The sequence below is a fragment of the Pholis gunnellus genome, assembly GCF_910591455.1.
Source record: "Pholis gunnellus genome assembly, chromosome: 2".
NCBI lineage: Eukaryota > Metazoa > Chordata > Actinopteri > Perciformes > Pholidae > Pholis > Pholis gunnellus.
In genome coordinates this window covers 24,318,287-24,390,375 of record NC_136536.1, presented here as the reverse complement: position 1 = coordinate 24,390,375, position 72,089 = coordinate 24,318,287, and the positions used below count along the sequence as shown (strand labels likewise).

General features: G+C 41.7%; 4 protein-coding genes across 4 annotated transcripts; 2 read left to right on the top strand and 2 right to left on the bottom strand.

The window, feature by feature from the left end:
• Window positions 1-4,244: 4,244 nt before the first annotated feature.
• On the bottom strand, window positions 4,245-5,429 carry gpr173 (G protein-coupled receptor 173; the record flags this gene model as incomplete). The annotated part of the gene is made up of 1 exon (XM_079168761.1): window positions 4,245-5,429. The coding sequence occupies one exon, from the start codon at window positions 5,427-5,429 to the stop codon at window positions 4,245-4,247; it is 1,185 nt and encodes a 394-aa protein (XP_079024887.1).
• Window positions 5,430-30,083: 24,654 nt separating this feature from the next.
• On the top strand, window positions 30,084-43,736 carry foxp3b (forkhead box P3b; the record flags this gene model as incomplete). Its single annotated transcript, XM_079177035.1, has 11 exons — window positions 30,084-30,221; window positions 33,867-33,954; window positions 34,114-34,288; window positions 38,039-38,131; window positions 38,978-39,065; window positions 40,239-40,313; window positions 40,489-40,642; window positions 41,002-41,078; window positions 41,965-42,066; window positions 42,978-43,099; window positions 43,495-43,736. The coding sequence occupies 11 exons, from the start codon at window positions 30,084-30,086 to the stop codon at window positions 43,550-43,552; spliced, it is 1,170 nt and encodes a 389-aa protein (XP_079033161.1). The 3' UTR covers window positions 43,553-43,736.
• A 1,101-nt stretch (window positions 43,737-44,837) lies between these two features.
• Window positions 44,838-51,496, top strand: trappc6b (trafficking protein particle complex subunit 6B). The gene is made up of 6 exons (XM_079172256.1): window positions 44,838-45,063; window positions 45,150-45,217; window positions 46,634-46,751; window positions 46,913-46,996; window positions 48,948-49,041; window positions 49,394-51,496. The coding sequence occupies exons 1-6, from the start codon at window positions 44,983-44,985 to the stop codon at window positions 49,423-49,425; spliced, it is 477 nt and encodes a 158-aa protein (XP_079028382.1). The 5' UTR covers window positions 44,838-44,982; the 3' UTR covers window positions 49,426-51,496.
• A 5,593-nt stretch (window positions 51,497-57,089) lies between these two features.
• LOC306704071 (putative beta-lactamase-like 1) lies at window positions 57,090-65,239 on the bottom strand (the record flags this gene model as incomplete). Its single annotated transcript, XM_079170282.1, has 6 exons — window positions 65,131-65,239; window positions 63,472-63,575; window positions 63,207-63,364; window positions 62,575-62,795; window positions 58,256-58,361; window positions 57,090-58,068 (listed from the first exon to the last, which is right to left on the bottom strand). Exons 1-6 carry the CDS (start codon window positions 65,234-65,236, stop codon window positions 57,090-57,092), a joined length of 1,674 nt encoding a protein of 557 aa, XP_079026408.1. The 5' UTR covers window positions 65,237-65,239.
• Between the last annotated feature and the right edge of the window lie 6,850 nt (window positions 65,240-72,089).

Here is a 72,089-nt window from a genome sequence, read left to right as displayed (position 1 = left end):
TGTACAATTCTTGGTTATTTATCATCATGAAAATTAAGTTTGAAAGGCTTTTTTATGTATCAACTCTTCAATGAAACATTCAGAAAGAGACAATGTATGCGATCACATTTGGCCTGACTTTATCTCAAGCTCTTTTTCCTTCATTATCCCTAAATATGTACAAAAAATCCAGTCCAATTAATAATAATCTATTACATGTTTTACAAAAGGGACCTTGAGTAAACTTCATTGGTTTGAAAACACAATCGGATCCTTGTGTCACCATGAGCAATACTGAGGAAGCATTTGCAGGAATGATATCTTCATAATGCATGTATCTGGTCAGTATTTTCCTTCTCATGTTCCTGGTTCATCCATGTAACCATCATCTTACTCATACACACAGTCATACCTGCCAATAGAAACACACACACACACACACACAGTAAAAATATGATGATCAGGAACTCTTCGGTTGCATTTCAAAGTTGGTTTGCTGTCAATATAATACACACTAAATAGTACAGAGGTCACAGTACATTTACAAAAGATAATCTGCCTGAGGCAACTAAAAAAGCACTGTCAGGCCTCTCCAGCATCATCCACACGTTTCTCTGGCTTAGTCTCAGAAATGAAATGAAAGACCAGTCGTTTTCCCTTCTTCTCTCAGGTTGATGTCTGAGAGGAAAACAACTGTGAAAACGCCTTCATCCCGTTTCACATAATCTGTCCATGACTCCAGTTCCTCCAGGTTTGGATGGGAAGAGCAACAAGTCTTCCAAATGTCACTAGTGTACACAGTGTTCTGTTTCCTCCTCGAATGACTTCAGTGCATACAGAAGAGACACGTGTCTACTCTTTGTTGCATTGGTTGGATGTTTTTATGGAGTAAGGCCATAATTCTGAAAATAAAAACAAAATTAGCGGTTCTGTGTGGCATGCTGTTGTCGGGTGTGTCAGAGACAAAGGAGCACCTCAAACCCTTAAACACCATGTTCTATCAAGCTTAAGGACTGTGTCATGTTTTCACACATTCACTGACAAACTACAATCTCTGTGCCCTGTTCCTTTCTTCCACCTGAACTCCACTTCAAGCTAAGGTTCTTTTTTTAAGAGAGATACAAGAAAGAAGCAGTTAATCAATTTGAAGGTTTGTGCAAAAATAGAGCAGTAGATGTCCTCGTATCTTCAGAGCTGTGTGTGTGGTAACGATGAGTTCGTTTCTACTGTACGATCAAACGCAACAAGATAGTGACTCCAGATTTATCTTGTAATCTAAGATTTCATGCCAACCATCTTGGCTCCATTTTGAACAGCTTAGTTGTACTGTGACGTCATGATAGGGACAGCTGTGCTAAGAAATTGTATTGACTATCAGTTTTTAACACTTTTGATGGAGCAAGTGAAAATTTGAAAATTTGGACTTTGGACCAAAAAAATAAAATAAATTCAGAATTTGGATTTATTACCTCTCATATTGATTTGCATCATCAAATATCAATGCTATGAATGGGTAAAGCCGATTTTCCAGCAGTATGTGATCCCTGATGGCTGACAGAAGATGGATGTGAATACGTTCTTGTTTGGGGGAGACAGTCTCTGTGTACTGGTTGTATATTTGAACAGATCTCTTGATATCTAATGTTGAAAGAAACCGTCCCTCAACCAGTGATTCAGTGATTGGAGAGCTAGCTGCACTTCTCATTGCCCCCTTACATCGTCCATAGCAGTTCTCTGTAAAAGTTGTGTTACAGATGTTACTTAAGATGTTTGCCCTCAGGGAACATTCTAAGGAAATAAAGTTTTGTATCGAGGTGTATTCCAAGCCTGAAGTCCTCATAGTATGTTTTCTGTTGCACGAGTGAGCAACGACAACAAAGCGCTTTAGGCTGCCATCACTGGCACAGATGGAAGTTTAGTGTTTTACACTGACAAACGGAATGAAAATATGCCAAGAGGAAAATCCTGTCAGTTAAGTCACATTCTTTACTCAGATACCTACATTTACTTTGCAGTCTCATTTTACTTATTAATCTATCCATCCATTGCCTCTTCTCCTTCTCGTGCAATAATATATATATATATATATATATATATATATATATATATATATATAACAGTTGGGATTTCAATCAAGATCTGATTCCTGCTGGGCTGTTAGAGATCACTCAGGCGAGGAGGTAACTTGAGATTTCATACAGGAATCCTCGTCACGTAGCTGAGATTAACAGGAATGGTAAAGACTAAAGGTCCAGTAACACCAGCATTTGATATGGCTGTATTTCAGAGTGAAATCGGTTGCTTTCAATGGATTTAATGTAGTCAAGAGATCAACACATGGAGGCAGAATAAATCCACACACGTCTTTTGTGAACTTGACACACTAATGTGATCGGCTGATAGGTAGAAAACTGTCTAGACATCACAGCTGTGTCTCCTTCCAGCTTCATACAACCCTCCTCTGCTAAAGTACTAACTAATACACTGAGAATTACAAGCATACGGAAAACATGTTTCAGGTCACATGATCAATGTGGTAACACATACATTGCAGCTCTACTTTACTGGTTTAAATGGACGGAGCTCTGTCATCAGACATTTGTACTGAACAGTGAAGGAAAGCTGTCGTTTTCTTTCATAGACTTCAGAGGAGAAGTGACAGAAACAAACAGGAAAAGCTAACTTTTCTGTTTGTACATGACGACAAAGACAAATAAAATGTATTCAATACTGATTCCAATCCAATTGTCAACAATTACAGCATGTACATACATTCATAAGTGAATTCTCTGCTGCAGAAACACAAGCTGCTCTGATAGAAACAGAACGGGCACATAACAGTGGATCGTCTGTGGCAGCTATGACGGAGACACTGAAGGTGTTGTGTTCCGCTTTGGACAGGTTCCTTTTTTGTTCCATTGTGGGAATTTTTGAGGGCGTTACAATTTAAACTTCACAACATTCAGATGCTTAACATAGTGTAAAGTCAATTAAGTGCACTAGGTAGCCACTGGGACGCTATTGCAGCATAGCTATTGGAGATCTGTCAGGTAAAGAAAATCTGAGCTTCTAAGAGAAGCATTTTAAGCAAATGGGCACTTTGTTCAGACTCACACCTCTGCTTTTTATCGCTTCTTCTCTTTTATCTTCAAGTGACGCACAGAATTAAAATAACACGTGTATCAGTAGTTTCTGCAGTTTGAGAAATAATATATAACATGAGACCGCAGAAGATTCATCATCATGACCATAAAAGCCGGTGCCTATTACTTGTTGGTGTTTCTGTCACTGATGCGTTTGCTTCAGACACAATAACATTATGTTCCTCATTCAGGGAATTCACATCATTACCAACTTAAGATCAGTTTCAACCAATCACACCATCTTCTGAGTCAATGATATTCATGAACTCTTTGAGGTTGCCTTTCTTTCCTCTACTAAGTTCAAGAATCCAGTGTCCACAGAACCCCCCCCCCCATGTACTAAAACTTAACAGAATTGATTTTAAAATAATTTTCAGGCCAGAATGTGACATAAGTTTACATGGGTAAACAGCTGAACAAGAGGGTGTCTTTGGATAGAGTGAAAGAAAACCAAAACCTCACGGACCCCTGGAATTATTTTTCTTCCAACAATGTTGTCAAGTACCAAAAATTGAAGACTTATAAAACAGGTGCAGTCAGGGGTCATCCCTGTGGCTTAGGGGTTAAGACGCTGAACAGCAACATCCTCTGTTCAAATCAGTCCAGGGACCTTTGTTGCATCTCTCTCTCTGTCTCCCTCCAGTCCTCTCGTCTCTAACATTATCTGCCTTTGCTAACTAATCCAGCATGTTAGGGAAATTTAGACTAGAAAACTTGCTGCTTTGTCCTTAGGAATCTTTTTGTCACCAAACCAACTCAAATATCCTTTGTGTCAATCCGAGACTTTTCTATTTGGCCATTTTGGCATTCTTTATGAAGCATCTCATGTAATTTGTTGTTTGTCTGGCTTGGTTTCCACGATGACTGCATTATTACTTGCATGTGTTGCAATTTAAGTATTTTTCTCTTGCTATCGTGTATGCTTTTTGAGAGAAAAGAGGTTGGTAGATGGAAATACATGCTTACCATTCCAGTGTTTTAACCATTACACTCACTAGTTTGCACCCACTGCTTAAAAGTAGCTTGCATCGAATCAAATGTCACATTAGCTCAGGCAAACACTCCCCCAACGTCAGTCGGCTGCCCCTTGGTTTTTCTCCATGTCTCGCTCATCATCTCTGCTTACATGACACAATAAGGCTCTCGTGGCAGATGAGGTTTAGTCCTGCAGCAGGCTGGTAGGTGGGAAAGGAGCCCTTTCTTCAAGTCTTTGTTAAGGAAGAAACAGACAATAGGGTTGACCCCGGCTTGAGTGAAACTCATCCACACGGTGGTGGAGAGGTATCGGTGTGGTATTGTGCAAGCCTTGACAAACACCCTCCAATAGCAAGCTACTATGTAGGGAGACCAGAGCACCAGGAACAGCAGGGTGATCACGTAGAACATCCTGCCAAGCTGCTTCTCCGCTTTGAACTCCACCATGCCCAACAGGCGCCGGTTCTGGTTGTGCAAGTTCTGCCGGATTCCCAGCAGAGTCGGCGGCATCGGGCCCCTGCCAAAGCCCGCAATCCAGTTGGCTGCCGCTTGGCCAGTGGCCCCCGGCCCGTGGAAGGTCCAGTTCTGACTGATGGCCGGCACCATCTGGACCGGCTTCATCTTACGGTGCTTGTACTCAAAGAGGAGTAACTTCATGTAGACAACATGTGTGGCTAGAATGAGCACAGCCAGCATTAGCATGAAGCCCAGCGTATCATTAGCCTTGAAGTAGCGATGCTCAAAGATGCACTGGTCCTCCTCGCGAATGAATTTGTAGGTGCCCACGTCAAAAACTGGCGGGAAAGCCATTGCCACCGACAGTGTCCACACCATGCACACCACTGCCACACATGTCCAGAACGTCATGCGTTTCGAGTAAAAACGGTGGTGTGCAATGGCCATGTAGCGTGTTACGCTGATACAGAACAACATGAAGGCGGCATGGAAGCAGAAGAGCACTGCCATGAAGGCCACCACCTTGCAGCTCAGCACGCTGTAGGTCCAGGCTGAGCCGTTCTTTATAGACACCAGCACGAAGGGGAAGCAGATGGCTGAGCGAATGGTGTCGGCCAGGCACAGGTCCAGCAGGAAGTAGTAAGGTGCCTTGTGCAGGGCTCGGTCCCGCAGTACGAGCAGAGACACCACCAAGTTGCCCACCAGGCTGATGCAGATGATTATCCCCAGCAGCACCAGTTTGATATAGGTAGAGACAGCCGAGGACGGGCTCTCTGCTACCATACCTCCTGCCGTAGCCACCACTGCTGCTATGGGCCCAGCCGGCCCTTCGCTACTCTCGTTTCTATTCGCCATCCCGAATGCCCCCCCACCCATACCAACTTTTCTTCAAACACCAAAGCCACCACTCCTTCGCCGCCTCCTCCTCCGTCTGCTGGTCGTTCCTCCGTCCTCGTGGTTGCTTCCTTTCCGTAGTTCACGAGGAACAGGAACACCTCAATCCACATCGCCCCATTTCGAGAAGGGTCCCTTCGTTGGTGTATTATGTCGTCACCTCCTGATCCGCTCCAGAAGCCTGAAAACAATTGGAGAAGACAAATAATTAGGAGTTTGGATAGATTTCTGTTACGTGTGTGTGGAGAGTCATTTCAGCCATTCAGGTAGTACCACACCAACATTCTGAGAACACTGCTAACTCAACCTAAACATTTCTAGCAAGGAGTCCTAGCCTAGGAGGGATTTAGGAAACATCTCAGAGCAACTCTGAGCAAGGGATCTCAGTGAGGAGGTGAGGGTGACCATGTTGCTAGGTATGAAACATTGTTTAAAAGGTGTGAGGGATTGATGCAATCTTAGTGATAATGGGCATAGAATGGACAGTGAAATCAAAAGGCTTAGTCATATAATTTAGTCTCTACTAAGACACGGTGTAATTATCAATACTATTTTATGTAATGAACATCTCTTGAATAAATTGAGAGCCATACTTTAAAAGAAGAATACAGAATGTTAGAAAACACAGGCCTACTTACACAGTAACGCACATGCTGATAGTTGTTATATTCATTCGTTTATGGTTATTCATCATGCTGGTGATTTTAGTATGTAATCTATTTCATGACGTCATTCAGCGAGAATATTTCTCCTACTTCTTAGTCTTTCCATTGTTTTCTCAGAGGAGTCAGTCATTTCATAGGACGGTAAATTTCTGTTTATATTTTTTACCAATTGTTAAAATATGCTTCTAGCTTGAATAAACTCCAATCGTTCAATTACATATTTAAAGTGCTTTGATCTGTGAACAGTCATCATTGAGGTGTTACATCACATTGCACCCTCACCTCTTTTTAAAACTGCACATATCTGTTTTTTGCCCACTTGTGCCCAGCACTCCACAAAACACAGAACATCTTGCATCCAATTGACATATAATGGCCTGATGAAGTTGAAATGGCAAACAATCATTAGGAATGTCCACCTGATGAATGTAGGTCCAATATTTACTCTCACTTGTTTTTTTGGTCTCCATCAACTCCTGAGGAAACATCTGTCTGCTTAGCTGCTAAATGCTCCGCTGTGTTCACCAGCTAGAGTCTCACTGAGTCGCTCTGCTGTTCCATGCTGGGCTGGTAGAGTACAGTGACTTTATCACAATCCAAATATTGAAACCCCGGCATGGCTATAAATTAATGTGGAAATCATTTTACAATATGCTCAGTGGCAGCCTGTAAAAGGAGGTTTTAATGTGATGCACATAAAATATTAAAAGTAGAAAATAAGAAATACCTAATGCGGTCTAACTGACCAACATTTCTGTAATATATTGTGAGATGATATTTTTTATAATGAAAGATAACTGAGTATACTACACTATAAAGTTGCCTCATGTTACTCAGATCTACATCAGTGATATCTCTAAGCTTTAGTAAGCAAACTACTTTTTAGGAGCACTTTGATGATCCACAAGCACTTTGTTTAAGAAGGCTGACCCCTGAAACCTTAGCCTCAGTTATAGGACTGTTAATTGATAGGGATGGAAAAGCTGAACGATGAAAAGCTTAGGAAGCAGAGCTTCTACAGTGCTGCACTGTAACAGAGGTTAGTAAGTAAACCCTACCTACATTTGTCAAACCAACCACTAAAGGATTTATAGTTGTGCAGTAAGGAGTTACATTGGCGCTTTGGAGCCTACACATGGAGCCGCAGTAAGAACTGTGATTGGTCAGCACAGCTGTCGCAAGGAGTGTACAACTCCAACATCCATTAAAAGCTACACGATTATTCTTTCCTGGGTTAAGATCTCATGTGCCAGGTCAGTGTGCTCCGGATTTAGAGCAATCCTATACAGTGGACTGTTTAATGTAGACAAATGTGACAGTTTGACAACATGTTCTGATTCCTCCTTAAACCGACTAAATTGTGAAATGGAAGAAATTGGTCTACAAAGGCACTGCTTCACATTGAGTGATGCGCTGAGCACGTCTGAACTCATGACATAAACATACAAGACCCGTTCCCAAAGTGGAGGATACTCAGACATAGAACTCCAAAGGAAACAACTACAGCACTTCAAACCCTCACAGGTTCTGTGAGACTGTGCCATAAGGGAAGAGCAGCTATTCAGTGAAACAAATCAAGAACAATTTGTGTACATCAGTGGCTCAGGACAGACAACCAAAGTTATAGTTAAGGGTGCATAATATGAGATTAAGAGCCTTATATTGCGTCTCAACAGCTTTCAACATGGCCACGTCTGAGCCAGTGTCTCATAGGTAATGGTGCTAACAGCGCTAACAGTATAAGCTTTGTGCTGACAGAGCTAACAGGGTTGACTTGAAGAGGAACAGAAGGGTGGGTGCTACGCTATCAACTGTTGTATGTGTACAGATTGTAAAGCCCTCTAAAAGAAATTGGTGATTTGTGATTTTGGGCTATACAAAATAAGTTGAATTGTATCGTATCGTGACACATCTATCGTGATACGTATCGTATCGTGAGGTGCTTGCCGATACACAGCCCTATTTTTCACACATGCCAAAGAAGTCTTTAGTGCTCAGAAAAAGGGAAAGTTTGAACAGTTCAAAGACAACTGAACAACTGATCAGTTGATGAAGACTCTGTAATATGGTCAAAAGCTCCAAAGCTGAGGAGGTGGACCTTGAGTGGAGATGTTTTGTCAAATGCCATGTGTTTGGAGGATACTGCTGGGCGTTTTCTCATTTCCAGCTAGAGGTATGTTACCCTCAGATAGTACTATTACTACCTTCACCCAAGTACTGAAGTGAATTCAACTTAATGTGTTCTGCTGCCATCATTGAAAAATGAATAAAGTGAACAGAAATGTGTCTTTCATAAACCAGCGTCCTCTGCCACTGTGTAGAACACAGTTTGTCCTTACAGCTAATTAGCAATTGTTAGCATTGTTAATAAGTAATTGTTAGCATGCTCAACACTAAACTGAAAAGATGGTGAAAATGGTAGCCTAGAAGTTTTACCTGTAAAAAGTGGTAGCATGTTGATGTTAGCGTTTAGCTCAAAGAACGACTGTGGCTAACTATAGCTACTAGCTACAGACCGACCCTTTAACACAAGAGGAGAGGCTGCAACGCTTCTGCCTACAAATAAAGAGATGAAAGATAAATAAAACCTCTGACAATGTCTCAATGAAATACTTAATTAACCTCTAGGTTGGTATGTCGAAGAGTAGTTTCATATCAGCTCTTCTTGAGGATGAGCGGAACCTTTGAGGAAAATGTATTTGAAAAAAGCCAACTTGAAGACATCACTTGGCGCTCCATTAAAGGACAAGCTGAATATGAACAGAAAACACAGCATGATGAACGACAGAGATGTTTATCAAGTCCACATCAAATTGATGGATGAATAAATTACACTTTCATCAACTGTTTGAATCAGGTTGCAGTCCTCATAGCTCCACAGGCTGGGAGCAGAGAGACTGTGAGAGGGGCTGTGTGTCTTGAAGGAGGGGCTATGCGAAGCTGGAAGTTGGTTGGAGGCGGAGGGCAGAGTCACTGTCAGGAACTGGGTAGCAACAGCAGCCCAATACCTCTGGCTTGATGTCGGTGGGAGGAGGCGACAAAGCTCACTGGATGAGATGTAGACAGAGTTGTTCTCTGACAGCGGGGCCCAGCATCAGGCCTTCACACACAGAGCCTACAGGTCTGATGAGGACTGGAGAGCCAGCAGCTGCTGCAGTCCTGCATTAAGGAGTCCGGGTGGCTTAAAACCACACACACACACACACACACACACACACACCTACACACACACACACACACACACACACACACACACACACACACACACACCCCGTATTCCTTCAGGAGGTGGCGCTGTATTCTCTAGGGGCTACTACATCACACCAAATCCTATTAAATCACTTGGTTGTCCCAGTGCTGAGCGAGGCCCTACAGCTGGGGGAATCCTGTATCATTTCTCATGTGCCACACTGACCACTGCATGCTGCTGTATGCATCAGACACTAGGATTGGCTCTGCATAATGCCAGATGATCACCCTGTAGAGGCAGACAAAAGGCAGCAGTCCTAGTGAGCTGTGGTGGTCTGGGCCTACAGGAGGCTGCAAACCAGGACTCAGCAAGCGCTCATTCCACCCAAACTAATGGCATGCAGGAATGCAGAGGCAGGCAGCATGACATTTTGCAGACCAGGGACCTGGAGGCGATACAAAATGGTAGTCATGTTGTGCTGCTTACCTGCTGTGGGCTGCTTGTCCTCCACACTATGGCAGGCAGGCCGTCTGTTGCAGTCCTCATGTAATGTGGGCTCCAGCGATCCACCTGGCTGTTCCCACAGAGGAATGAATAGCTGGGAACAATCAGTAAATCAGAAAGGCAGCAGCACCTCACGGTGTGTTGGCAATAGTGTCAACGCTCCAAATCTTTGTAAAAGGTGTTTTGAGAAGCCTGTTGCGGACTCCCTTTAAAAAACAAAGCTTTTAAAGAACCTGAAATTCCCTTTCCTCTTTTTTCTTGTGCATGTCTCCGCTTTCCCCCCAGAAGCTCGTGCCGGTCGCCAATAAATCCCCAATCCTTGTGGCAGCACAGACTGTGGGTTCATCACCATCAGACGTGGTTCACTGCTGATCTTCTAAGCATCCTATAGTAGCATCAGTAAACTCCTCTTTTCTCGGAGCTGACAGACATCAGCAGACGCCCTGTGGAGCATCTCCTGCTCGTAGTTTTCGGAAACCCTGTCGATCAGCCGCCGCACTTCCTTTCGCATTGTTCCAGTCGAGCCGAGAGAAAGCTCACGTTTGTTGTTCATGAAATCCTTTAGCATGCCCAAAACAATCCAACGGCTCCTGGGCGGAGAGGACTCTAGTTAGCTAGCTAACGTACTGAGGCCAGAAAGCCCCGAGCGGGCAGGGCTGCGGGATGACACCGAGGCCAATCCTCATTGTGTCCCGCAGCCCGTCAGCGGCCGGGCATGTCGCAAACAGGCGGATATACGTGGAAGAACGCGGAGGGAAATGCCCGATGTGAGACGCCGGATCCGTCGGTGTCGCTGGCAGGTGGACGCGCGGCTTTATTCGGTGCTGGGCAGGTTTGGGGAATAAGCGCAACATCCGATCGTCAGAACGGTCAACTGCTGCTGGTGTCGGCAGTGATTTTAATCCTGTCTGATGGTCCCTGGTCAGGGGCGGCCCGAAGCTTTTGGGGGGATGTGGGCAGACCCTCCCCACCAGAGAGCCCCACTGCATTCTGACAGTTGTTTAAACATGTTCATGAAAATAATCCAGTTTGACTTGATATACATGTATGCATGTATGTATTTCAAATAATACAAATACCAAAAAAAAAAAATGGATTAGGCAAAGATCCAGGTAAAAATCAGGTTTCACCAAATTCCTTATTCCACATAGTAAACCAAGAAATGCATTACTCACAGTCATACCAGCCTGAGAATGACAAGTATGCCGGTAAACCGGTAGGAACAATGAGGCCTTTGAATTATTATTATTGTTCAGGTGTACCTGCTTTACATCAACATGTTAGCATTGTCATTGTGAAAGTTTATTAGCATGCTAAACTTATTTAGTACAACCTCTCAGAGCCTCTAGCACGACTGAAGATACTCACTTTTGTTTTGAAATTTCTGGAACAATGGCAGCAAAATATACTGACATGTAAGTTGTTAAGATGTCTGCAATGTAACATTCACACATTCAATGAGTCAACGTGGTTCTTGGAATTCCTGACCAGCACAAAGGTGTGGCTGCCAGATGGAAGCACTGATTGCCAACCACATCCTCCAGCTCAGTACACAGACTTCTATCGCACACATGCTGAACTATTCTTTTAAACTCATGTTTATATGTCTCCTTTTATAATGTCTTGTGTGTTTTTAATGTGTTGTCTTAATACCGTTTCTGTCTTATGTTAAACATCTGTAATTACCCTGATGTTGAAAGGTGCAATACAAAAAAGTCTTAATTTCAAACCATGAAGACAAAATAAATGAAGTCAAGGATCCAATCGGTTTTGAGTTGCAAAAGTTTTCAGTGACCGCTTTAAGGATAAAAACAAAAAGAATAGTCAACCAGCAATACCCACACAGTCCTGACGATGATGATAATGAATGTTGTGCTGTCTCAGGCAGCTGCAGTGGTGCTGCATGTATTCTAATGGTCATCACGCAGGGTACTCAGATCAGTGTCTGCAGCACACTGGGCTGGAGCTAACAGAGGTCACGGGAACATATGGCAGTAGTGATGACATGGAAAACCCTCACAGTATGGCCTGGATCACTGCCCTCCTCACGGCCAGTCAGTTGTGTTTTTAACAGCCGTCCGCTCTGCTGGAAGCTGGACACTGCAAAACACCACAACTACTCCTCTCCTGGAATGAGCTAACGTGTCCTGCAGTCTTTGCTCACATTATTTCGATCAAAGGTTTGTAGGAGAGAAGGCTGTTGTGAAGAATAAACAACGTTGTACCTTTTGGATGAACTAAGATGAGGAACATTTATTGATTTATATGGTTTCAGTGAAACTGGAAAAGGACAACTTCAGCTGTCTGTGAACACCAGACCAACTGGAAGAGATAAGATAAGATAATCCTTTATTAGTCCCGCAGCGGGGACATTTACAAGATTACAGCAGCAAAGTGGACAGTGCACACAAGATACACAGCAAAAAAACAATGTATCAAAAGAAGTATTATAAATAAGTAAATAAGTAGTAAACAGTAAAGAATATTAACTGAGTAAAAAAGTTTAAAAAAAATCCACAATAACTAAATATAACTAAATAACTAAAACTATTATATATACAGACAGAATAATGTTTTATTGCACAGTGTATTTATATTGCACACATGTTTAGTGTTGGGTGGTCTACTATAGCTCAGCCATCATCCTCCTGTCTCCCACCACCTCCACCGTATCCAGCGGGCATCCCAGCACACTGCTGCCTTCTGCATGAGTTTGTTGAGTCTGTTCCTGTTGGCTGGCGAGATGCTGCCGCCCCAGCAGACCACTCCATAAAAGGTGTACGCGTCGTCTCTCACCTCCAGTCGCTGATACGAGACTAGATTATGAGACTTTAAACAATGAGCAGTGCACAAAAAGGAAGTCTTGGCCTGGGTATTTGCTGGCTACACCGCAACCCCAGAAGTATAGCCCCTCGGCCGCAGAGGCTTATCGGTCGTCAATCCGATAGCTGAGGGGTTCTGAGATCGGTGGACAGCTGGAGAAACCCAACAGCAGGTAACCAGTGTGTCGGCATGACATCATATGATAAATGATATGATAAATTCATCTGTTTTTGCAGAAAACACACACACATATTTTTTACCTTTTGCATTTGCAGGTTCATTTTTAAGCTGTTCAATATGCTGCTAGCTAATTAGCTATCAGCACTTTTTTCCTGGTTAATGGCTGTTTGCACACACACACATGTGCACGCACATATACTAACTGCAAACACACACATTACTTGTATATTGTAGATATTGAACTACTGCTTTCATTCACTCATGTATTGTAAGCTGCCTTCAAGGGGAAACTAAACATCATGGGATGTATTTAAAAAATGAGCGATAGTCTCGATGCCCGAGTATATAAACAAATAATGCTAAAATGTTACAGTTTGAATCTTCTCTGTAACCAAACTGCAGGAAGTGCTGCAATGTAAAAAGGAGAAAGTGGAAAGAAGCCGATACTTCAACAAACAAAAAGAAAGTAAAGTAACATTTGACCTTAATGTCTTTTAATGTCTATTTGTCTTTGTCAAACATAGAATTTTCACATCTGCTATTTTGCTTCGAAAGTACTCTAATCTGTACATTTCTCTGTCTAGTCTAGTCTACACAAGTAGTGTCATTTCTGATCCCTCATGATGCATGAACTACATCATCTAGTTGTTACATATTTTCCTGTGTTGCTAATGAATGACACTGGATTTTAATGAGTAAAAGAGAGCAGGAGTGGTTGACATGGTTACCTATCTATACCCATCATGGTTTGCTCTGCTTTCATTTTGATCAGCGAGAAGACTACATGACTCATGTGAGACGCATACACACACATAACAGCTTTTGTTATGTAACTCTTTCCTGGAAAACTAAGGTGATCTGGAGAATTTTAAACTACAATGCTGATAATGATGCCTCAGTATGTCTCAGTGAGGAAGGGGCGAATCCTCCTGATGTTGTACAGCAGGAATCTACAGGAGCGTGTAACCGATGAGATGTTTGCTGAGAACGACAGTTGGTCGTCCAGGGTCACACCCAGGTTCCTCGCAGTCCGAGTTGGCGTCACCACGGTATCGTCAATGGTGATGGACAGGTCTCGGTCCGGGCAACCCTTTCCAGTACCCTGAACAGTAGCTCGGTTTTGTCCAGGTTGAGCTTGAGGTGGTGTATCGTCATCCACTTTGAGATGTCAGCCAAGCACGCAGCTATGCTTACCTCCACTTGAGTGTCACCGGGGGAAATGACAAGACCAGCTGGGTGTCATCGGCATAACAGAACTGTTGTATGGTATTGGGTGGAATGTAAATGTGTGTAAAAACTAACTAAATATTAGAAGCTGCACAAAGACAATATTGTTACTGGGCTGCTGTACTGAAGTGCACTTGACTGTAACAAGGTTTCTATTTTTCAGCTCACAGAATGTATATCCCAAACAAACGGTTCTTCCAAAAGATTATTTAAAAAAAATGATTCATTTGAATACACACATTGTACAGATACCAAACATGTAAATGATTTTAAAAAGAAACCCGAATCAACAATACGCTTATGACCAAGTTTCAATGACGAAATTATGAAATGTTGAAAAGGTGAAATATAAAAATGCAGATGAACAGATTAGATCTTATCTTTTTGTCTTTCCATGATTCATTCATTCAAATGAGACACTTTGAAAAGCACCTTGTCTGAGCGCTTACCATGCTGTTCATATATCAGCATGTCAAACTATCATTACGGACACAGAGCTACACTTTCCAAATACATAAAGACAGGGCTGTGTGTCACTAGAGACACTGTTGTTGATGAATACATTTGTATGTACCCCATTACAAAGTATAAATGCTGTACACACACACACACACACCCAGCAGCATCCTGCTGACGTTTAGTTGATCATTGTCATATCGACACCTGCCTCATGTTCTCTATTGTCCTGACATATTCTAGTGGTAACGACCCACTTTTGTTGCTTAGTTTTTTCTTAAATGATCAATCTTTCATTCAAATGGAAACCAAATGTGTTGGTGACACCACAATGTAATACAAACAGAAAATAAAGCCACAACATGTTCAGTGCTTAGACATTGTACGAGCTGTAATCACAACACTAATGTACTACAATGTGTTATAGTTGCCTCGGCTCAATTTCAAGTTTTAAATTGACCAAGAAAAAAAAATCGAAACACAATATAATACAAATGAAGTAAACACATCACGGAGTAAGTTAATCAGAGCATCACAGCATTGTTTATGGTCATCACTGAATTTGAACCATTAGCAAATGCTATCTAATGCTGTCAAATATGAACTCTTTCCTCAAAGATTATACAAATAGCAATGAGAGAAATCTTGTCAGGAGGAACCAGAGATAGTGAAAATGAAAAAGTGGAGGCAGTGCAGGGCTCCTGGTGGACGTTGTGTCACTAAATATGCACCTTTCATTGTCTGTTTGCCAAGATTTGGGCCGTGTTCTCTGTTGTTTCACAGTTTTGCGCTTTTGCTAAAACACAATTTCTAAAACGAGGACGCTTGTTATCAAAACTCTACACACACACACACACACACACACACACACACACACCTACACACACACACACACACACACACACACACACACACACACACACACACACACACACACACACACACACACACACACACACGCACACACAAAAACATATACACAAAATACTAGATACCTTTTATCTCTTACAAAAGCAAACTTGATCAACTCTTCTAAAAAGTGTATTTTTGCTTGACACACTGACATGAGAAGCATAAAACACTATTATGTAGAGTCTTTGGTATTTCAATTTGTAGCATGCTGTAAATATACTATGAACACAAATGCAATGTGTTTATTCTCAATATTCATGTCCTCATGACACGATGAGACACAGTTACTGAGGCAGGACACTCCGGGTAAAAGCATTGTTTCTTTCATGCAGCGGTCACAGAAAAGGTGTCGTACAAAAGCATTGATCTCACAGTAATGTAAGTATCAATTTCACTTTTGCATATTGAAACTTTGCTGTGAAAACTGAGTCAAAGCAATCGGAAAATGCTGCGTGAGGAAATAATAGATGTTCCATCTACATTTGTTACTTTTGTTCGTGCAGTTTTAACCTGCATCTTCGGTGGATGAGCTTTTATTTCATTTAATCCGTAGCCGTTGGAACATTTGCGAAACATCTCGCACACAGAAAAAAATATTTGCAAAAAAAAAGAAGAGCGACCACCTGAGAAATTCCTCTATGAGGTTGAGGAATGGAGAGGGAATGGACAGCAGTCCTATTGGACAATAGGAGGTTCCACCAGACTACAGGGTCTCAGGAGACACTCCATTCCATCCAACAACTTCAAGCCATCTCTCGTGTTCAGTGGGCTGTTGGAAAATGCACCACAATCATCTCATGTCCAGCTCACACTCTGGACCTTGCCTGTGATGACATCACTGCAGTCACGCTGAGGTGGAACACATGCTATTGTTTTAATAAGAGAAGGGAGAGTGTTACAGTCATGTGGAGGACAATGACAATGGCAAGATGAGTCCGTAATATGAGTTCATTTTATTTTGAGTGTTGTTATCACCACTAACGGACGACATGTGTGAACTTCTGACTTGCACTTTGTTAAATAATTAAAGCATTAGAAGAAATAGGGACCTAAGTAGCAAGTTTGACATCCTGCTCTGCAAGGCGCTGTCAGACAGACATGATGCAATACTTCAGTGATATGTACGCTGGGTAATAAGCCCTGAACTTGTGCTAATGTGAGCTGTGTGTATTCTGAGGACTAAGCATGTGATTCATTTTGTGTTCAAAGGCAAGAATTTGGTTCAATCAGAAGTTTTGCATATTGAAACTTTGCTGTGAAAAGTCAAAGCAATCGGAAAATGCTGCGTGAGGAAATAATGGAACGAGAGAGTGCTGCGAGGGCTCATACCTCCACATTCTCTCTCTAACCGGGATTTGATTTGATTTCATTCGTAGTCGTTGAAATATTTGCAAAACGTCTCACATACATACAAAAAGTGGTGCAAAAAAAAAAGCACAGCGACCATCTGAGAATGTCCCATAAAAACAGGTTACCCGATAACGGCAGAACCTTCTACAGAAATCGAGATTTGAAAGGACTTCCGCTGTGCCTCTGTGGCATTCTGCTGAGATGACCTTTGACAACACAAAAAATAACCTCAGAACAAGTTGTTTACACCTGTTAGAATGTCATACAGCTTCTTACTGGGCTTCCCCCCCGTACTGCTCTTAATGCTTCCTCTTACCATTTGAGGATGTTGATACTGAAAATGACTGAGGTGATGAGTTTACACAGAGCAATCATTCTGACACCAGGAAATCATATTTCTGAGGTGTTTCAAACAAAAATGAGGCATTCATTATTGAATAACATCTCGTTTAAAACAAATATTTTATAAACTGGTACTGAAGCGCCAGAAGTGGTGCTTACAAGTCACAACGGCAGACACAGCATCTTTAGATTTTTGAGTGAATTTCCAAACTTCAATGTAAAGGTAGTCTTCTTACTAGTTCATCACGACTGCTGAAAGTAAATTCTGTGGCCGATATTATTCTAAAAATGCAGAGCACACAGACTGTCATACATTTAGAACATGGAAGACCAGGTGCTAAATAACTCGGCTCAGTTGCCTAAGTAGTTACTAAACTATACTTACAGGATAATCGTGTCATCTCAAATGAGTTGCTGAGATCTGTGAACATGAAGAACAACAGCAGTCAGACGATCAGCAGGTTTTAAAGAAAACTACTGTTTTCTTTAACTTGGACTGAAAAAAGTTATCCTTTAGTGATGCGTCACTTGATTAGTTCTGCTTTGCAGAATGTAAGAGCAACATTCTGAGGGAAAACTTTTTGGGGAAATGCTGTTGAGAATTTCCTCAATTTTTGAAAACGGCGACAAATATGGATTGAAACAGGAAACTTTCTTAGATAAAAACGTGTTTGATGCTCTAAATGTTTGTTGTGAACCAGCCTATGAAGTCACATCTTCTGAATAATGCGCCCTTTAAACCAGCAGGAAAATACTGTGTCATTGACTGTAGACCAGGTTTCTGTTGGTCAATGGTGGAATCACTTCCAATCGCTTCGCTCAAAGTCAGATTCTCTACATGGTTTTCCGAGATGCACACCAACAGGCCCTGCACGCCTCCTGTATGTGCAAAAAGAAAATGCAATTTCACTGGAATAGTCCCATTACTAACTGCTCAACATGCACATGCACATAACTTTACAGTTCCTTGTGAAAAATAAGATAACATGCTTATTCATTTATTGGTCAATAAGATCATTTTGGGGTTAACCAAAGCCAAAGTGTTCTTCATGATTTTGGTCATTCATATCTGGATAACTATATCACATATATCACAAAATAGCATGTTTTCTGGTGCTTTAATAGTCTATATGAAATAACCACATGGTTTTATATACTCTTGTATAAATTAAATACATGATAAATGAAAAGTGCATCGTATTTTTTCATTTACTAAGACCTTTAGGGCAAAATAATCAGATTTTCAGAGAAATCTGAGTTTGTCTGTGCTTCTTATGACTTAATTGTGTATCATGATATCTTAATATGTGATTTAATTACACTATGATTCCATTGAAAGATGATTATATTACTGAATAATCGCCCATCCATAGTTGTGAAGCAGCATAACATCAAAGTCTACTACACTGATATTAATAGGCAGGACAACATGATAGAAACACGGGTATAACTCAATATAGTGCAACAGCAGCACAAACTACAGCCTCCAAAGACATCATGAAGGTGAATCAACAACACCTCTCTGAAACAGTATGAACACAAACTGAACATTAGAACCTTCATGAAGGGAAGATGGATTGCTGCTGTATTAGACTGCATTAGCTCGGCAGACCTGATAAACATGAATATAAAGTGGTCCAATGATGTCGTATGTCTGCCAACCTACGATCTGACATGTTGAGATTCTGCCTTTGGAAAAGAAGAGAGAAGAACAGTTCTGTGATGAGTCGAGACTTTTTATATTCACACACTTTGGCCAAGTTCTGAGTAAATCGTTTTACCATATCTAAACCACAGATGGAATAAATATAGAGAAAGCTGACAATACTCTGAATTCAACAGTTTCACAACAGTAAGTCGTCGGCACTGCTAGATGAAACAAACACTCACCTCTGAATCCGCTGACTCAGCCCTCACCTCGAACTCCGTCGTCAGGGAACGACTGAATCATTGCATATCGAACAAATATGATTTTCACTCTGAATCACCAGCACTGAGAGGGTTATCGTTCACAGTATACATGCAACATCATTTTCACCTCATCATCATGTGCTCAGGTACAAGTAGTCATCAAAGCTTTTCCCACACTGTTAACACAATTCACACAGCGAGATGCAGTATTGGCCGTACATGATGCACTGTTTCCAGCGCACAAACGCATCACTCATGTGTGACAGTTGATCAGAACCAAATGATCAAAGGAAGCACCTCAATAGCTCAAATGAATTGATGAGCCCTTATATTGCTGCCATCTGTCTACTTGAAAACATTCTACAGCAGCCTCACAGGTAGAAAAAGCCCATCAAGACACGCACCAACACAGGAAAATACTGCTTTACTTTACTTTGCCACAGGTTAGGGTTAGATCAAACAAATGATGGCTGAGTTCCATTCAGCTGCTTCAGTTTCGGGGTCCGGGTATTCTTCATGCTGCTCGCGGTCACACTGTCATGGCTTAGCTACTGGGACACTTGAATAAAACACAGCCATCGTCGATGTTATTAGTGACACCTGTGACACCTGCTATGACAATTCAGAACGTGTGCTGAGAGGAAGGGCCTGGGCTCTCCGGTCGCTGTACATACTTCTGTGTGTACTGGAAGCACTTCACTGATCTCACATTAAAAGGTAGACCAACTCGTTAAACTAAGAATCACTAGGGCTCAGCAAACAGCTGAACACACTCGCATTAATGCAAACATGAGAGAACATAAAGAGGCAGCAAGGACAGTGTTCCCATGTTGCACACATATTTACACTAGCAACCTACCATTACAGGAGAGCAAGTACATCTCCTAACACACCTTTCATCCCAATTAGTTTCTAGTAAAACATTAGTAATGTAATGTGGAGGTTATTTAAATGTATGGAGCTCTACAGTGATTGTTTCATCTGGATTTGAAAATGTTCAACGGAAATCTAAAAGTTTTCTTTTTCATTTTAAACCTCTTTTTGTTTTAATTTGAGCTCTAATGTGAGCATGTTATGCATTACAATTAAAGCTCAGTATGTATTCTTCTTATTAGCAACAGAATTGCAGTTGGATTACATGCAACAGCAAAATAGACACGTTTCATGTTCTATGTTCGGTGTTATGTGGTTAGGGTTCAGGAAAGATGGTTAAATATCATGAAGGTCTTTGACACAGAGGACAGGTTGCCAGACTTAGAACATGTGTCGGGTTAGAGAGTGTTCAGTGAGAGCGTACCTCGTATACTGAGTGGTCTGTGTGCAGTTGTAATAGTCCAAATATTTCAGAGCACAAATTCATGAACAACACGTACAAAAGTAACGTCACGCACAAAAGCCTTCAGGGAAAACACAACAGGCCTCATTTGTTTTCTGCTGATATTTAAGTGAAACCACGATGTTGAGCTTTATCAAACCGAGACAGAGGAATAGTTTCACGCACATCTGTTGTTCTTTTTAAATACACTAAGAATTATAAAGTTGATCTACATGTTCAGTACAGTGAAATTAAAGTATTTCATCATAGAAACATCAGAAACATTGTGTGTTATGGTCACATTCCACTGCAGCTCTTCAGCTGTGCGTCACATTGTAGTGAATGCAGGAAACAGTCAAATGTGAAACGTGAACATGTATCATGTGAGAACACTCAAATACCCAGAGCTCATTTAAATGTATTATCTAAAGATATGTCAATACAAAAAAAAGTGTTTGTATTTAACATATTGCAATAGATACAAAATGTATTGTTTCCCTCAACAACATCACATCTGACTGTTGGCAAGCAGCATCCAGCATCCCAGCATCATCAGGGTCTTCTAAATATCATGAAAGTCATGGACGTAGAGGACAGGTTGACTTTCTCATCTTTCTTTGACTCTTAATCCTTAATAAGTGTTTAAGTATATCTAATGACACATGGGGGACAAGAGACAAACCCCAGAGTCAGAGTCAGAGTCCAGCTCTGTGTGCGTCCACGTCTTTATGAGTTGTGTGTTCCTGGACTGGAAACATGTTGCCCGTGAACATAAATCAGGCCACAATTACGTTTTACCTAAATGTATTGGGTGCAACCTTTTAATAAACACAAAAGCCTAAATTATCTTCAATGACACAGAACCAAAGAACAGGTAGTTCAGTCCTATTCTGCAAAAAGCTATTTCCATTCACCTCCACTGTCTGTGGGCAGTGAGGGCCGTCCCAGTACTAACTCCAGCTCTCTACATCAACTCCAGTCGTTCCTGCTAAACGTATGTTCAGATCTAATCAGTGATTTTAGTGACCCAACACCTCTAAGGACCAGAGCAGTAACACACAGAGAGTCAACTTGACCTTTTTGATTTTGAATATTTGTTTGCAAAGTTCCCGGCTGGTTTAATTAAACTCTGTGCAGGTGGATGAATACAGATGTGAATGTTACTTAGTGGATCCTTGAAGACGGAAAAAAACAAACATGAGACTTGAATAAATTAGTTGATCAACTTTAGAGAAATCCATCTTTGTTATTTGAAAACATTTTCTTCATTTACTTATAATGCATATTTTCTTTCATTCATGCTTAAAAGAAGAGCCGTTTGATCAGAAAGAGCAGCAACTACAGTTACATCATCATTTAATGTCACTTTTAGAAACGGTGTCTTAACACTTCTAGTAGATGTGGAATGTGCGAATAGACAGAAAGATGTGTTAGGATTTATGTATTCCTGATGGAGGTACACTGAAATAATACAAAGAATCCACCCGTTCACTGAAAGCTCGGCACATTTGGACTGAAGGACGATAAACGTGCAGAAATAGACGTTATTTAACTGGCGCTATAAGAAGCATAAAGTCGGCTTGTTTGTTCTTTTTGCTCAAGAACAAAACAGCGTACTTTCCAACAAACACATTTTTTCAGGTTGTCAGAGCGGCGGTGGGAAAGTGTAATAGTTTGCGTTGCAGTTTCTTATTGTGTTGTGATTTGCTGGCTTTAACTGTCCTCCTGCTGTGGGTATATATACTGAGTGGATGTGTCGCCGCTTCATGTGCCTCTTCCTCTGAGACGTCGCCAGGTGAGTGAATACCTTTATTCTAGTGTCAGTACTAACATCAAGTACCAGAAACATTCTTTTTGAAGATAGTAAGATGATGCAGAAGTTCTTCTTTCAAACAGCTGAACTGAAACTTAAAAATTGAATTGCAAACTTTTCAAAAATGCACAAATGATGTGGTTTGGATTTTATTGTAAAGTACACTTCCTCTTTTTTATTGTTTCTTTTGTTTCTTTCTTTTAATAATTACAACCTAAATCACACAACCAATGCAGTCCTCTTCAGAACGAGGTCTGTTAGACTTTTGCTTAAAGTTTGAGTTGCCGAAAACCATATTTCCTGTGGAATAACTCCCCCTCTGAATCATTTCTAAGTATCTCAGAGGCAAAGAGGAGGTTCGGCACAGAGGTGATACGGTAAGCACACATCTTACTGTTTTATTCCAAAACTTCAAATCATCTGACTGGGATCATGCCAGACTTAGAACATGTGTCGGGTTAGAGAGTGTTCAGTGAGAGCGTACCTCGTATACTGAGTGGTCTGTGTGCAGTTGTAATAGTCCAAATATTTCAGAGCACAAATTCATGAACAACACGTACAAAAGTAACGTCACGCACAAAAGCCTTCAGGGAAAACACAACAGGCCTCATTTGTTTTCTGCTGATATTTAAGTGAAACCACGATGTTGAGCTTTATCAAACCGAGACAGAGGAATAGTTTCACGCACATCTGTTGTTCTTTTTAAATACACTAAGAATTATAAAGTTGATCTACATGTTCAGTACAGTGAAATTAAAGTATTTCATCATAGAAACATCAGAAACATTGTGTGTTATGGTCACATTCCACTGCAGCTCTTCAGCTGTGCGTCACATTGTAGTGAATGCAGGAAACAGTCAAATGTGAAACGTGAACATGTATCATGTGAGAACACTCAAATACCCAGAGCTCATTTAAATGTATTATCTAAAGATATGTCAATACAAAAAAAAGTGTTTGTATTTAACATATTGCAATAGATACAAAATGTATTGTTTCCCTCAACAACATCACATCTGACTGTTGGCAAGCAGCATCCAGCATCCCAGCATCATCAGGGTCTTCTAATATTAAGTCCAGGTCGTCTTTGAAAGACATAATGATACTGAATAATAATGAGAAAAATAAATGTATCCAGAATGTTTTTTCTCTACTGGTTTTACTAACTATGGAGCTTCAGGCCTCTGAGAAGTATTCACATGAAACAAGGTCTCTTGCTCTCTTTGTCTTGAGAAATATTGGGAAGCACTGAAATGTACCTGTATATATGACAGTAGATGGACTTTGTAATGATTATTGTTTTGTCTTAACCTTTATGTTAAAATAAAACTAAATCCTCAGTATTATTTCCATTATAGTCTCTGTACATTTATAAACTAAAGGCTCCTTACCGGCCCAGGGGGCTTGTCTTGCTTGTGATAAGTGAAATACAAACATATTTAAACTCTTCAAAAGCCCGTATTTTAATATAACCAAAGTGTGAGTTTGAGGAGCATGCTCTAACAGAGACGGGTGAACGGACGTTTAACATATTCATGGTGTTGTGCTCGATTGTACATGTGACAATTAGAGCTTGAGAGAGAAGTTCAAACCCCCGTACTTTCAGACCATCTTTAGGCCCACACCAAAGACCACGAATGGAAAATGGTGGATTTCATGTCTCACTTGTACCTGAAGCTACGCGCCCCACCAAGGAGCCCTTTGAATGAACACAGGACTGTCTCAGTCTGGGGAGCGCTGGGTTTCAAATACTTTATGAAAATCCTACAAGCACCTCTTTGAAAGCATACTGACGCCTTAGATGTTCACCAAAAAGCTTCATTTTCACTGGGGTTGTTAAATGTCATGTAGATTACATGTAGCAGGAAATGTACACACACACACACACACACACACACACACACACACACACACACACACACACACACACACACACACACACACACACACAGACAGACACACACACACACACACACACACACACACACACACACACACACAGACACAGACACACACACACACACACACACACACACACACACACACACACACACACACACACACACACACACACACACACACACCGCAAAAATGGAAACTAAATTACTTCTCCACAAAAAAGAAATGTAGGCATGAACGTTCATTCTCAACCTTGTAAACATAAATGTACCCATGTACTCCATCTATAATCCACATTCACCGTCTGCTGGGGAAGGCCGAAAGATGTAGTTGAAAGCTCAGGAAAAAGCCAGAGGACCTTGAGTGATGTTTTCTTTTGTCAAACTTTGAAGTGCTCTGAACGTAACAGAGAGATTTGATTTCAAATGGTACACCAGAGCTGTCATGACGATAACAATCTGTGCAGGCCTACGTCTTTTTCCTCTTCCTCCTCTTCCTCCTCTTCCTCCTCTTCCTCCTCTCATTTCAAATCATTGTATCTGTGCTGGTACCTCTTGTTCTGGGGCTGTGGGGAACCCTAGAACCCACTCTGACAGACATGACGTATAGAAACCTGCTCACCCAAAACCAGGAGCTCGTCATATTGTGGTCCTGAGATTGTGAGCGTAGTACTGCAGAGAGCATGAGATCCTCTTTTAAACATTGGATTTAAGTATTCCTGAAATACTACAGTACATAGTGTATCAGGCTTTGTCAGGAAACAGCAAGAACCTTCTGGATTTATTCCTCCATCCATCGAGATGGAGACGAGTGTGTTTCAAAAAGATTCATCATCAATTTTGAAAAACTGAAATTTGCCGTTTTAATATATTAACTGAACTGAATTCAAACACATTTTGCTAATTCACTGTAATGTACTGCATTGCACATTATTATACATATTCATTTTGATCAAGTTCACTTTTAAATCTCCATTGCACTTTTGTGTACATTCAGAACGCATAGTTAAAATAATAAAGCACAAATTCAGATTAGCCAAATTCAACTTTGGGACTTGGCCTCCAGATCTAGTACAGACCTGTTCCACAGCCTCCAGGACTCTGATGAATCAGGTCTCCAAGCTCCATCCTCTCAAACACACTGAAACTAATATTCAAGATTTCATTCTTTATTGCCAGTTAAATGCTAATCATTTAGGACAGATAAATAAATGTAGGTTATTTATGTATGGTATGAAGATTGGAGCGTTAAAGTCGAGTCAAACTAAACTGTAAAACTGTTACTTTGATCTGACTCAAGAAGAATCAGACAGAAGACATCTCCTCCTCACAGGGTCCTAACAACAAGCTGCTAGCACAATGCGAGCTCAGGTCCAACTTAAAGCACTGCAAAAGAGTACTTACATGTCTTTTCCCAGAAACAATCTTGATACCTTTCAATAAGTTGTATAAACAGATAACTCATTAATTTTTAAATGTAGCCAGTATGAACTGCATTATTGAAGTCAAATGTGATGTGTATATGTGAGGAACACTTGATCAGGTTATTCAGATCTAAGACCTGAGAACAAGAGTCTCTTACACATTCACTTTCAGAGTATAAATGTGATTGGGATGTGTGATTTGAAATATGGGAGCATGTGAGTAATAAACCCACACATCATAGTAGCAGTATGAGGCATCTGCAGCTTTCCACGCTCTAATGTGGCTGATTTCAATATCCAAACGAGAACTTATTTGAACACATTTGCGGCCGGCAGAAGTTGACTCACAGATATACCGACCAAATATCAGTCATCAGATCAAGTCACTTTGTGTAGTGTTGTGTCTAAAGCTATGCTACCTTTGACAAAATAGACGCAAAGACTTTCACGGGCTTCTACTCGGGGAGATACACTCGAGAAGGAAAGCCAGAATGAGAGATGACAGTGAGAAGCCACAAACTGAGTGCTCTCACTTTCTACTGAATTTTTCTTTCTGTGGGGGTGCATGTGCACATATGGTGTTGGCTGTTTGCTTTATAGATGCACACTTCCCTAAAGCCTTAAAGACATCTCTGATGTAACAGTCAGATGAAAGAAAGAACCCTGCTCTAACACTTTACATGATCTGTAATGTACACAATGGCATTAAGCATTGCATGCTTCAGAGAGATTTGTCATGTCATATGAGCTTCAGAGGGCTTACTTCCCTTCATGACCAAACAAGATGAACCATCATGGCTGCATGCTTTTAGAATATGGCAGATGAAGCCTGGTAGAATAGGACTGTCACACTAGAAAGTAAAGAACGGCCGTGAAAAGTTACCCAACTTGTCAACGGACAGAAAATGTGAACGGAAGGTTCTCTGCAGTAGCCCCTTTGAAACAGAATGGACACATTTCTTGAATTGCTACACTCATTGCTTATTTTCCCAGAGAGAGGTCCATGTAGCTGTGATGTTAAGTACAGAGCAAAGTCAGGACGTGGTTAGACTAGCTTAGCATAAATAATTGAAACAGGGATCTTTCCAGAGTTAAAAAATGTGCCAAGCTCAGCGATCTGTCTGTTTAGACTGTACACAAACAGAGATGTAAAAAAAAGTGATTGTGGTTTTAGTGGGACTGTAGCAAAGTACTACTTCAGGAAAGATACCATCTGACTTGGAAATAGCATCCAGGCATCTTTGACAAACACAAGTCCCAGTGGTTGCAGATGACACATCACTGTGCTGCACAGAAGTGGAGCAGCGCTGTCTCCCACTCATTCTATAGACTGCTGTGGTGATGCTATCAGTGTGTGTGTGTGTGTGTGTGTGTGTGTGTCTGTGCACCTGTGAACAACCACAGCCTTTCTATCAGAAGGCCTGGTACAGGAAATGTTTTGAACCACTGACTTTAATCTGTTCATGTTCTGGATGCTGATTGGCTGGAGGGTGTGCGTTATTGTCAGATAACCACACAGCTCTGATATTGCATTCTGACTTATTCCTCATGTTTTCTTTCATAATTTAACCGTATCCATTATTTTTCTAGGATAGTCCCATTGAGATGTAAAATCTCTCTTTTGAGGGGGAACATTTTCATAAAAACAAATCAGCAAAAGGTTAAAAGTAACAAAACAATGTCACATAAAAGAAAACAGTAAAACAAAGACAGCACATTGCATCAATCAATGAATTAGCAGTGTTCCGTTACAGGACCAATACATTCAAGATAATATTCAAAAGACACAACACAATATGGATCATTTACAAAAAAACAAGATCAAAGCAATAGTGCTAAGTGCAGACGCCAAAAAGGCATTTGACATGTATAAGCCCTTTAAAGAAACACGTACCAATGATCTATTCTACGTGAAGATGAACTTAAAATATCACCATAACCAACTGCTGATAAAAGCGTCGCTTGAACTCATTTTCTTTTTAGGAGGAACTTCACCCTGAGGTTTTTGTACGACACTAAAAGACTAAAAGTTCATATCCAAGGAGAACAGGTATTCATGCTGAGACTCATTCAATCATCTGATTTCTGACAGTAACAATCTGATTCACATCATCAGCTGTCTGCTTTGATCTTGAAAAAGACATAATTTTGCTTTTGTTAACATTTAGTAATTCTCAATTCACAGAGATTCCTGTGAACAACTTTAAGAACAGATTGCAGTTGAATTAATAATGACACTTGCTTAAGATGAGGCAGAACCATGCATTCTGGTGTCGTTGACATAACAATGAAATATTGTATTATTAACACTGCAACACAGTATATTAATATAAGAATAAAAATAAAATAGGACCCAGTATGGACCCTTGTGGACATTCTGTGTTCTATCGCTAAAACAGTTTTCAAACCATTGAACGGTTTTAGAAAAACAGCCTTTGTAACAAAACAGAGTGGTCAACGGTGTCAAAGCCTCATGAAGGGTCGAGGAATAACGCAGCACAATATGCATTAAGTCAATTGCATTCATGATGTTTCAGGATGTTTGTTTTTCCATAAACCAGACTGTAAGTCAGTGAGAATGTAATTTCTTCATTCGTTAAGCTGAAACTGAAAGTTCAGATTTTGACCTATAGTTCTGTGACTTTTAGGTTTAGCAATATTTTCAGCAGCAATTTGTACAAAATATAAATCTTAAGCATCGGGGCCGGCTGATTTATTCTGTTTATATTAATAATTGCAAAAGTTGTAAAGTTCAGATCAAAAGGCAACTTTCATTGCGAGTCAGAGGAGTGTTGAGACATCTCTCTTTATGTTGCCCTTTCAAACAACTGGCCTGCAGATATTAAATGTCCATTTAGGATGCATACTTATTTTGTCTGTAATGATTTCATTATCAAGCTTAAATGACTATTGTATCACACTGTTACCGGTGCCTTAAGTCATTTCTTTAACATAAAAGTCTGATTTAGCTTCCTGTATCAGCTTCTCGGGTATCTAACATGTTTCCACTCCGGGTGACCTTTGGATTTTTCTTGCAGTTGCCCAAGCAAGATTTGACTCATGAATTATATGTTATTATAACATCTAAAAATAATAATTTAATATAATACCTCAGGTTTAGAAATCACACACTTTTGCCAAGTCACATGAATAATCATGTGTGTAGAAATGCTTTGAAAAGGCTTAAAATGTCCTCGTCGTCTAATATGTGCTTGTTGCTTTGGGAGATTATGTCTCACTGCAGCAATTTGGTGGTGATCACTGACGTCTGTTGCAAATACAGCGGAGGCTTTATATTTGTGTGGGGTGTGAGTTAAAAATGTGTCAATCCTTACAAACCATTCTGTGTTTGTGGCTGGATTTGGCTGCACAGTGTGTGTGTGTAAGCAGGTTATGTTTGAGGTTAGAGATCAACTCGTATAAAAGCTCCGCCTACTGACCAATCGCAGCTCGGTATCTGGATTCTTAGATAATATTACAGAAGTACGAAGACGTTTAAGTCCTAATTCAGACTCACAGCAACACAGTTTGAACAGACAAATGCAGAAAGGACAGCTGGCAACAAATCACTGACTGTGTGAATGTGTAAATGAACAGATTTATAATATCAATGCTTCATCTAGAGCACGACAGATCTGACTATAAGTTCATGTGTGTATTATATTAAGTTCATGTGTTGCAGATGTATTCTGATGGCGTGTGACAATATTCAAGCCGTATTCTTTCATCTGTAACCCCGGCGGTGTGAAACAGACAAATCAGTCTATATTCTCTCATCATATATTCATTATGTGTGAGCCGTGTGCTGCAGTGTGACGTGTTGGAGTCTTGTCTTACAGTCACAGAATGGATGCAGCGTTACTCTGCTGCGGCTTATTATAAGTTATGGAAGGAAACCTTCTTACCATGAATTCTGTTTTTATATTTATTTGAATTGTTACCAAGTCTGTTTCACACCAGCGGCCTAACAGCTGAAAGAATAAGAATACATCCAAGCAACACATTAACTTAGAGAACAGACACATGTAATCCTAGTCAGATCTATGGTGTTCTCTATGAAGCAATGATTTATGAATCTATTGATTTAAACACATTCACAGTCAGTGATTTCTCCAGCTGTCCTTCCTGAATGATGTGTTTATCTTTGACGTATTCCTCTGATATCATAGTTTTCTCTTTATTTGTAAAATGTGCCGCTCTGCTGACAGCAGACTTGTCCAAGGTTGTGATTGGTCAGATGCTGCAAACAGGCGCTCGCAACCAGTTAGAGAGAAGCTGGTGGATTCACTGAGTTGATAGGTTAGTTAAACCAGAAAACCAAAAGATACCCTGGTATGTTGAACGCGCTTCGTACTACAGGCCTCTGGTTAAAAGTCCTTTGTTTGTTTGACCCATCAACCTCCCTTCTCCTTTATTTGGGAAGGTGGCCCTCGAAGTCTTTTACTAATCAGTAACAAAAGGCTGAAAACCTCTGGTTCAAACTATGGGGAGCAGCGAGAGGCACTCTTCTGTTAAAAATAGATAAAATAACTTGATTAGCCAGCAGCCCCCATATATAACAAGTATGTATAAATGTTTTACAAGTTGCCACATTGAAGCATTTATGTCACTTCTGTCACTGCAGAGATGCCGGAGACTTCCTGTGAGAGCGGTGGCCAAGCTCAACCACAACATGACGAGATCAAACAGCTGAAGGAGCCCCGCCCTGCTGCACCTCCTCCTCCTCAGCCTCCTCGTCAGACCAGGGACCCCTCAGGAAGTCAGGTATGCAACAATTGACATCATGCAACACACTTCCCAGATCATTTGTCTCTATCATGAAAGACAGATTAAGGAAGCACTGGAATAAAGACACCTTCTAGAAACATCTTGAAACAGTGATTGTTGTATTGGGAGCTGAACAATAATTGACAGACTTTTGCATTTGCAGACTTGTGACTTGCAAAACAACGACCTCGTCTCAGCTTTGGAAGAATGCATTAAATATGTCTAGTTCATAGTTTTTACTTTGTAAGGCTCTCCACAACCACAACTCCTTTCTTTTAGGTATAAACACTATTGGTTTAGACTTGTTGCTCAAGTCAAGCACAGATGGTCTGCCTAATTCTCTCCACATTCATTTGATTTGAAATCATAATGCCTTAATCTGAATTAATATGTTTCAAATACTTAAATGAACTACATCAAAATCAAAACCAAGACAAACTTGATGCAAAACTAATATTCTGTTCACCATGTTATCATCATCATAGCTGCCACATTTCATCATTCTTATTGGCATATTGTGGCTCAAGTCTCCTTGTTCAATATGTTAGGATAAAGCTCTAAAGTATAAAATCCCCTACCGTCTGACAACCCGGTGACTGTCACATGGCCGCATCTCTTGCTTTAGAGAAACGTTATTTCGCATCTAAAGTCATGTGAAACCGTTCCCTCTTTATTTCAGTACGGAGCTGCTCTGGTGACACATCGTTGGCAGCTGTACTATGGTTGATAACTTTGGTTTGGGTTCCATTAATACCACTTTACTGACACTGTTAAATCATATAGTTCTCTTCTGATTTCCAGCATCAGGACTTCTTTGCATTCTTTAGTAACATTTTGTTACATTGTGAATTGAAATGGTCCACAAATGGAGCGTAACAGGCACACTTTAACCTTTAACCTCCTTTAACCTCCTGAAATGGAGCGCCCCTGCTCCCGGGAGAAACCCACGATGTAGTTAAGAAATATTGCTATTTCATAATCGTCTATCTACAGAACATCTTCATGTTATACTGTTTTCAAAATGTGAGTTCCTCAGCTTCCAGACTCTGTAAACCAATTGCATGTTGTCCAAACTATGTGTTATTAGAAAGTATTTTAACAATAAAGTTGTACAGAAACTTCATAAACATAAGAACAAGTTGTGATCAAAAGATACAGGATAACTTTCTAGTCACTCTACAATAGCATGATTGGTATCGCTGGAAACTAGGAATTCTGAGCTTTCTAATGCACCTGAGCTCACTTCACATCGGAAGACACAGTGGCCACAGTTGACGGGGTAACATCACACTTTTACAACTTTCACCAAGGATTTTTCACCCAAAACGCCCCAAAGGCAGATTTAGTCTTACATATCTGCTCAATTATTGTCGACAGGAATGCTACACTTGTGTATTGTGGCTGAAACTATACGTTTACTTAAGCCAACCTTTGGGTCTTAGTACTTCATTACAGCCACCAAACAGCAACAAACTCTACATCATTGTTTTGTGGATACCTCAGAGCCCTGTGGGCCATTGCATTCCTCAATGTATCTGCCTCTATAGCATGGAGCTCTTCAGTCATATATGCAATATTTATTGTGTTTATTACTATTTCAATATTTTGGGGAGATTTATGCTATTTGTAACATGGCTATATGGAAATTAATACAATTTTGATTAAAACTCCCAGTAAACAGTAAACATGGGCATAACAATGCGACCACCTCAGTATATCATTTTAAATTGTATCATAAATGTTGTAATTTAGTGTATTTTCATCACATTTATAGTTACACTTGAAGTCAAAGATTAGGAGCAGATATTCAGTGTTGTTCATTGTCTACGGGTTCTTGATTTTAATGATATATTGGCTCTGAAATTTACAATTTATACGAAGCTTTTTTCTTGCACCTCCATTTCCTCTGGAATTGTAATAGAATATGTTTATTTAAATTGGATTAATATTCCTTAGTGTCTCACCTTTCAACGGAGAGCAGAAATATGCATACAAGCCACATGGTTTAGGAGCTATACCTCATTTATTTTGGGCATATTAACATTAGACTTTTTTTTTTAAATAAGGCTAAAACTGCCAGAGTTCAGGTTCAAGGGGTGTGGATCATGCAGTGGCGGGCCGTGCATTCTATACCTGGGCCTTCACTGCTGTCCTGCAGCTGAAACACAGCTACGGTTATTATTTGTTTCGTGTCAAAATATAGCCAAGACCTGTAGATAGAGTGCGTCTCCTCTCTGCTCTGACTGCAGCGCGAGACTCCTGTGAGTGCTTTGGGGCGGAGGAGGGGCTCACGGCAGCACCCGCTGCTCGTTCACAACAGTGCAGAACGTACGAGCTTTAACGTCAGAGTCACCAGAAAAGTCTCCAACAACACCAGAACAAGTCGCTAGATTTGTCGCTAGTGGCTTTTGACAAAAAAAGTCGCCAAGAGGGTTTGGAAAGTCACCAGATTTAGCGAGAGAGTCGCCAAGTTGGCAACACTGGCACCGACTAAATGTGTCCCCAGAGCAACATTGGACGTAACAATGGTTCCTATCACATATAAAACCAAATAAAAATCCATCTTCATAAAAAAAGTTGTACAAATAATAATATATAAACAAGCATCTTAAAGCTACTGCAGATGTAAAAACAAAAGCAGTTAACTTACCAAAGCTGCTGTTCACTATTTAAAGACAAAGTCCATCCTCCTTTCTTTGTTAATAAAGAGTTTAATCTCACGGTTGTTCAGTACATCCGTGTGTTTTAGTTCCAGTAAGAAGTCCTTCTGGATTCATGGATGCCAGTGAAGACAGTCGAGCCTCCCCAGTTGTATTTCTTGAATAGGTTTTAATGCGTTTGAGGCTGAAAATGTCCGCTCGACAGAGGCAGCAGATATTGGGATTGTCACCGCCCAACATGTCACGCTAGCCCACTGACCAATCACGTACATGTAGGCCAGCTAGCAGCTCTGACACGTCAAAGAATACGCCCAATATGTCAAACTAAAGATCTGATTGGTTGAAGACTATGACAATCAACAATATCGTCCCTATTCACTTAAACTGCACATGGAGGCACTGGTGAGTCTGCAGGCCTGGGGCCTCTCTTCTTACCTAGAGACACAGAGGTGAAATAGACAGGAGCAGGAAAAAGACAGGAGCTATTTTAACTTCTTTTTCTTTTTTAAAAGCCTCCTGTGGACAGGTGTTGTAAATTAGCATTTGGCTACAAACACTTAACACAGTGCATCTGGGCTTTGTGCATAAATGTATGTTACAATTCTAATGCTACTGTGATGTCCATAAAATAAACATAAACATAAACATAATGAGAAAATAAGATAATGGGGAAAATGTTTTTATAAATTATGATACATGTAGTGTATTTAAGAAAAATGATTAAATTATAAAATAGCTATAACTTTGTGATTCTGACGGCCCACCACTGGGATTATGCTAATAATGAAATCTCACAAACACGCTCCTCCTCATGATCATCAGTGATATTTAGCAGGCTGAAATGAGCCACCTATGACAAGTTTGTCAAGTTAAGAGAGCTTGTAAAGGACAAATGATATCATGTTCTTGTACGAGGCCCAATTAACTATTTTAAAATGTTCACATCATCCACATGTTGACATTGGTGTTTTTGTCCTTCCAGAGTTCCAGTATGGAAGGCATAAAGCAGAAGCAGCAGAGACCATCAGTGCTGCGTCAGCTTACCCAAACAGCTTCCAGACGACAACACGGTACGCAGACACTTCAGTATCCTGAGTTCCACACACGCAAAATCATTTTTCATCAGTTTTCTTATCTGAATAAGTCAACTGAATACAGATTTTAGGACCATTTTCAGCATCGACAGTGGCAGTATTGCTGTTATATACCTCAATGCTTTCTTACCCTAGTGCATCCAGAAAATAGTGCAGCCATCTCCATTTGCAAGGAAGAGGTAGATGCTGTCCGTCTACCCCAATTTTCTTCACCACACATGGGCTCCTCTTCCAAGCAAAGTCATCTTTACCTCCCCTTGAGCAGAGATGACCCAAAGCAGAGCTCCGTCCAGGCCAGGCTTCATGATGGGTGACTTCCTCACATTTACACTGACTGACAAACAATGCAAATGACTCAATGCATCATAAGATAGCAAGATCAGTTGCCATCTAATTAATGGGTTGACTAAGAAGATGGTATGATACAAAATTGAAATATATCTTTATCATATATAATTCAAGTTTCCTTATGTGGTGAGATTAATGAATACAGATTCAGTTGTGATGGTGGAACAGTTGACCAGCTGAAGGAGTCATGGGAGTTTACTCATCCATCTTACGTGTGTGTTGTGGACTTAGAAAAAGCTTATGATCCTGTCTGTAAGGGGAAGAGGTCAAACACTATCTCAGTGGGGATTGGGCCACATCAAGGTTCAGCCTTTTCATTGATTCTGTTTGGACAGAATCTCAATGTGCAGACGAGACGTGAAAGTGTCCACTTCCGTGACCTCAGGATTGAGATGGTTCTGTGGCACTAGGGTTGCAGAGATGAGTGCCAGCAACTGAACTTTGCTGCAATATGATTCTTTGTCACTGCCCCAAGTGAAGCACTTCTAGTATGTTGGGGTCTTGTTCACTAGTTAGTCCAGTGGTTCTCAAACGTTTTCTGTCACGCCCCACTTTGGAGGAAGAAAAATGTTCACGCCCCACCGCCCCAACTAAATTGTAACAAAATGGTCCATGTTGAACTTTTATTGAAATAACTGACTCCTCCATCTGTGCCTTTTCAGATAATAGAATAAAGAAAAGTGCAATCACTTTCAAGTAAACCAGGTTTCTCCATCAGACAAAAACAAATACAATGTGCCATCACTTTGTTAGAATAATGCAAATAAAGTTCTATCTGTGCAAAAAATAACTAATATTTGGCAAAAAATAGCTTATTGTGGCTGCAATTAACCTGTTTTGCACTGAATATCTTTTCAAGATAATAACAGTAATGTGCAACCTGTGAAAACTAAACAAAACAAGTTAAAATATTTGGCAATTAAGAGTTTTACTGAGTTTAACACTGCATATCTTTTCAAAACAATAACATGCAACCTGTGCAAAACTGAGCAGGAGAATTTTATTCTAAATATGAGCTTTAAAATGTAGCATTCTGGTGTACTCTGAGAATAAAATTAAGTGATAAGACATTTACTTATTTATTATTTAGTTATTAATCAGTATTTCAGCTCTATTATTATGAACCTTTATTTAGACAAAATCCATTGAGAACGAGGTCTCATTTTCCAAAGTTTTAGTCAAATAAAAACAAAGATAGCAAGAGTAGTGAGAACCATCGCCTGTACAAATAAAGTGATTAGTTTTCATTACTGTACGGCTTCATATTAACTTCTACTGTTACTGTGAAGCTGTTAGGATTGTGGCCAATCTTCTATTTGCAATTAATATGCATTCAATCCAGTTCTATTATTTAAATTAAAATGGTAATCTACTCTGGCTAAGGTAGCTTATCAAGAGTAAAATAATAGCTGTGATTTAACTGCACGTGGGACTGTTGGTCCTCTGGCTGTGGTCATCACAGTGAACAGTGTGATGAGAGGACAGTGAGCCCTTGTTGCTGTACTTCATCTCCTTGGAGCAGAGGCTGCATTCAGCATACCCTGTCTCATCAATGTATTTAAAACACTGTGACAGCAGGAAGCTGTACTCACGTCTGTTTAGACCTCCACCTTTATCCAGACCCAGCTCCACCTTTATCCAGGCCCACCTCCACCTTTATCTAGACCCAGCTCCACCTTTATCCAGACCCACCTCCACCTTTATCCAGACCCAGCTCCACCTTTATCCAGACCCAGCTCCACCTTTATCCAGACCCAGCTCCACCTTTATCCAGGCCCACCTCCACCTTTATCCAGACCCAGCTCCACCTTTATCCAGGCCCACCTCCACCTTTATCTAGACCCAGCTCCACCTTTATCCAGGCCCACCTCCACCTTTATCTAGACCCAGCTCCACCTTTATCCAGACCCAGCTCCACCTTTATCCAGACCCAGCTCCACCTTTATCCAGGCCCAGCTCCACCTTTATCCAGACCCAGCTCCACCTTTATCCAGACCCAGCTCCACCTTTATCCAGGCCCACCTCCACCTTTATCTAGACCCAGCTCCACCTTTATCCAGGCCCACCTCCACCTTTATCCAGACCCAGCTCCACCTTTATCCAGGCCCACCTCCACCTTTATCCAGACCCACCTCCACCTTTATCCAGACCCAGCTCCACCTTTATCCAGGCCCAGCTCCACCTTTATCCAGACCCAGCTCCACCTTTATCCAGACCCGGCTCCACCTTTATCCAGACCCAGCTCCACCTTTATCCAGGCCCAGCTCCATCTTTATCCAGACCCAGCTCCACCTTTATCTAGACCCAGCTCCACCTTTATCCAGGCCCAGCTCCACCTTTATCCAGACCCAGCTCCACCTTTATCCAGGACCAGCTCCACCTTTATCCAGACCCAGCTCCACCTTTATCCAGGCCCAGCTCCACCTTTATCCAGGCCCGGCTCCACCTTTATCCAGACCCAGCTCCACCTTTATCCAGGCCCAGCTCCACCTTTATCCAGACCCAGCTCCACCTTTATCCAGGCCCAGCTCCACCTTTATCCAGGCCCGGCTCCACCTTTATCCAGACCCAGCTCCACCTTTATCCAGACCCGGCTCCACCTTTATCCAGACCCGGCTCCACCTTTATCCAGGCCCGGCTCCACCTTTATCCAGGCCCGGCTCCACCTTTATCCAGACCCAGCTCCACCTTTATCCAGGCCCAGCTCCACCTTTATCCAGGCCCAGCTCCACCTTTATCCAGACCCAGCCCACCTTTATCCAGACCCAGCTCCACCTTTATCCAGACCCAGCTCCACCTTTATCCAGGCCCAGCTCCACCTTTATCCAGGCCCAGCTCCTTCACATCTCAGCCCTGCGTCAAGCTGCGCTACACAAACAGCCTCGTCTTCCTGAAGCTCTTTGACCTCATCATCTCATCAGTATCTGGGCCTTTCATTCTACTTTGAGTTAAAACAAACAACCTGCAACCAGATCCGCTCTGTTCGGGTTTAACGTTAACGAGTGACCGCGTGAACTGAACCGGAACACGGGGGGGGCTGCATGTTTCATCACGTTACATTTTTTCCTCCTAAATCGCGATAATGATGAACGTTAACAGTCCACAAAGTTCCGCATGCAGTGGACATTAACTTAACCCAGCAAGTATGACCTGTAACGGAACATAACAGAACTTAAACTGTAACGGCGTATTTCGCCGAAAAGCGACAAGTTTGCAGGTATGAATAAAGTTCTTGAAATAAAAAAATGATGCTTTTCCCTCTGCGCCCCACCTGCAATACCGCTGCCTCCCACTAGAGGGGCGCGCCCCACAGTTTGAGAAATACTGAGTTAGGGTAAGATTAAATGGTTGGTCATTATTCTCACAACCAGAGGTTGCTTGTCAGAAAAATTCCACAAAGGTAAATTAAAGTGTTAAAAGAAAACAAGGAACACTGGATATTAGGTGAGGAAAGAAGCCTGGCTGGCCTGCTAGTACTTGAACCCACTGCTAATCATTGACCGCCAACATCCCCAACATCTGTACCATTGTTGCTGCAGAGGGTGAAATATATGGAAGCGACAAAAAAGGAACTTTTCTTCACTGTAGAAACATCTTCCAACTTTTGGCTCAGCTCTTTCTCAAAGGTCTTCCCTTGTACCGCACAAGTCTGAACGTACTTCTGTTACAACACGAGGAGATGATATAACTGACACATTTCTGTTCCCGCCAGCATCCCTGAGGAGAGCAGAGCTCTGTTTGTGAGTGGCCTCTGTCGCTGGCCCGGCTGTGACGTGATGTCTGAAGATTTCCCTAGTTTCTTAAAGTAAGTCGACGGCTGTGTACTACATTCATGGTGTGGCATATTTCAACTTTCTGGAGGTACAGATTAAGTTGATATCAGTAATGTAATGTGACAATTACCTAACAATCATTATTTGCCTCTTTAAAATAAATGTAGCAACATATATAGCAGCTGCTCCATCTCACCCAGAGTACGATCAGCAGTACTGAGTCCAGTGCTCCATCCTGGCAGCACCATTCACCGAGGACACTATGAACACAGAAGATTTGAGATGCCATGTAGTTAGGAGGCACATTTTGAGTTTTAATGGAACTAGGCCAGCACTTCCATTTCCATTTGCTCCCAGTGCTAATCTAGGCTTCATTGAGTGGTTGTGAGGACCCAGTAACTGCACAAAGCACCTCACAAGTCCTGTGAGGTTGCCAAGTTTGAGCTCTGTCTGTTTTCCAAGAATAGGACCAAAGTGGGTCTTAAATGACGAGCTACCTAACATATATGAATGCATTAGGAAAAACAATCCAACATCTTTAAATGATTCTAGAGGTTTCATAAATGACAAAATTATACGTTTTGTTTGTTTGTTATTGTTAATAACACATTCTGAAAAGTTTATAAGCAATTTGATTTTGAAAAATGGTTTAATCAACATTATATAAGTGCCGGTTTGCTAAAGACCTCGAAATATTTGTTCTTATATTGATGCCCTGTATGGTGATTTATGTTGTTTCACAGGTTGTGCATAATGTGTAGCTATAAAACGCAGATACATTGACACTAATACATTTGAGTTTCTCATCGGTTTCTTGGCAAACAAGTGTACTTCCCACAAACATTGGACAACTAACCGTATACTATTTTGTGTTCTAGGCATCTCCATTCTGAACACAGTTATGGGGACAGAAGCATTGCTCAGTGGAAGGTCCAGCAAGATATTGTTCAGTGCATGGAAAGTCAGGTGGGCCACAGAAACCTAGAAGGTCTACAACCACATCATGAATATGCTTGTGAAACTAATTGTCTAAAACATGGTGTAAGCCATCTCCCCCACACTACATCATGACTTATTACACCTCACTTACTGGGTAAATACCCTTTAAGTAAACCATGACATTGAAAACAAACAGGCTGACTTTAGCCATGCAACACAGAGTAATCCGATTGAACCGGGCTCAACTTTTAGTGGACTGCAATTCAACATCTTCTGGCAAAACGCTGCGTTGGCCAATCAAAAGCCACATTTCTGTTGGATGACTTTGTAACATGAATGATGTATTTCTACTCATCTTTGACAATAGAAGAAATGCAGATGATTGCTGAATGCCTCTGAAAATATTTTCTGGAGTTATAAACTCTTCTCAGATGAAAGCATTTCTTTACACAAAGCTATTTAATGTCTTAACACCTGCTAAATGAAAGAAAAGAGACTAATAGCAATAGCTGCTGGTATGGTTCAGTTTAAAATAGCTGTATGTCAACACTGTCTTCTAACATCCAAATGCAACTGTGACGGCTGTGAGGTTCATAAATAAAGATAAGGTGTGGAGGTCCATCCGGTCTCATACTAGGATTGAGTTGCCTGACTTTAACCTAACTTAAGCATACATAGATTGCCGTACATTGAAGAAATACTCCAGTATAGCATAGACTTCATATATGATGGACGGCGTGCCTGCCCTTCCTCCCAATGTACTAAAGTGAAGCCAAAATATCGGAGCTAGAGTTTGCATGGAGGGTGGAGCTGAAGTCCCGCCCACACACCCGCCAAAGCCAATCCGGAGCTGAGCACGGCCACATCTCGTTAAGCATGTGCCACTTAGCTGTGTCATGTTAGCACCACAGTCGCTGTTTGGCTAGACAGACACAACAACTAAGCATAATACCTCTATGAATATATTTATGATTACATAGACTTGTGACGGTTAAGGGCAGGGAAAGTTACATCTCTCTCGTACAATTCCTGAGTCTCCGGCTCCGCGTGGACTTCTTCACTCAGAGCAGCTTACAATAGTGATGACTCATGTCTCACCACTTTTTAATGACTAACAAACTCTGTGAGTCTCGAGTTATAAAATCACTTATTTAAGGTCAATTTGATGTCAATCTAACCTTGGGCATTCTCTGTTTTCAGCTCATCCTGGAACGACAGAAACTCATTGCGATGCAACTTCATCTGCACCTCTCTGAACACAAACACACTGATTTGGTATGTTGGCTTTCACTGTTTTTTCAGCTTTATTTGTCTGATAAAAGAAGGGTTAGTGTAGCTTGAAGAATTGTAAGAAGTCTTGAATATTTAGTAAAAATTCTTGAATGAACTTCGACCTGGAAAGAAAGCACATTGAACTGTTCATGTCCACCTCCATCATTGCATGCTGAAGGCAGCTTCTGAGTGGCCGTACAGTCTTCCTCTGTTCCTGCCCCAGCCCCAGGTAACAGACGGAGACAGAGTGCAACAATGGGGCATTAAACATCTGGAGGAGTTGTCCCAGCATGGCTACAGCATGGCTACTGGTTCTGCTCACACTCTCCCAGGTAACACACTTTTTATGGAAGTTTATTGATGACCAAACACTTCAGCAAGAAATAAAGCAATATCTGACACCTTACAGTCTATAACTTCTGATAACTTATCTGATTGTTTGAGAAAGCAGTCTCAAAAATAAAAAGTCAAAATTCAAAATGAAATCCATGAGATTTGTAGCTACAAATGTTGAGTTTCAGACTACGCCTGAACATTGTACAGTTATATTCACTGCTTTTCATTCATATGCGACGACACTAAAGGTTCCCACCAACACACTCGTATCTACACAAAGGTAGTTTAGAAGATCAGATGAATAATCATGATCTTAATCACATGTGTTTGATGACATATCATTGTTGTTGTACAGATTTGGTCCCCAGTATTGAATGTTACAAATACAACAACATCAGACCTCCATACACCTATGCCTACTTGATAAGATGGGTGAGTTTCTTTTATTAGATGTTCTATTATTTGTAAAGCTGGTCTTTTTATGACCGATGTACTTTGGCATTCACTGGTGATTTCAGAGAGCAGACTTTACACTCTTTAGCAGTGTTTTACAGTAAATTGTAAAGCTACTTTTTGGATCTTTTCATGGTAACATCTTTAAATATATTCAGATACACATAGATTAACCTTTCAAAAATGAGTTTGAAGTTCTAGTGTGTAGAATCTGGTGTCATCTAGTGGTGAGGTTGCAGATTGCCACCAACTGAAGTTCTCCTGTGTGCCAAGCGTGTAGGAGAACTACGGTCGACACGTTAAGATACGGAAACACTATCTAGAGCCAGGGTTTGGTTTGTCTGTTCTGAGCTACTGTAGAAACATGGCGGCTAGCTCTGTGAAGATATATACATTCTAAAGTAATGAAAACTATTTCTATTTTCAGGTGATTATATACTAAAGAAAACATAATAATATTATATTCCATTTCTGCCAATAGATCCCCTTAAATGCTACACACTATACCTTTAAGTTAGCTCTAAAGGGCTGAAGAAGGGATGAAGATATGGGTCCAATAAAAAATGTTATAACCTAATCAGTACAAAGACAGGTGTAATTCAATTTACAGCATTCAGCTGTAGACTTGTGTACGTGTGTTTAGGTGTGTGTGTGTGATGATGCAAAGCTGAGTGCAGGTTTAAATTGGACAGAATGACATGAATGACTCAAACTAGGGAAATGATGCCTCAGCCGAAAGTAACTGTATTTGATGCACTCTAGCTCTGCTACACACTGTTGCAGTGGTGGCTGATCTCTACATTGGATGGCAGTTCCTGTCACATCTTGTCCGAGTGTGTTTCTCACTGTGTCTGACTGTTTGCAGTCCATCCTGGAGTCTCTGGACAAACAGCGCACTCTGAATGAGATTTACAACTGGTTCACTACCATGTTCTTCTACTTCAGACACAACACTGCTACCTGGAAGGTTTGAACTACTCAGATTACACATTCTCTCTTATACCTGATGAAATGATATGCATTACACTGTTGGAGCCTTACGGCAAATATCACTTGCTAAATCATCTATGTACACAGAAATGCATCTGCACTGTTTTTTCTTAGGGCTCAGTCACGTTGGGAATATTTCACACTATATTAAGTTAATTTGACTTCATATTTTACAGTTGTTACATTATGTTGTCATGTTATTATTTAAATACGAATCATGATCTTTCTACTAACATTAACCGAGTAGTTTTGTTACCTAAACCTGACTGATGTTTCACGATGTTTCACGATGGCAATGTGTGTTGCTGCAAGCGTGAAAAGAGGCTGATACAAGACATATTTATGAAACGTATTTTTGTATTGGAAACGTTGACATTCAATGTATCAGTGATTTACAGAAACGTACAATGCCAAAAGAAATGTCTGGCGGCAGGTTGGCACAAGTGCTTCTACTAATCACATATTCCAGAAAAGAGCAGGAGTGTGTGGTGCTCATCGCTGGCTGTTCCTCAGGTTAGGCAAACAGTTGACCAATCAGAGCTCTAGAGGCCGAGTTAAGAATGGGCTCGTCATATTGCTACATAGATAGCAAGCTACATATTTAAATCCATTACAAATTTCAACAGGAAAATGGTCATTTAGTGCAGATAAAGCCTAAATCAAATTAAATGTGGGTTTACTCTGGCTGAGTCAGATATGTTGAAGCGCTCAGAAAAATCTGAGATTCTCATTCATAAATACGACAAGTCAGCAGCAGGTATCACGGTATCATGAGTACACTGTTCAAAGCCATAGTCTTGCTGCCTTGTGATTTAGTCATGTGTTAAGTGATAACAACAACAAAAGAGCTTCCATCTATTGACAATACAATGTCCCTGTTCTACCCAGAATGCAGTGCGGCACAACCTCAGCCTGCACAAGTGTTTTGTGCGGGTGGAGGGAGGAAAGGGAGCTGTGTGGACGGTGGATGAAACCGAGTACCAGAGGAGGAAGGGACAGAAGTATCACAGGTACAAACATCCTCACATGAAAAACTCAGGAGTCAGGAGTCCAGTGCTGCTCGTGGGCAGACATTTGGGCCTGGAAGTGCTGAATTTAGTTCACCCCTGTTTCCTCAGCTAAAGCAAGAGACAGGCACAAATCAATCTCCAACTTCCACAAGACAAGGAAAGACAATGAAAGGAAGGAAAAGAGTTTGTACGAAAGGAAATGAGAATGTAGGAAAGAAAAGGTGGAGCTTCAAAAGAAATTTGAAATTCAATTCCACTTAATACTCAGCAGATTCTAATGCAGCAAATGTCTGCCCATAGATAGAAACAACAACAATGGCTATAGTGATAGCACAGTTAGCCAGTGTGTGTCACAATAAGTGTGTGTGTGTGTGTGTGTGTGTGTGTGTTTGTAGGGACTGTCCTGTGAAGTGGCTCACCTCCTACCCCCGGTACTGTCCAGAGGACCCCTGAACACCAGCAGGTGGAAGCACTGAGCCGAGTCCCGTTCACATGGAGAGGTGTACAGAACTGCATGAAGAATTGTTGAAATGCCTGTTTTTCTTTAGATTTATTTTGGAATGCCTTGTTGAACACTTCTGTGACGTTTGTTACATCGAGATGTTTTGTACACATACGTGTACAACAGCAGTTTTTGTACTCAACGATTTTTAATTCCAAAAGAAGTGTTGTAAAAATAAATGAAACTAACATGTGTGTGCGTCTGTCTTCAGTCTGATTTTAAACATCCATGAACTGGTGAATCCCGTCAATGAGTAGGTCAGAGGTCAGACTATGTTCACATCACCTCAAACAGAGAACGTCCTCCTACACTTAGTTATCTGCTTTTATTGTTTTTAGATCTATGATCTTGATTTTCACAAATACAATTTGAAAATGTGTCATTTATTCTCTCAACCCACTTTTTTCCTTTCCCACAACCATGTAAAAAGTTCAAAGGCAACTGCAAATCACTACCATATATTCTGTGACATGATTTAATACTGAAATATATATGTGGTTTATAGAGTAGCAACAAACTGTCATGCAAATGTATTTGACCCAACAGCTATGTGATATTCTATATTGTTCTTAAAGGCAACAAATCCCATGAAAAGACTAAAACCTTCCTGAGCTCTCAGCTTTGAGCACATTGGTTTCTTCTGAAGACATCAACCTAAAAAGGAAAAGTTCTAAAACTTGCCAAAAAGGTTCAGTCATTTCCTAAAGCAGCTGTTCACTTTAATTGGTAACACACGTGGCTGGATGACATGTAGTGTTAAAGAGACTAGGAAGGCGCTATACAAGTACAAGTCAATTTACCATTTACTCAAACAGGTGGATATACATGGATGTATACATTCAGAACTATTTTCAGTGGTGGATTAATCCACATTTGGCACTGGTATGCGTGGCAGCAGGTGTATGTGGGATTGAATAAGCTCTGTGTATGCATGTTAATGAAGGAACATGTGTGACCTGCGTGTTCAACATAACATAATAACTATATCTATTCTGTCTTTGCTTTCTTCTTTTTTACATTACAAATATTTTCGCCAGACAAAAAAACAAAAGATTCTTGTTAAAAAGTTTAACAAAAGCTAAATGAACTTTCTTTGCTATTGCTATTTCTAGAACTTGTCTGTTTATTCTGATGACGCAGTTTCACCTCCAGGCCAGCTGGTGGCGGTAGTGCAGCAGAATATATATCGGATAGATATTAGACGCTCACCGGCGGGTGAACGAGCTCAACAAGGAAGCAGCAGAACGCGTTTGTTTCGTGTTGGAGTGACGTTATTTAAGAAAGGTCCTGTTCACAGGTCTGTCTGTGGGTGTCATGATGTGTGAGTGACCCAGTGAACCAGCTGCTAACAGACCGAACCACAGCCTGTAGGGGTACAACAATGGCAGACGAAGCTCCTTTCCAGTTTTTACACTACGAAGTCATTCAGTACATTTACAAGTCAGCTGAGAACGGAGAGACGGTAAGAGTGTCAGGAAGCTGCACTTTTCTCCGGACAGTCAGTGGTCGTCACCTGTGTCATTCATCACTTCTCTGTCCTTCGCTCAGGAGAATGGACGAAATATCGCCAAGCTGGAGAATCTGGGCTTCAGAGTGGGCCAAGGTCTGATGGAGAGGTAACCCTTCTGTACACTGACGGTGTGTCTGTACACTGACGGTGTGTCTGTACACTGACGGTGTCTGTACACTGACGGTGTGTCTGCACACTGACGGTGTCTGTACACTGACGGTGTGTCTGCACACTGACGGTGTGTCTGTACACTGATGGTGTCTGTACACTGACGGTGTGTCTGTACACTGATGGTGTTCTGCCTGCATTCAATGCTAAATAAGTCTTTGAGTCACTGGCTCATTATGGATTCAATAGCAATGCCTTGGACCTCCAGAGACTCTGAAAGGTGACTCAGAGCTTCATTGTTTCATATATTCTGATGGATTCTATTTACTTTATATTCACCCTGTAAATGGAACAATATGAGCGGTTAACCTGTTTTTAATATATTTGTTATACATTACAGGCACGAGGCAACACAAATTAAACTTAATTATTATAATAATAATACTTTAAGGTGTCAAGAAATCTGATATGCAGAGGCAAACCAACGCTAGCTGTGTTTCCACTCCCATATTAGTATGTGCATTAGTATTGCATCAAAATAAGCTGTATGGACACAGCATAGTCTGATTTAAAGCAGTTTGAACATGGACACCATGGACATATGAAGACGGCGTCTCATTCATTCCTATGAAGGACTCCTATCTTTTTGAGCCCTATGGCGTCACGTGACACACCTGGAAGTTGTAATTCAACCAGTTTCCACCCCTTCCTGGTTATTCATTCATTCTGTCTTTGTCTCTGCATTTCACATGGCCAATACCAGCTGACATGAAGGAACAATGAAAACAAAGCCATGTTGTTTCCAGTTCATAAGCTCTACTTCTTCATGTTACAGAGGAACCTAACGTAACTTCAGACTAAACTACGCTGTAACCGGGTTTATCTGATGGAAATGCACTCATTCTTTTTGATATTTTAAAAAGTTGGCTTGAATTGCTTGACAATTGAAAGGACACATGACTACTGAATGTATCTACTACCAAGTATTGTGTGTGTGTGTGTGAGTGTGTATCAGAGCCTGATAGATGTTCTTCCTCTGGGCCATAGAGCTCCAGTGTTATAAAAACGCATCAAGGAGCCACACTGTTGCACTGACATGTTCCTTCATTACCATGAACACACACTGTAGTTTATTTTGACTCAGTCCCACATACACTCACTAGAGAAACAACTGTGGAGAATAGTCCCCAAATCCATGCATCATTTCCTGTTGTTTGAGTTCTGTTTGACTTAAACTGCAGTGATCAGCTGTTTCACAATAGACTGAATGACACTGCATACGGTATTTAGCCACCGACAAAGCTGAGAAGTGGGACTAACACATTGGGTCTTGTGTAAAAAAAAAAAAAAAAGCAATGATACGAACAGTGTCAAGCCTCTGGACTTCATGTAAACAGCTTTTCCTTTTCTCCAGACTTACAAAAGACACGGCGCGGTTCAAAGACGAGCTGGACATCATGAAGTTTGTCTGCAAAGACTTCTGGACCTGCGTGTTCAAGAAGCAAATCGACAACCTTCGAACCAACCACCAGGCAAGCTCTCTGTAGTTCCTCTCATTCCTACAGTAGGTATATCTTTAACATAACACGAGCCAGCCCGACAAACTGACGTCGTTCATTTTGTTTCAAACATGCATAATACACAAATAAATATCAGTTATTCACCAGCTGTACTGCTGAATGCTGTGTTTTAGGGCATCTATGTTCTCCAGGACAACAAGTTCCGATTACTGAGTCAGCTGTCAGCTGGGAAGCAGTACCTGGAACACGCCCCAAAGGTGCCCTGCCTCCATTTCAGACAATTTATTATTACAATTTAGACTTTATTATGACTTTCTGCAGTTTCCTGTTTGTGAGGCAGCTGATCCCAGACCAGCAGGACATCACTCTGCTCCTGAGTGCCATTAAGATAACTTTTAAATGAGCAACATTGCACAGTGTAGGTTGATTAGCTGTAAGCAAATAGCCTGCAGGTTACTCCTGTTCACTTTGTTACCTTCAGGTGCAGGGACGTCCTGGTCACAATCCAACTCTTTTAATCTGCTCTCAAATCCCGCTTCATCTTTTTTAGATTTTGGTTTCATTAACATGTTCACAGTACACAGCTAGAGTTTTAGTAGAGTAGTTCTGTAAGAACATACAGCCTCTGTCCAGCTCACCTTTGGTGTTTCTTGTGAATGCTGTGTATTGTGTAATGTAGAGCAGTGATTTTCAACCGCTGTGCCGTGAGAGATCGTCAGGTGTGCCGTGGGAAAATGTCCAATTTCACTTAATGAGTCCAAAAAAATATTATTTAGTTGTTGCAAATACTTTGCCATTGTTGAGCGTCTGAGCTGCAATATAGTGGCTGGCTGAGTAATAATACTCTTCCATGCCAGTGGGGGGCAGTAGGTAGCGCAATAATGACTTTGTTAATTTAAAACAGTAGAATGAAATGACGCGTGGGAGAGGTTGTGGTGACGAGACGAACAGCGATGGAGAAATATTTGAAAAGGAAAAATTCAGACTCTGATCTGAACCCTGGACAAAATAAGCCAGATGAAAAGCCTCGTAAGCATCAACACATTGAGAGACTTGGCGCACTTAGCACGAAGTTCACTCGGCGAAAACCGACTTAGCAGCTCAGAAATTTAAATTTGAACTGCTCAGCAATCGCTTTGCAGTTGACGTGGAAAGAGCACCTGTGCACATCCACATGGAGCTGATAGACCTCCAGTGTAATGACACTCAAGGCAAAGTGTGACTCTGTGGGCGCTGCAGGTTCCAACCTCACCCCCGAAACGATGCCTTAACTCCGCCTACTGTACATGCTGCTCAAATGCTCTGCATGTTTGGAAGCACATACCTGTGTGAGCAGCTTTACTCCACATTGAGGGTTTCCACAGAACATAACCCCAGATATTAATGAACTGGCAGCCAAGAGAACATCTGGCTCTGGTACGTATGCATACCATAATGTAGCTACCTAAACATGTGTTCTTTTTGCACTTTGTCCAATATCCCTTCTGTCCTGTTTATTAAATGGTGACTCTATTTGGCCCTCAACGTAGTCCTATTGTTAGTTTAGTCCAGGGGCGTCAAACTCATTGTTGATCTGGGTCCGCATCAGCATCATGGTTGCCCCCAAAGGGCGGGTCGTCATCGGCGGGGAGGGGGGCTGCTGCTGCTGCCACTTACACTGGTGGAGGTGTACGCGCGCGGATCGGGGAGGAGCTCCACCATGCGCGATACAGAGAGCAGAGGATATTTGTAAATTGTATCAAGTCTGACTTTTACATTTTTTTTTTTTTTTTTTTTTGGCGGATTCGCGGGCCACATAAAATGACGTGGCGGGGTGTTTGACACCCCTGGTTTAGTCCCTCTCTGAGATTGAGTTTGACACCATGGCATAGATGCTGTATTATGATAAAAGGTGTCATTTGGTAACGTTTTTGGTTGTTGGTGTGCCGCGGGATCTTTTTAATGTAAAAAGTGTGCCACGGCTCAGAAAAGGTTGAAAAACACTGCTGTAGATAACCAGACAGGATTTAGACAACCTCCTTCAGCATGATGCAGGTTAAACCTGAACCTCCTTTATGCTGTATTTCTTTAGTTCATTCATGGCTGTCCATTCTCAGTGTTTTAGCAGCAAACCAGGATTTATATAGCTGATGATGTCCATCAGACATGTCTCTGTGACATCAGGACATCCTTGCTCCTCTTATGACGCAGATGTGTGTCTCTCTGCAGTATCTGGCCTTCACCTGTGGTCTGGTGAGAGGAGCTCTGTCCAACCTGGGAGTGAAGAGTATTGTGACTGCTGAGGTGTCCATCATGCCTGCTTGTAAGACACATCACTTACATCATCCAATCAGAGAAAAGAAAAATCTGAACTTTTGCCTTTTTTCAAGAGCTTTCAACCACATCTCTGTTATCATCAGAGAACCGAGTTCTTTAATTAGGGGCAACTGGCTCAGTGGCAGGTTGTCCTTTAATCAGAGGGTCGGTGGTTTGATCCCCCCCCCCTCTAGTCCATGTCCATGTGTCCTTGCTCCCGTAAGCTGTGCCCGCTGTGTATGAATGATCAGAGTATGAATTTTAAACACATTTAAGCAGAAGGAAATCATTTTTATTTCTGAAATAAGAATGACGTATGGACTGACATGCTCTCTTCTCTCTGTTCTTTATCTCTGCAGGTAAATTCCAGATCATGATCCAGAAAATGTGATGAGGCCACACTCACTCTGCACTCTACTGCTGTCATACATCCTTGAGTTGCCGCTATTGTGTGTGTGTGTGTGTGTGTGTGTGTGTGTGTGTGTGTGTGTGTGTGTGTGTGTGTGTGTGTGTGTGTGTGTGTGTGTGTGTGTGTGTGTGTGTGTGTGTGTGTGTGTGTGTGTGTGTGTATTACGCCAGTGCTTCTGCACAGTTGCACAGTTGCAGATAAAGATCAGGCTACACTGATGTTAGTAGAATTAGATCCCAGTGGTGGCTGGGTATAATTGTTTACGACTCGTTTGATCTAAACATTTCCAATAACCCCAGAGTGATGTAAAGTCCAAATTAATTGGAAAAAGATAGCTGTAATCATTTCTAAAATTCACATATTTTGATATAACAAAATATTCTGCTTCAGTCCATATTTATCGGCGTTCACCCTTAAAAAAACGTCCCTGCAGAAAACTTCTTGCTTCTCCAGTTTAAGGGAATGGGAGATGACCTTCTGATGGGTTTAATTCATTCACACCTGTGATCAAATAAGAGACCAAATACAACTCTTGTGACCCGTGTTCCTTACTTGTCTCCCAGGTTATGTGCCAGTTAACTAGCAGAAGTGGAGTTGGACATAAATGCACCTGCGCCATGCACACACTTTACCATGAGCTTTAAATAGGCTCCTATTACTTTCACTCTGGTGGCACAAAGGTAACAGCAGGTTGAATTCATACACAATAAACTGTTAAATATGATTTATATATGATATAAATGTATTAAATAATCAATGAGTTTGTTTGGATTTACCATGTGTATGGGCCCTACTAGTTAGAGCTGTAGAGCTTCTCAAAAACCAATTTTATGTTTAAGCAGTTCAAAGAGAAATAACAATTGTTTAACAAAAATAACATTGTATAGACCAAAAATAATAAATACAACACAAGTCCATGTCTCTACAATTCAACATCTAATAAAACAACTTGGAGTTGGAGAAAGTGTTGCGACAGTGAACGGCTTCAAGAATGTTCCCCTCAGACATGCCGACCTGTGATCTCATGAACAGATGAGCACATGAATGAATGAAGACATTGCCTGTGATCGCATAGTGAAGATGCTTGCTCTCCAGTACTGGTCATCAATCCTGTTGAAGCATGAAAGTATCCAAAGTGTTTACAATATGTTGATGGCTTTTTTTTAAGTTGCTTGATTTCAGGTGGAATCAGTTGCAATAAATCAGTCTATGCTCCAGCTTACATGATTGATTCTCTGGGAAGAAGCCCAGTTATAAACTCTTCTGGCAAACAGATCTTAGAAACTACAGAGCATTCAGACAAGTGTTCAGACCCCTTCACATTTTTACATTTGGTTATGTTGCAGCCTTATGTTAAAATAATTCAAATTCATCTATCTACACTCCATACCTCATGACAAAGCCACAACCACGTCTCAGAAATGTTTATGAGATGAATACTCTGAGGACATTGTATATACATTTCATGCAATACACTTTATCAGAATTCTCAAGCTACTCAAATTCAAGTATTTGCTCAGACAACTTTCATTTCCAGATGTTGACCGACTGAGACTGTGTTGGTCATCTCAGCGCTCATCCTCCTCATTCCCAGCAGGAGAAGGCAGCTGACACACTGTTTGTTACCTGCCCACCATCTGACAGTTACAGTACAGGAGGTCAGCTGTCTGCTGCTAGAAACCAGGCTGGACGTAGCTCTTAACTAGCTGAGTTGAAATAATACAAACCCGCCGCTGGAATGCAGACTGGCCAATCATAGCGTAGCATCGGCCAGCACTGACCAGGGCCTGACCACTATCCCGCTCTGCTCCATGTTTCAGATGTTCTTCATTCTCAGGCTGGTTTAGTGGATTTGAGGCAAATCATGGTGAAACTTGTAATCGTGATACTCGATACCAGGAGAGGTAGAAGATGATATTAGCTAACATTAGCACATCACTAACTAATGTTAGCATGTCTATGCTATGCTATGCTAGCTACTGAAGGTATACTGAATGTCTACACATGCTTCTTTTGCTTTTTAATGATTGGAAATGTGAATAAAGACTTACCAGCTTTACAGGAACAGTGTTGTTCCTTCTTTCATTGTCTCAATCTCTAGGTGATGTGGTTCACTTTTACTCTGCTCCGTAGCTTTAGCATCTTTTCTTTTCAACCAGTTTTCACTGCTGAATTATTTAACATCCTGATATATTCTTCAAATACTTACTGTAAACCTTTCTGTCTGCACCAAACATATTCCAAGTCATTTGCTGGAGACCATAAATGTCCACGAAGTATCATGGAAATCTGGCCAGTAGTTGTTGAGATACTTCACTGTGGACCAAAGTGTTGCATAGACTGAACGAGGAACATCACCATCCCTAAGACCTCCGTATCAAACAGCATGGGGCCATTTAGAACCACTATTAACACTTGAGATGTGGTCCGAGAACACGTCATACACGTTTGTTTGAAGCTCTCTGAAGCCTTTGGGCCTCTGCTACCAGTAGGACAACAACACAACCTGAATCCGTAGCCGATAGAGTCAGAACATTGTTTAAATGTGGGAACACAGTGAGATTACTGACGATGATACTGATGACCAGACAGGTTGGAAACAAAGTTAGTCAAAGTTATGTGGGGAAAAAAGGATTAGTGAAGGATTATTATCAGCTCTCAGGTGTGCTCACTTTCAGTCTGACCTCCAAATCAAGTGGTCAGTAGTTTCCAATCCGTTTGATTTGTGACCCTGTAAAATACAAGTGTTTACTTATGACCCGCAGTGTGGATGTGAATTAACCAAACAGTGATCTTCTCAGACTGTTTCATTTTGAAGGATATATATTGTTTGAAGAGGTGAAAGTGTTCAGTATTTTACAAGACAATGCCAAACATTTATGAAATGTCAGTACTAAACACTGTGTATTGTAGTTGCAATGATTATTATTTTCTTTCTTATCCCTTCAATCATGCTGTCTTTATCTTATTAACCTCTGGGGGTCCTCACCTCCATGTTGGGAACCATATGGATAATCTGGATGAATTGTTTCTAAACGTCCTGTGAGAACTAAAAAGAAAAACAGCCTGTTTCCAGCTGTGTGACAATGCATTTTCCAGTTCCTCCAACAGGCTTTTTAAATAGTTTATTTAGCTGAAGAAGTATGAGAATGTTCCCTTCTGTAGATTCGTGGGTTTCACTGGAAAGGAATGGTAAATGGTAAATGGATTTGTACTTGTAGTGCTTTTCTAGTCTTCTGACTACTCAAAGCTCTTTAACACTACATGTCATCACCTATTCACACCCATTCATACACTGATGACAGGGACTACCATGCAAGGTGCCACTATTTATCAGGACTTTCTAAGCATTCAAACCCATTCAAACACCGCAGACACAGCCCTCGGGAAAATTTGGGGTTAAGTGTCTTGACCAAGGACACATGGACATGGACTAGCAGAGCCGATCTCACAATGATCCCCGGTCGCCCAGGAAGGGGACTAAAGCTGTCGGACAAATGTAGTGGAGTAAAAAGTACAATACTACCTTCTGAGATGTAGAATTGTACTTAAGTACAGTAGTTGAGTAAATACACTAGCTTTCCACCATTGGAAACCCGACCATCACAGAACGGTGTTTAAACATGGACTTTACCCAGTCTGGCCAGAGATGCTCCAGCATTTGTCCTCAAACACAGAGGTCTGAAGTCTTGGGGCAGAGCGGGGTGAGAACACACAGCTGCTGCTTTGGCCTCCACCAGCTGGAGCTCCTCTTCTGCTGCTGAATCATCTCCAGCGATCAGAGCCCCCAGTGCCTTCACTGACTCCAGGGAGAAGTGAAAGTCTCCCTCCTATAAGGAATGACATGCTGTTAGCTCTGAGGCCAAGTCCAGCGTGTCTGGAGATACCACAGGACACGTACTTGTGTTACAGTCACTTTCACTTATTGACTTGTGATTTACTAACCTGAAGACTTTGCATATTATGAGGTTTATATTGATATGTGTGGGTACCACCCTTGTCCCAGGCTTTACGTTTTATGTAGTGGCTTTAATAATGAAACAAATAATAATCAATGAAAATTATGTAATTTCCCCCCTTCAGTAATTCACTGAATGTTAATAAGTTGTATTTTGTTCCAGAAGGTGGGGGAATAAATTAGTGTAATGCTGGATGGATTTTCTCAACCTGGCAACCCACATGTTGATGGTGAAGTCTAAGGCAGTATCAAATGATTTAATAATGTCAAATATTAATAATTATTGACCCTTTATAAAGTGTAACTTGTGAGTAAAAACCTTTTTTTCTGGTGCAAATAGGAAACTATCTGGGTTCAAGTGTACATCAGGATCCAGAAACGATCTGATGCCTCAAAATCTGGTACTTATGTTTCTTTGAGGGCTGCACCTTCTCTCTCAGCTCAATTTTTCATTTACTTTTCATGTGTACAACCGAGAATGCAACACCGTGGATGTCTTCCAGGAGCAACTGTGTGAAAATGTGATCCAAAGCACTTTAATTAGCATGTGTCGTAAAACACGTGCTATGAACTATAGAGACCAGTATACCCTGGCCCTTAGCCTTTTACATGAGATAAGAACAAAACATTACTTCAAACATACAGGTGAAAAATAACAAACTACCACAAAAGTATGACAGTAAATGTGGAGGCCTCGTTTGAGAAGCTCCCTCAAAATAGTTTGTGATGAGAGAGCTCATCAGAGTCCATGCCAGAGGAAGCCAAACCAACAGCTCATATATGACTTGCAACAATTCTAGAATGATAATAGAACAAGAATATATAATCAAACAGCCACGCAAAAAGGACCAGATTACATAAAGACTTTCAAATAAGAATTGCAAAAACAAAATCTTAAGAAAAGCTAGACAGGAGGTTTGGTTGAACGGTGGAGTGTTCCAGGTTTCAGACGTTCTTACCGTGACAGTCACAGCGCTGGAGGACTTGCACAGAACTATGAGGAGGACTAACACACAGGTGGTGGTCTTCATCTTGCTGCCTGTGATGTATAACGAACTTCTTCTGTGAGCGTGTCTCAGCACTGCTCTGTACACAGCATTGCTTCAGTGTATTTATGGAGCATTTGACTCTGACCGTGGGCGAGGCCTGAAGGGTAGTAAATGATAAACAACACACACGGTTTATAATGCCATAAAAGCTGCACTGTTGTCCCATACTGTGGAAAATGAGAAGAAAAATGATGGGTATTCCTTGCTTTATATTCATTTAGCTGATTACCATGTATACAGCACTCTCTTGCTCTACACGGGAAGAACTCTAAGCACAGATGTCACCAGCATCAGTCTAGCTTAGAACAGCATACACTATGGGATGGTCAGGGGTCATCATCGACATTTGTCCAAGGGCACAACTCTAATGACACACTCTGGAGCCAGACTTTAAAAACACAAAAACAACATTACAATTATGTAGGCCTTGGTTGTTATTATGTTATTATGAGACCATTATTGTGTATGTAAAAAAGAAAACAAGAAATAAGAGCATGTAAAGTAATAAATCAATGAATCTAAATGTTAAAAAAAAGCAATTTAAAAATAGATAAATAAAAGCAAATGTTAAATGAGAGCTATGAGGTATTTTCTGTGTTTATTTTTGTGTTGTATTTTCTAACCCATACCTTTGGAATCGCACATTCGTCGAGGAGACTCAAACGTATCTTAAATTTAGCTCAGAAAAAGCTATTGAGAAGTATTGAGTCTGGCTTGAGATTTTTTTTTATTGTGTCACATATTAGACATTTAGTTTTGTCAGGTGAAGTTATAACCTCATCAGATTTGTCCCTAATAATTATATTTTATTTAGCCATCATTAAGATGAATAGGTTGAGGGTATAATTTCCCATGATTTTTTGTTATTGCAGCCATCTTCGACTTTTTTTAATTAAAACTTCTGAACTCCAATGATACGGTAATCGGTTTAAAAGCTGCTTTTGACCAGTTGCTGCAAACACAAACTTCCCTAAACTCCCAATCCAGAGACAAAACATCAGTCTCTTCAGCTGCTAAATGCTGCTATGTTCACCAGCAGCCTCTGATGCTACAATTCCACCGCTCCACTCCACTCATATTTTTGGGGTTTTTCATTGGGCAAAGTTGTGGATAGTACCTGGTACTTGAGGTTCCAAGCGAGCTGACCCAATCCTAGAAGGCGGAGCTAAACTGCTGCAGACCACTGATTGGTCAGAGATAATCTCCACTAGTGCGAGGCATCCAGCACAAACACACTGTTTTTTAATAGCCAAGCTACCGTCATTAGTGACTGCAATTGTTTTTATTCACTTGACCCAGATATAAAAAAAAAAAAAACATGCAAAACTACGCTGTACATGCGCCGTAGAATTGACGCCACATTGTCAATAGTTAACAGAGTCTCCTCATGCATTTTGCATTTTTCGGAGATTGGATGGCGAGCTTTTAAAACCGCTCAGAAAACCTCTTATTGTCAATATACAGAGGACAGCTATCCGTCCTCTGAATGCCCAAGGTCTTTAAGCTGTAGTTGTAAAGTTTCATGAGACTGTGATTATCCCAGAAGTCATTTTATACAGTGACATCAAGTTGGGCCTCACTACAATAAAATGATATATGCTATATAAATGTTATAGGGACTCACAACATCACACATGAATACAATTGGGCTCTTTGAATCCACAAGAGTCTCAGCTTTCCAGTCATTCCCAATTAATGCGATTCCATGTGTAATTAGAAAAATAATATATACACACCCTTATGAAAATTAGTTGAAAATAACTCATATATATATATATATAAATACTGCATGCAAAAAAACTGCTTGGTTTTTGGCCCAAACAGCATGGGATTATTATAAAGTAAGTATGTAAAGGGGAGATTCATAGGTACTGTTAGTTTGTCATGTTCACCATCCCAGCGGTACACGTTGTTATTGGAAGCATGTCAGTAGAAATGTAATGTAATGTGTGCTAATTCAATATAAAACTGCATCACATGTATTCTTGTGTGTGGATATGCGTTGGTATATTGGGTTGTTCAATGGATTCTTTTCACCTCAGTGTTAGCTATATGTCTACCAATATGTAGGAAAGACATGCATGTATATTAATGTTCACATGTACATTATCACTTAAAACACTTAAGTCATGCTTAATACAAACTTAGTAAACATTTATACCACAAGTCTTAGTTAGCATATTGTTCTGTAACTTTTCTCTTTATTGCTCATAGTATTTCCACGGTGGATTTAAATGTTGAAAAACTTGACCACTCCACATTTCAACAGTTGTGTTTTTCCTCGTTCTAGGTCACACTGTAGGCACTTAAAGGTTGAAGAGGAATACTGCCGCATCATCCATTAACCAAACACGTCTAAGGAATCATTTCAACAGCACTGTCATCAGTGTTGCTTTGCTTGTAGCTAGTTCAAAGATTCCTTTGGACATTTGAATATGACTAAATTATTGAATTGGTACAGTATTATAAGCAGAGGTGTATTAAATAAATAATATTAAAATACAAGTTTTGATTAACCATATTGATCTTAGCAAGAGAGCATCACATGACCAGTGGCACAACAGTTGCCATGTGTTTGCCATATCAAGTTTCCTACTGCATTTGTCCTTCACAGTGTGAAACTGGTTGAGTTCCTGTATTTATTTAGTAAAGTATGGTCTGCCAGCTATCCTTGTCACCTTGTAAGTGTTGAGTCCTGGGGAATCAAACCCTGGCGACACGCCTTTCTTGTTAAAGAGGTAAAAGTTGAAGAGCTGTCTGTCCTGTGCCTCCAGGGAGACAGAGGCGCTGTTAACCTTCAGCTTGCACGGGTATGGGCTCTCAAACACCACCCTGAACACCCTGTCCTGCAGGTAATCCAGCCGAATAGTTCGGTACTTGGAAGGGACAGTTGAGTCCACCTGTGGTCCAAATTGCTGCATAACCAGCACCCCGTCTGAGTCCACCTTAATCTCATAGAAGGTCATATTCCTGTAAGTGAAAAAACCCACATATGGAGCTGGGTTGGGCGGCGGTCTGAGAGTTCGTGGAGCATTTCTGAAAGCCCTTTCCATTGCAGGGATGAGATAGCTGTAGGCCTGGCGCACAAGGTCCTGGTCTGCAGGCCGAACTCCAGCCATTAGGATCACCAGTCCCAGTTTGAGCCGTGGCACCAGGGAGAGGCTGGCCGCATAACCGTCCAGGTCGCCGTCCTTCCTCACCACATCATAGCCAAACTGCTCGTTGATCTCCCAAGGTGTGCCGGTGGAGTTGGCAAAGTAGCCGCTGTGGCATCGGAAGAGTGGGGTCATCATCGTGTTCAGGGTGTCCTGGCGAAGCAAGGTCCCGCCATATGCGCCCAGAAGAGCCATCATGAGCTTGGCCATGTCAGCTGCTGTGGAATACATCTGGCCTGCAGGTCGGTACCAGCCGAGGTTGTAGAGGGGAGCTGGCTTGCCATTGCTGTACACACCCACAGCCATCTGCCTCTGAATGGATGGATTTAAGTTGAAACCCGTGTCCTCCATGCTGAGTCGCTCCAGAACATTGTCTGACACCCAGCTCTCAAAGTCTGAGCCAGTCACCTTCTGGGCCAAGATGTTGGCCAACAAGGAAAAAGCAACATTGCTGTAGTGGCATCTGAGGGAAAAGAGAAAGTAATGTCAGAAAGGTTTGCAAGCTCTTTTTGGAAGCAAAATACCAATAGGATCCTTGTTCTATGCATAACAATCAACCTCCTTTTTCTTTTCAGAATACAGAAATGCACGGAATGTCTAAAGTTACTAGAGTCAAAATTAGAGCAACACAGGAAGGAACAGAGTCTTACTTGGTGCCTGGATCAGCCACAAGGACATCATCCTGTAACAAATGAAGGGCTGCCTGTGTGTCTCCACTCCAAAGAAGATTAGTTGACCTTAATCTTCTGGGTAACCCTGTGAAAATATTAGAAAACACGAGTGAGCAAATCTATAAACTATTTGGTGATCTGACTTTTCCTCCATAGTATGAGGGGGATATTTTTGATTAGATGGATAACCATGAATTTTGGTACATGCATTCACGTCTTCCTGTACCTGAAAGATTTATACCCTCATCAGTGCATCCCCCTCTGTTAATCCCTCCTTTTCATTCTTAGTGCACAGAGCTGATTAGCTCTATATCTGGACACAGCTCAGTGTAAATATAGCATCTCTCTCTCTGTACATGTGAGCCCAGGTTAGCTAAGGTGCTGTAGTGTCCTTAACAGAAACAATTGGGTGAGTATGAGAGACTAGAGCTACATTATGACCAATGTGCTTCCTTCACATGCTGCTGCTGAGCTATTTGACTGTGGTGAATGGGATGATAGGATGTGGAAGCACCAGTTACACAATGTAACAGCTTTGTTATTAACTTGCCACTTGAAGAGGCTGTAGATGTGCACAACCAATGCGCCACAGCCCAAAATCTAAGGAATTATTCTATTATTCTATTGGATGTTTCTGCACCTCACAATATGCAGGGTTTAGTGGAAATGCAGGATTTCTATTTATGTGTACTAATAGTACATTTTATTTGTATAGCACTTTAAAAGGTACTACAATAGAAGCAATTACAATATAAACAAAATAGATGACATAACAATAAGGAACAGCACAAAAAACATACAGAACTAATGTATTCATGATTTAAATAGGTGAGTTTTAAGTGCAGTTTTGAAAGTGGCGAGTGACGGACAATGTGAGGTGCTGGTGGAGGGAGTTCCAGAGGGAGGGGGCAGCAATGGAGAAGGCCCTGTCCCCCCAGGTCCGATGCTTGGACAGAGTAGGCATCGGTGGATATGAGGTTGCGGGTGGGAGCGTGTCGATGCAGGAGGTCCGAAAGGTATGAAGGGGCGAGGCTATGAACTGAGTACTGAACCTTGGGGGGGCACCTTGAGAGACTGGGGCTGTGTCAGACTTGAATTTGTTGATAGTAATGAACTGTTCCCGCTCCAAGGAGGTATGATTTGAATTTAGCGAGGGCTGTGCCAGTAATGTGGAGGGAGGACTCGAGACGGGATAGGAGGATGGAGTGGTTGATGGAGTCAAAGACTGCACTGAGGTCGAGTAGAATTAGGATGTTGAGAGAGTGGTCATCAGAGGAGAGGAGGAGGTTCTGTGCTGTGATGAGATCTGAATCCAGATTGAAATGGTTCGTAGAGTTGGTTCCAGTCGAGGTGGGTTTTACAGTCAGTTAGTGGGGGATTTACAGATACATGGTTGGACGGGGCGGGGCTGGAAGTGGCCAGTTGGTTGTAGATGGTATACATTTTTGCTTTGTAGAATAACAGGAAGGAGTTACATCTCTCAGCTGTGGAGGAGTGGGGGGGATTGTCTATAGGTTTGAGGAGTTTGTTTCCTGTGAAGAGGACCTTGGGGTTGGTGGAACCAGAGTGGATGATGCCAGAGTAGTAGGTGGAGCAAGCAGTGTTGAGAGCCAGTTTGTATTGCTGTATGTATTCCTTGTAAGCCAGGGTGTGTACTGTGAGGCCGCTCTAGTCTGCGTTTCTGGGATTTCACGAGGCGGAGTTCAGGGGTGAACCAGGGAGCAGTGTGGGTGAAAGAGACAGTTCTGGTTTTGAGAGGGGCAAGCTGATCAAGGCAGGAGGATAGTGTGTTATTGTAGAGGTTGACCAGGTCTGAGGGGGAGGGGATAAGGGAGGGAGTGAGTATGGAGAATTTGTCAGTGAGACAGGCTGACAGGGATGAAGGGCAGACAGACTTGATATTACGGAGAGTGATGGTGAGCGGGCGTTTGGGTTCTGGGATGTCGATCTCCATGATGATAGCTAGGTGGTCAGAGACGGTGCGGTCAGAGCCGGATGGTGATTCCAGTGGAACAGACCAGGTCCAGGATGTGACCGCAGTTATGGGTGGGGAAGTCGATGTGTTGAGTGAAGCTGATGCATCTAAGCATGTCCAGAAATTCTGTGGCTGTTTTACAGTCTGAGGAGTCGATGTGTATGTTGAAATCACCGAGCAGCAGGATGGAAGGTGAGATGGAGCAGAGCTGGGTAAGGAATTCAGATAGGTCAGAGAGGAAGGCAGGGTTGGGTTTGGGGGGGCGGTAGATTTTGAATGTCTGGTTTTTATGAGTTGGCGGTAAAGAGCGGCAATTCTTCGACCGCGGCCATCAGGGCGTGGTTTGTCCAGGTAATGATATCTAGTAGAGAGGGGGGGGGGGGTTTGTAGCAACGCCCAAAGTTAGGCAGTGAGTAAAAAGGGATCGGTCAGGTGTGTGAAGTTATGAAATTAGGAACTTCTCTCTCAAGCTCCTCCTTCATCATTCACACAACTGCTTCTGCCACTGTTTGAAGAACAGAACGCGGTAGAAGGAATGCCTTCAAGCTCTGTCTGACAGTGTGCCCTCCATGCTCAAGTCTGGTCCAGCTCTACACAATATCAAATAAAATGTGGTTTGTTCCAAAGTTCTTAGCCTGATAATCAGACTGAATTGACGTTTTGTTTCACTTTTCATTGTGTTCATTTTTATTTCTTATTGGATGTAGTTTTCTTTTGCCCAAAGTAGCCAGTGACATACAGTATATGTCTTGCTTCATTTGAAACTTCATTTGAAATGCCAAAGAAAACTGGAGTTGCTAGGAGCAGTTAACAGTTAACTTATTGTTTCCATGATTATTGAAGAAAGATGTTGTTTTCAAAGTTTTTTTCAGAAGCCCTCTTACAACAACCTGTACAGCTCGGTCCCTGCAATCATGCTTGTTGCATAGTTTGAATGTAGTTTGGTCACTTGAATTGTAATCGCGGAACCCATCGGCTTGAAAGCAGATAAGCCTCTAGGGTTCCGGTGCAGCCAGCAGATATCTGGGCCAAGACTTCCTGTTCCATGTGCTGCTCATTGTTTACAGTCTGATTAGCAACTGCAAGATGCGGGTCTGGAGTTGGAGTTGAGAGACGACGTGAAATGACCAGATTGTTTCACATTTTAAGTCAACATAAAGCAAATCATAGATAAAAGATAGCCAGCGGCTTCCCTGATTGCCTCATTTGCCCTCCACATGGACTGTTTACCTGCATTCTACCAAAGCCTGCTTGTACATGATTGGTCAATTCTGCACGCACTGCAAAGGGAAACCAGAACGCTTCTGATACCAAAGTTTTGTCCCATTGCCTACAAATGCTGCATATGAATGAAGAATCTGTAAAAAAAGATAACTTATGGCATTCCCATTCTTATACTCCCAACTTCCAAGCTCTGAACAAGTCAGAGATGATGGTGGTGATCCAGAGAAGTGGAATCAGGCGGCACATTTCTTTTGTTCCTTTAAAGCTGCGGTTAGTAACTTTAATAAAAAAGACTTTTTGTCATATTTGCTCAAACTGTCACTATATCCTCACAGGAGTAAATGTGACATATAATCTGTAAAAATAAAGTTTGCTCCAGTCGGTGGGCGGTGCTTGGTGTTGGCTTGACTGCTTTCAACACGGCGGCTGGGTCACAAACTTTCTCATTTTGCAGCTGAACAGTACACTAATGAAGTTTTTATGAAAACATTTGAGGCAAAAGAAAGGCAATGTTGTAACATAGTATTGATCAGAGTAATTGACTCCTTGGCTTTGAATGGTTGTGTTTCTTCGGGCCCAGTGGAATCTATTGAATGCCACACAGTGCTGCAGGAACGAGTTCTAAAACCCTGACATTTGTTGTATTTTGCACTTCTGCTTTTTTCAAATGTGTTTTTGGTTAGATGCCTGATATAAGGTCTGTGGTTGACACAAGCTGAAGAGATTTTAACGTTTTGTTCAATGACATGAAATACATCAGTAAATCTCCCACAAGCTTTTACGGATCTTAAAACAGGCGGTTTGCTAACAAGTGGCTAAATGAGAACGTCATCACGCCGACTAGACCGCCTCTACCTCAGCGGTAGTGACGTGAAATCATGTGACCGTATTCTAGTTTGTTTATAGCCCAACTTTAGCTTTTTACTTCTGCTGATTGTATTTCCGCTTCAAAATAAAAAAGAATTGGTGTTCATTTGGGATGATTATCTTGCTGAATAAATTGTGTAAGTATCATCAACATTGGTTTCCCTGTATTGTAGCTTTAATGATGATTATCAAAGATGGTCACCATGTCATTAAAGACAAAAAGTGTGGTTACCAGAGAGTTGGCCGGCCATCCTGCGTAAGGTGAGTCCAGGAGAGTGGCTGCCGAGGGTCCTGACTGACGAGGATGCTGGCCCCCCACCTTTCCACAGAGGGTCCTTAATGGTGAAGTTGTCTGCGTATTTGTCCAAAGGGTCGTCCAGAGAGTCCACAAGGCCGTCCTCCCACAGCTTGTATAGCATCAGTGTGGGAAAGATCTTAGAGAGGCTTGCAATTCTGCAATCACAGTGATTAAAGTGAGCGTAACACATGCATATTACCAGTGATTAAATGTATGCTGGTTTATTAATACATAGCATCCCCACTGCTGCTGCACAGATCCGATTAAAGCACTTCATTTATTGAATGGTTCCGTCTCATTGATCACTGATCCTATATGGAGTTTACTTAATACAATGATGTCTAATCCTAATTCTAAATCTAAACCTCAGATCATATGCAATCCAATAGAAGAATTTGACTGCAGGTTACATCATGTGGTAATGATTATTGTTCAAATGGAGTTGCTAATATTATGGACTGGCTATCATTATTATTAATGACTAAGTATTTGGCATTTAGACAAATCACCACTTCCCTTCTGTCATAATTGATGTTAATCTCTTTGACAGCAGCTGTAAATCTCACCTGTACACTGTGTACTCATTGGGGGCAGATGAGGAGGGGTCGCTTACGTTCTTCTTGCCAAAGTTTCCATTCCACAAAACAGAGTCATTTAAAACCACAATGGCTGATATCGCTGGCAGCTTGGTGGCATGAACGCTCAACCTCAGAAGTACATCTATCTGTTGGGAGAAGATTCAGTAAGAAAACTACAAGCATACCCAGGATATTCCCATGGCAACACATTTTAATATGATGAAGAAAAATTAGATTAAAAAAAGAGATTCACTCTTTCTAAGGCCACTCTCAGCGATGTGATGGGATGTGTGAGGGGCACAGGCTCAGGAAAGAGAGGGCACATCTCCTCCACTGCCTCTTGTTTTCCAACCACTTCTGTGGAAAAGGATAAAAGGCTTATCACGTATGAAACATGGAGACACAACTCATCCGTCACTGTTGGGGATAAACACCCAGAGACGCAGACATCCAACAATTGATCAAATGAGCACTAATTAAACATGTTAAAAGATTTTGACCATTTGTGAAACTCAGCTGTTTGTTGTCAATCCTAATAGAGATTGACTAGTTCCAGGACATTGCTAGCCTACCTTAGCACAAAGACAGGACCATAGCAGAGGGAAACTGCTAGCCTAGCCGAGTCAAAAGTAATTATCACACGCAGAACACAAAAACATTGTAGTTAAGCATTTAGCGTTTGTCATTTGGATTTTATTAACTCTCAGCTATAGAGAGAAAAACGTTGGATTTAATCCATATGACATTTACATAAACATGAACTTCATGCTTCCCTCTATTTGGGATTTGATGGACATGTTTGATTGATGATCTTTTCCTTCCCATCAATGATCCGTCCGTCTTATTCATTCTTGCTAACCTGAATCTTGCTAGCCTTGCCTCTTGTTTGGTTATCCTTTCTTCAAAAATCTAATTATAGATGCTCTCCACATTTCTCCCTCAAGTAAGCGGTCCATGCAATGGTTCCACGAAAAAAAAATGGCAAGCTTAGAGTATAAGCAGAGACATAACTAGCAAGGGAATGGCACATCTTTAATTGTATTATGTGCAGCATGTTAACGGGTTGGTTCACTGAACTTATGAAAGTGTCCGCTCTGTGCAGATAGTTTTGGTTTTACTGGTCCAGGTTCTGAGATGTCTCAACCTCAACACAATGGAAGTTAATGGAATATTATTTGTAATGCTCACAACTGAAACATTTTTCAACGACCCGTTTAGTAAAAGTAAATGACAAGTGAGAAAAACACCTGTCCAGCTGGGTGATTGATTTACTCTGGACCTGTTACTGGTATCTTATACCTATACCGATCTATACATTATTACTAATACCGTCTTTTGATAGGACAGTATTCTTCAGTTTGTAAAATATATATTACAATTGAGGTGCTAAAATCACGAGTTATTAGTGGTAGTAGGTAGGAGGGAATGCAGGTTTTTGATAGAACAAAAATGCATCTTGTAGCTGTAAAACAATCCTACTGTACAGTTTATTATTAAGTGCTGTAAATATGTCAACCTGCTCTCATCTTCCCAGCAGTGCCAGGTTATAAAGATGAGTGTTTTGTATTATTTAACCTCATGCTTGTCACAGTCTGAACACTGAGACAAATCCAGATTTATATCACACACAACGCTTGAGCAACTGAGGGTCGTGGCTGTTGTCATTTCATCCGGCATTGCTCAGCTCCACATTTGCTCCTCTCGTCTCTCAGCAGGAGTTAGAATCAGCTTTAACGCGGCTGCTAATCCTGCTGCTACTATTTACAGTTTTGTGTAATCCTGCTGCCGCTCCTGCAAACGAGCAATTACACCAAAGAGGCTGAGGAGGTGCAGGCCCAAACGTAGTTCCAGGTTGGACAGTCATGTGTGGGTGTTCTGGGGTGTAAATCTGTGTTGGTCTGATAGACTTTACCTGGTTTCAGCTTTGGCATCCTATACTGCCATATGAAGCAGCAGGTCATGACCACGGAGAGCAGAAATAAGACAACCATGCCCAGCATGGTCCATTTCACCTTCATCTTGCCTGCTGGTTCTTATGAGTAGCAGTTTAGAAAAAACAATGTTAGTGTTAGTGAAAGGTACTGAAGAATGAGTGTACCTCAACATAAAGCACAAGCCTCTTTCAGGTTGACGAAGACTTTCTTTTCCCGTTGACAAGTTAAATTGAAAATTGCTCTCACAAACTGTAGCTGCAAAACAGATTATTTATCTTACCAAAGGAGGGAAAACAAGCCGCAGATGTCTCTCATTGTCTTTTTGTCATTCCTCATCTTTAGACAGCTAAAATCCACAATTTCATTTTCTGCGTGGTCTACAGGGGAGAAGCCAGCAGGACTGCATGGACTCATCTCTACTGCTCCTGAGCATTCACTACAGATCATTACCTACATGCACTTAATCCTGACTGGCTCCAGATGAAGGATTCTCCCACTCCACCGTGACATCATAATCTGCTGGGAGATTCAGTCGCAAGCCAAATGGTATGGAGAGCTGTGGAATGGAAACCTGCTAAGCATTCATTCTCTACAATCAAATCATCTCACATCCTCCGGGGTTAATTCCACACATGCATTACTCATCCAGTGGATGACTTCATCACCATATCAGTACGGGGGAGGATTTTATTTTTTTTAATCTTTAAGAGCATTTGAAAGAAAGTTGCTAAGTAGAGGGGGGTGTCTTTAGGGAGGTTTGTGGTAAGTGCTGGCTGCTTGTGACTCAATAGATGTTCTGACAGTTCAGCCTGATAAAGGAGTCGCACTGGGATCCTCCTGGTGGTCTTACAGTAAATCAGAGCAGGGATATCATCATTAGTTCCTGGAGTGCTTCTCAGATCTCTCTCTATCCTCACTGATAGGTAGTAGTTCTCTGTGTAGGAGCCTCCTCTCCACTGATCGTTGTGTTGTAAGTGTTTCACATCTTGAAGTGTTTCAAGATGGCGCCACGGACGGCTGCCTCGACGTGTTGGTGCGCTTTGTTTTGTGTTGTTTTTGTCATTAATTCAGTTTTATGCTGCGATACTCAGAGCTCTTTCACCAGAGATGAGCTCATGAACATCAGGGGTACAACTCCAGCGGACTTAGTTCCAACTTTTCTGCTAACTTCTGTGGAATTACTGGACATTCTAGTCAAAGGTGCTCTCACCTTAGCTCATGCAGTGAAACGCCGTAGGAGAGGGAAACGGGCCGGAGCGCTGGTGCGTCTCCGCTCACGTGGATTTCGCACACCGCTGCCGGGCATATTTCTCTCAAACGTCCGCTCACTGTGCAACAAACTGGACGAACTTCAGCTACTGGTGGGGAGAGACAGAGACTTTTCTTCATCTTCCGTTTTGTGCTTCACTGAGACCTGGCTCTGTGGATCGATACCGGACTCCGCGTTCCAGCTGGCTGGCTTCCAGCTGTTCAGAGCGGACCGCAACACTGAGCTCTCCGGCATATCGAAGGGTGGAGGAATCTGTTTCTATACCAACAGTGGCTGGTGCAACGATGTGACAGTGGTTCTGCAGCACTGTTCTCCTGATCTGGAAACTTTTATCATAAACTGCAAACCCTTCTACTCCCCCCGTGAGTTCGCTTCATTCATTCTGGTCGGTGTTTACATGCCGCCGCAGGGTAACGTGCAGGAGGCACAGCGGACACTCGCCGAACAGATACGTTGTGTGGAGCGGACCAACCCGGACTCTCTAGTTATTGTCCTTGGTGACTTTAACAAAGGAAATCTCAGCCATGAACTCCCTAAATATAGACAGCTTATTAAATTCCCAACCAGAGAGGAGAACATTCTGGACCACTGTTACACCATAATCAGCGGGGCTTATCACGCCGTCCCTCGTGCTGCACTGGGACTCTCTGACCACGTCATGGTCCACCTGATTCCTGCATACAGGCAGAAACTCAAGCTCTGTAAACCTGTGGTGAGGAAACTCAAGAAATGGACCAGTGAGGCTCTGGAGGATCTTCGGGCGTGCTTGGACCGCACAGACTGGGATGTGTTCAGGACTGCTACCAACAGTCTGGATGACTACACAGAGGCTGTGACTTCATACATCAGCTTCTGTGAGGACAGCTGTGTTCCATCAAGCACCAGGGTGAGTTATAACAACGACAAACCCTGGTTCACAGCGGAACTCAGACAGCTAAGGCTGCACAAGGATCAGGCATTTAAGAGTGGGGACAAGGACTTGTATAAAGAGTCAAAGTACAGGTTTAGCAAGGAGGTGAGAGACGCTAAACGACTGTACTCTGAGAAACTTCAACACCAGCTCTCAGCAAACGACTCTGCTTCTGTCTGGAGAGGCCTCAGACAGATCACCAATTACAAGCCAAAGGCCTCACACTCCATGAATGACCTCCGCCTGGCAGACGAGTTGAACGAGTTCTACTGTCGCTTTGATGGACAACGGGGCAACCCTGACTCCATCCCCCACAGCCCCGTCAACCAGCCCCAGACCACCAGGTCCCCCTCCCGCAGCCCGGCAGGGGCCCATGCCTCTGTATCACCCATCCAAGTGTCCCCCCAACCCCCAGTGACGACTCTCTCTATTCTGGAGAGGGACGTCAACGGGCTTTTTAAAAAACAGAACCCCCGCAAAGCAGCCGGCCCGGACTCTGTCTCACCCTCCACCCTGAAGCATTGTGCTGATCAGCTGTCTCCGGTGTTTACAGACATCTTCAACGCCTCCCTGGAGACATGCCACGTTCCAGCCTGCTTCAAGGCCTCCACCATCATCCCCGTCCCCAAAAAACCAAGGACCACAGGACCTAATGACTACAGGCCCGTCGCCCTGACCTCTGTGGTCATGAAGTCCTTTGAGCGCCTTGTCCTGTCCCACCTTAAAACCCTCACCGACCCACTCCTGGACCCCCTGCAGTTCGCCTACAGAGCCAATAAGTCTGTAGACGACGCAGTCAACTTGGCCCTTCATTTCATCCTCCAGCATCTGGACTCCCCAGGAACCTACGCCAGGATCCTTTTTGTGGACTTCAGCTCTGCCTTCAATATCATCATCCCGTCTTTGCTGCATGACAAGCTCTCCCAGCTGCACGTGCCCGACTCCACCTGCAAGTGGATCACAGACTTCCTGTCTGACAGAAAGCAGCACGTCAAGCTGGGAAAACACGTCTCAGCCTCCCGGACCATCAGCACCGGTTCCCCCCAAGGCTGCGTTCTTTCCCCTCTGCTCTTCTCCCTGTACACCAACAGCTGCACCTCCAGTCACCAGTCCGTCAAGCTCCTTAAGTTCGCGGATGACACCACCCTCATTGGACTCATCTCTGGTGGGGATGAGTCCGCCTACAGGTGGGAGACTGATCATCTGGTGACCTGGTGCGGTCTGAACAACTTGGAGCTCAACGCTCTAAAGACAGTGGAGATGGTTGTGGATTTCCAGAAGAACGCAGCCCCACCAGCCCCTATCACCCTGTGTGACTCCCCCGTCGACGCGGTGGAGTCCTTCCGCTTCCTGGGCTCCATCATATCCCAGGACCTCCAGTGGGAGCTGAACATCAGCTCCATCACCAAGAAGGCTCAGCAGAGGATGTACTTCCTGAGGCAGCTGAAGAAATTCAACCTGCCAAAGACAATGATGGTGCACTTCTACACAGCCATCATTGAGTCCATCCTCTGCTCCTCCATCACGGTCTGGTACGCTGCAGCCACAGCCAAGGACAAGGCCAGGCTGCAGCGCATCATCCACTCTGCTGAGAAGGTGATTGGCTGCAATCTGTCGTCCCTCCAGGACTTGTTCGCTTCAAGGACCCTGAAGCGAGCAAGAAAGATTGTAGCCGACCCCTCTCACCCTGGACAAAAACTGTTTGTGCCATCTGGCAGGAGGCTGAGGTCCATAAGGACCAAGACCTCCCGACACATGAACAGCTTCTTCCCTTCCGCAGTCGGGCTCATTAACAGAGCCCGGGACCCACACTGACTGTCATCCCCAGGATAAATTCCTACCGGTCACTCCCCTTCATCCCTTCGATCCGTATTTCACTCGACACTTTTACACTACACATCTTACTTGTTTATAGTTCTGTTATCTGTTATCTGTTCGTTGTTTACAGTCCTGTTATCGGTTCGTTTGTGCACTTTATTTTATATTTTATTTTATATTTCACTTTATTTTATATTTCATCCTTATTCTGTTTCACTTTATTTTATATCTTACTTTATTTTATATCCCAATATTAATATTATTTTGTTTCTACTTGCACTGATTGTTGTTGTTGTTGTTGATTGTTAAATGTTAAGCACCTTCCCGTCATGTCAAATTCCTTGTATGTTCAACATACCATGGCAATAAACGGTTCTGATTCTGATTCTGATAGATCTCAGGCTCCCTTCAACAATGCTCATTAAATAAGTATAAAAAGAAAATCACGCAAGTAAAACAAGAAACAAATATATGAAAATCAAATCAATCAATCAGGAATGTAATAATTGTATATGCGTAATGAGAATAACAATGAAACAGGTTGTAAAACAGTAAGTGTATATAAATTGACAGTATTAAGAGGTAGTAAGGGTTTAGATTGGGGTCGGTGTGAGTGAGTTTGCTGTACACTCTGGTCTTTATGCTCCTTCAGCTTTCACTTGAATACAAGTGATGAGAATAATAGCTTACCACTCATGTGAAGTGTGGGTTGATGGTACTGATGTGTCGATGCTGGAGCAGTGTGGTTTAGACAAAGTGTCGTCCACATACCAGTATCAGGGCCCTATTCCTCGTACGTGGTTCGTAAGTCGATCAAATGTCCTATTATCCAGCTTAAATTAACCCGATGATCAACATCAGGCTATCTCGGTTCCTCAAAGGCTGATCCGCGCTCAAACAATCTCGTTAATTTGAACCAGATGTCAGTCATCAGGATCGTTGCGCGTGTCCGTCCTACTTCAAAAGGGGGAAGCGTCGATCACCGAAACCATGATTTTCTAACAATACAACGGCAAATAAACTCAAAGAAAGAGCCTCTTTTTACTTCGCTGACGAGCAGGAGATGATCATGAACTCATATGAGGAATTCAAGACCATAATCATGACAACATCTAACACCGCCACCGCTGCGAGGGCTAGACGAGAAGCATGGCGACATATCACAGACAAGTTAAATGCATAAGTGAACATGTATCGGCTCATTTTAAGTGCCTCATCACCTCAATCAATCAGATGATATGTCTTTAAATGTGCTGCTGGCAGTAGGCTTAATGGAACGCATCATCCAATGAGATCTATAGCGACAATAATTCTATCAACTCTTTCAGAATAAGTAGATAAAAACAAGCCCAAAGAGGATCTAACTGATACGAATTAATAGATACTTATGAGGATATATGTACTGTATGCGCTTATGTATCATGTACTATATATGTGTATATACATGTATGTGTAGATTACCATATAGAACTAGGAGTTTGAATATGTGTGTGTGAATCTGTGTATGGGCGGATCAGTATGAACCAGTGGTGGGCCGTCAGGGCCTGCAAAGCCTTCTCTGCTGGCCTAAACAGAATCACAAAGTTATAGCTATTTTATAATTTAATAATTTTTCTTAAATACACTACATGTATTATAATTTATAAAAATATGTTTCCCATTATCTTATTTTCTCATTGCACAGCTACTGTGCTCCTCAGTTGCTCTGCTTCCAGTGCAGCTTGTTTTAAGTAGAGCTTTTATCCAATCAGAGTTCACCTCTGTGTCTCTGGGTAAGATGAGAGGCCCCAGGCCTGCTGACTCACCAGTGAATCCATTTGCAGTTTAAGTGAATGGGGACGATATTGTTGATTGTCATAGTGTTCAACCAATCAGATCTTTAGGTCGACATTCTTTGACGCACCAGAGCGGCCTGCAGGTCTACAACTACGTCAGCATTAGCAGCAGCTCTGAGATTCAGCGTGTGCTGTGATTGGTCAGTGGGCGAGCACATGACTGTTGTAAAACGAAACTTAACAGCAGAGGCTTAGTCGAGTAGTAAGAGTTCATATTGAAAGATATGAATGAAATTATGATATTTTTTGCATTTTGCTTGGTGTAGATTATTCTATTTTTTTTACCTAGCTTTGTTTTTTAACACTCAATGGCTGAAATTGGAAGATAAATGGATTTGTGAGTTGGGATTTAACTGTGGGATTAATCTTTGTCAACAAAGAAAGGAGGATGTGATCAGCATTTAGTAAGTCAACTGGTTCGTTTTTTTTACATCTAATATCTGAATGGCCCTTGAGTGTGTAGCAGAATGCGTGTTGCTGCTGTTGTTTTAACGTTAAGCTAGTTAGCCTAGCCTCCCACAACACTTGCAGAGCATCAGCTGTTCTTGTTCTGGTTCAGAGGTCACACAGACCGTTGTCTCCTAGTGAGCGCAGAAAACATTATATTTCCTTCAATTTAAGCTTCTGCATTTTCCAAATGTACTAGTATTATTCAAACGTATTGTTCGGTTTGTAAGCCTCGTACCGAACGGTTTAATACGAATACGTAACGTTATATAGTTACAGCCCAAGAAACGAATAATAACCCTAGCTGTGGCGCCATCATGTGGTTATAAGGTGGTATTTCAGCAGTGAAGGCCCAGGTATAAAATGCACGGCCCGCCACTGGTATGTATGTATTATTCATAATAAGCAGTGAAAATAAATTGTGTGTAATTCTCTCTATTCGTATCATGAGTCCACCTTAATCATGTTCTACAACAATGATATCTATGGTGTACTAATAATACTGTCATATCATTATGAGTGCTTTCAACCATCATGTAGTTCAACCAGCCATCAAGAGGACACGGGAGCAAGTAAACACTAAGCACACAAACATTATTCAGAATGGTGAGTCAATACAACATGTGCCATGGTGATGTAATGAACACATCCATAAGT

Bases quoted from the DNA above. Each gene is read 5' to 3' on its own strand.
- trappc6b (XM_079172256.1), top strand. From the start codon at position 44,983: ATGGCAGACGAAGCTCCTTTCCAGTTTTTACACTACGAAGTCATTCAG. The intron at 45,064-45,149 runs GTAAGAGTGTCA...TCCTTCGCTCAG, and splicing joins CAGCTGAGAACGGAGAGACG to GAGAATGGACGAAATATCGC. The intron at 46,752-46,912 runs GCAAGCTCTCTG...GCTGTGTTTTAG, and splicing joins ACCTTCGAACCAACCACCAG to GGCATCTATGTTCTCCAGGA.